Source organism: Macaca fascicularis, chromosome 11 (assembly GCF_037993035.2).
Source record: "Macaca fascicularis isolate 582-1 chromosome 11, T2T-MFA8v1.1".
Taxonomy (NCBI): Eukaryota; Metazoa; Chordata; class Mammalia; order Primates; family Cercopithecidae; genus Macaca; species Macaca fascicularis.
The window spans coordinates 36699163-36771251 of record NC_088385.1 but is presented as its reverse complement, the minus strand read 5'-3'; the positions used below and the strand labels follow the sequence as shown (position 1 = coordinate 36771251).

The 72089-nt window shown below is 35.8% G+C and overlaps 1 protein-coding gene across 2 annotated transcripts; it reads right to left on the bottom strand.

Moving 5' to 3' along the window:
• Positions 1-31267: 31267 nt before the first annotated feature.
• Positions 31268-66881, bottom strand: LOC102129056 (dol-P-Glc:Glc(2)Man(9)GlcNAc(2)-PP-Dol alpha-1,2-glucosyltransferase). 2 transcript variants are annotated; one of them, XM_065524019.2, is made up of 3 exons: positions 66572-66881; positions 65180-65377; positions 31268-33311 (listed from the first exon to the last, which is right to left on the bottom strand). In XM_065524019.2, exons 1-3 carry the CDS (start codon positions 66740-66742, stop codon positions 33306-33308), a joined length of 375 nt encoding a protein of 124 aa, XP_065380091.1. In that variant the 5' UTR covers positions 66743-66881; the 3' UTR covers positions 31268-33305. The 2 variants fall into 2 exon arrangements, with proteins under 2 accessions (XP_065380091.1, XP_005570600.3); XM_005570543.5 differs by lacking the exon at positions 31268-33311 and adding an exon at positions 62171-63476.
• Positions 66882-72089: the final 5208 nt, after the last annotated feature.

Below are 72089 nucleotides of genomic sequence, written 5' to 3'. Positions count from 1 at the left end.
TCTGGAAACACATCAAAACAGTACCTCTTTAAAATATAAATCACACAGAACATAAAAAACAAAAATACAAGTTAAAAAGCAAAAACAGAAAACAAACAAACAAAAAAACCCAAAGTACACAGGCAACAAAAAGCATGATGAAAGGAATGGTACCTCACATTTCATTACTAACATTTAATGTAAATGGCCTAAATGCTGCACCTAAAAGATACAGAACCACAGAATGGATAAGAACTCACCAACCAATTATTTGCTGCCTTTAAGAGACTCACCTAACACATAAGGACTCACATAAACTTAAATGAAAAGGGTGGAAGAAGGCATTTCATGCAAATGGACACCAAAAGCAAGCTATTCTTATATCAGATGAAACCAACTTTAGAGCAATAGCAGTTAAAAGAGATAAAAAGGGACATTATGTAATGGTAAAAGGCCTTTTCCAACAGGAAAATATCACAATCCTAAACATATATGTACCCAACACTGGAGCTCCCAAATTTATAAAACAATTACTAATAGACATAAGAAATGAGATAGGCAGCAACACAATAATAGTGGGGGACTTCAATACTCCACTGACAGCACTAGACAGGTCATCAAGACAGAAAGTCAACAAAGAAACAGTGGCTGTAACCATACCTTGGAGCAAATGGACTTAAGGGATATATACAGGACATTTCATCCAACAACTGCAGAATACACATTCAATTCAGCAATGCATGGAACTTTCTCCAAGATAGACCATGTGATAGGCCATAAAGTGAGCCTCAACAAATTTAAGAAAATTGAAATTATATAAAGCATTCTTTCAGACTACAGTGTAATAAAACTGGAAATCAACTCCAAAGGAACCTTCAAAACCATGCAGATACATGGAAATTGAATAACCTGCTCCTGAATGAGTATTGGGTCAAAAATGAAATCAACATGGAAATTAAAAAATTATTTGAACTGAATGACAATAATGACACAACCTATCAAAACCACTGGGATACAGCTAAAGCGGTTCTAAGAGGAAAGTTCATAGTGTTAAATGCCTACGTCAAAAAGTCTGAAAGAGCACAGACAATCTAAGGACACCTCAAGGAACTAGAGAAACAAGAACAAACCAAACCCAAGCCCAGCAGAAGAAAGGAAATAACCGAGATCAGAGTAGAACTAAATGAAATTAAAACAAATAAAAAAATACAAAAGATTAATGAAACAAAAAGCTAGTTCTTTGAAAAGATAAGTGAAATTGATAGAACAATAGCAAGATTAACCAAGAAAAGAAGAGAGAAAATCCAAATAATCTCATTAAGAAAAAAAAACAGGAGATATTACAACTGACAACCCTGAAATACAAAAGATTATTCAAGGCTACTATGAACACCTTTATGCACATAAACTAGAACACCTAGAAGAGATGGATAAATTCGTGGAAAAATACAACCCTGCTACCTTAAATCAGGAAGAATTAGATACCCAGAACAGACGAATAACAAGAAGATAGATTGAAATGGTAATTTAAAAATTACAACAAGAAAAAGTCCAGGGCTAGATGGAGTCACAGCAGAATTCTATCAGACATTCAAAGAAGAATTGATATCAATCCTTTTGACACTATTCCACAAGACAGAGAAAGAGGGAAACCTCTCTAATTCATTCTATAAAGCCTGCATCACGCTAATATCAAAATCAGGAAAGGACACAACCAAAAAAGAAAACCACAGACCAATATCCTTGATGAACATAGATGCTAAAATCCTTAACAAAATACTAGTTAAACGAATCCAGCAACGTATCAAAAATATAATCCACCATGATCAAGCAGGTTTCATACCAAGGATGCAGGGATGGTTTAACATACGCAAGTCAATAAATGTGATACACCACATAAACAGAATTATAAACAAAAATCACATGATCACCTCAATAGATGCAGAAAAAGCATTCAACAAAATGCAGTATGCCTTTATGATTAAAACTCAGCAAAATCAGCATATGAGGGACATACCTCAATGTAATTAAAGCCATTTATGACAAACCCACAGCCAACATAATACTAAATGGGGAAAAGTTGAAAGGATTCCTTCTGAGAACTAGAAGAAGACAAGTTGCCCACTCTCACCACTCTTCAACATAGTACTAGGAGTCCTAGCCAGAGCAATCAGACAAGAGAAAGAAATAAAAGGCATCAAAATTGGTAAACAGGAAGTCAAACTGTCACTATTTGCTGACGACATGATTGTTTACCTTGAAAAGATGATATGATTGTTTACCTTGAAAATCCTAAGGACTCCTTCAATAAGCTCCTAGAACTGATAAATTAATTCAGCAAAGTTTCTGCATACAAGATGTACACAAATCACTAGCTCTTCTATACACCAGCAGCAACCAAGCAGAGAATCAAATCAAGAACTCAACCCCTTTTACAATAGCTGCAAAATAAATAAATAAATAAATAAATAAAATACTTAGAAATATTCCTAACAAAGGAGGTGAAAGGCCTCTACAAGGAAAACTACAAAACACTGCTAAAAGAAATCATAGATGATACAAACAAATGAAAACACATCCCATGCTCATGGATGGGTAGACTCAATATTGTGAGAATAACCTTACTGCCAAAAGCAATCTACAAATACAACACAATCCCCATCAAAATACCACCATCATTCTTCACAGAGTCAAAAAAATATTCTAAAATCCACATGGAACCAAAAAAAAAAAAAAAAAAAAAAAAAGCCCACAGAGTCAAAGCAAGACTAAGCAAAAAAGAACAAATCTGGAGGCATCACACTACCTGATTTCAAACTATACTACAAGGCCATAGTCACCAAAACAGCATGGTACTGGTATAAAAATAGGCACATAGACCAATGTAACAGAATAGCAAACCCAGAAATAAACCAAAATACTTACAGCTGATTGATCTTCAACAAACCAAGCAAAAACATAAAGTGGGGAAAAGACACCCTTTTCAACAAATGGTGCTGGGATAATTGGCTAGCCACATTTAGGAGAATGAAACTGGATCCTCATCTCTCACCTTTTACAACAATCAACTCAAGATGTATTAAAGAATTAAACCTAAGTCTTGAAGTTATAAAAATTCTAGAAGATAACTTTGGAAAAATCCTTCTAGACATTGGCTTAGGCAAAGATTTCATGACCAAGAACCAGAAAGCAAATGCAATAAAAACAAAGATAAATAGCTGGGACCTAATTAAACTAAAGAGCTTTTGTACAGCAAAAGGAACAGTCAGCAAATAAACAGACAACCACATAGTGGGAGAAAATTTTCACAATCTATACATCTGACAAAGGACTAATATCCAGAATCTACAACGAACTGAAACAAATCAGTAGGATAAAAACAAACAATTCCATCAAAAAGTGGAATTTTTTCACTGTCTATTCCTGCTGTTTATGAATAGTTCATAAATCATGACCCACACTCAACCACCTGCATATTTCTATTTTTAAACCATTTTAAATTATGCTTATATTCATTTACTAAAATTTCTGTGAACTCCTGAAAAAAAAATAATATGTGTACTTTGTATATGTGTAATCAGTCTTTGCTTTCTGGCCAACTTGGCTTAACCATGCCCCTCCTCACCAAAGTAAACAAAACAAAAAGACAAGGAAGTATACATATTAAGGACATGAATAGACAATTCTCAAAAGAAGATATACAAATGGCCAATAAACAAATGAAAATATGCTCAACATCACTAATGATCAGGGAAATGCAAATCAAAACCACAATGCAATCCCACCTCACTCCTGCAAGAATGGCCATAATCAAAAATTCAAAAAACAGTAGATGTTGGCATAGATGTGGTGAACAGGCAACACTTCTACACTGCTGGTGGGAATGTAAACTAGTACAGCCACTATGGAAAACAGTGTGGAGATTCCTTAAATAATGAAAAGTAGAACTACCATTTGATCCAGCAATCCCACTCCTGGGTATCTACCCAGAAGAAAAGAAGTCATTACTCGAAAAAGATACTTGCACACACACACTTATAGCAGCACAATTTACAATTGCAAAATCACGGAACCAACCCAAATGTACATCAGTCAATGAGTGGATAAAGAATCTGTTATATATATTTTATATATATAACATTATTATATTATGTTATATATGTAACATAATATATATAACATATGTTATATATTATATATAACATATATATAACATTTTACATAGGTAATTGATTCATTTTATTTCTTTATCATCTGCCTTTATTTCTCAGGTTCTATTTAAAAATAGTCTGTTATTTATTACCCAGGATCTCACCCCATTTTAGGTTTAAATGTAAATGTGTTTGATCCACTGCAATGCCAAGTGAGGCCCACTGGTTATCCTTAAGAAGTTCCACAAAATTATACTATATTTTCAAAAGCATACTGAGCCAGATTTTCAAACTCTCTCTCTCTCTCTCTCTCTCTCTCTCTGCATAGTGGAATACTATGCAGTCATAAAAAGGAATGAATTAACAGCATTTGCAGTGACGTGGATGAGACCAGAGACTATTATTCTAAGTGAAGTAACTCAAAAATGGAAAACAAAACATCATATGTTCTCACTGATATGTGGAAACTAAGCTATGAGGACACAAAGGAATAAGAATGATAAAATGGACTTTGGAGAGTTGGGGGTAAGAGTAGTATTGGGGCGAGGGATAAAAGACTACAAATAGGGTACAGTGTTTCCTGCTCAGGTGATAGATGCACCAAAATCTCACAAACCACCACTAAAGAACTTACTCATACAACCAAATACCACCTGTATCCCAATAACTTAAGGAAAAATAAAAAAATGAAAACAATAAAATAAATAAAAAATAAAGTACCACTCCAAATTCTTTATTTTTTTTAAAAAAATGTGGCTTCCAGTTATCCCAGGACAATTTTTCATCAACTTTTCCTTCCCACTGAATTGTCTTGTCACCCCTTTCAAAGTCAATTGACCACAAATGTGGTGGTGTATTTCTGGATTTTCAACTCTATTTCATTGATACATTTGTCTCTCCTCATACCAATACTACATTGGCTTGATTACTATAGCATTATAGTAAATTCTAAAATCAAAAAGTGTAAATTCTTCACATTTCTTTTTCTTTTTGAATACTGTTTTGGCTAAGCCCCTTGAATTTTTTTCTAAGCCCCTTGACTTTTCATATGAATTTTAGGATCAGCTTGCCAATGTATTCAAAAATAGTAGCTGAGATTTTTAAAGGAACTGTGTTTTCTTGTAGTTTTATTACCATAGTCTCACACAGCAATTTAATCTACCTCTCATATGATACTTAACACAATTTGTCTTGAAATATAGTTTATATTATAGTGTTATCTCCTTTTCTAGATTGTAAACTTCATGACAGTGAAAACTGTATCTTATTCTTTAATTTCCTGAAAAGTCTTCAAAAATATTTGCAAAAACCAGATACTTAAAAATACTTAGCTGTAGAAAATTTTTAAACTAGAACATGCTGAAGTCTAGTTAATAAGATATTTTTGGTCTTCTTCAAAGTGGATGTACATATGGTGCTGGTGCTCTTGAGCTGCTTCTCCAGCCTGCTCCCACACTTTGGAGTGTACTTTCACTTCAATAAACCTGTGATTTCATTGCTTCTTGTATTGTTTCTTTTGTTGTTCTGTTATTTTGTTGCTTTGTGCATCTTTATCTTTTACTATTGAAGTATCCATTGTCAACTTGATCAATTACTGTCAAATAAGGACATGACCAGTTCGTTTTACAACATATGTATGATATACTTGGGAATGCCATTCTCTGCTTTCTATCTCTATGCTTATAAGTTTCACTTTGAGTACAAGGCTTGTTTGTAGCTGCTATTTTATTTTAGTCATTTAATCAGTCTTTGCTTTCTGGCCAACTTGGCTTAACCATGCCCCTCCTCACCAAAGTAAACAAAACAAAAAGACAAGGAAGTACACATATTTTTTTTTCAGGAGTCCACAGAAATTTTAGTAAATGAATATAAGCATAATTTAAAATGGTTTAAAAATAGAAATATGCAGGTGGTTGAGTGTGGGTCATGATTCATGAACTATTCATAAACAGCAGGAAAATAATAGTTACTTTGTTCATGCCATCTTTTTGGCTAATGAAGAAAAAAAAAAGTTTCTATGTGTAGCAATTTTCCAGCCAAAAATAAATGGGTATCACTTTTAGGTTTTAATTGCCACATCTATTTTTCCATGTAGTCATGGCATTAACACAATGGGACATGACTTAATGACTAGTAAGACATAATATGCATTATTTTCAGCTCACAAAAAAATCTTGCCAAGAGACTCCCATACATGGAAGGTCCAGGGAGTTTTTCGAACTGTAAACAGTGCTGATTCATCCATACCATGGTTAACAATGAATTACTTGACACATCTCTAATTAAAACCACCAGAGTGCTGTTTCTAGTCAACAGGAATCACACTGTGATCGGTGTGAACACATGCTTGCCAAGTTTCCGATTATTGTCTGGCAATACAGACCCAGCTGGTGTAGAGTTCTTTATATTTGATCCTCGGACACTTAAAATTGACACATGCCTGACTAGCTGTTCACTGTGATAATGTATGCAATTCCCTGACTGTTTTCTACTTGTATATTCTGAGCCACCTACTAAACATTATTTTTCTAAGTTAAGCAATTATTCTGATCTGCATAATTGCATGCTATCCAAGTCCATTATCTACAAATCACATTCTGTAGTTTTATATGAGTACGTCTTCAATTATTTACAAGTAAAAGATGATTTATAATGGAATAGATATGCCAACAGGTGTGGCTAAATATACAAACAGTCCAACTCAATTTGTAACCAACATACATTAAATAGTTACTGCATACTTCTTGACTTCTTGATAGAGACAGACATTATTTTTATATCAATGTTCAGTATTCATGCCATTTATTAGTATAGTCTAAACTCCTCACTGATTATTTCAATATCCTCTCAGCCAGCCCTAGCTTTGTGATACTTTGCAGTTTTCCCTCTTTTCATATTATTTCTCTATTCTCCACTCAGACACGTTAGACAATGTCATTCCAAGGAAGTCTAGGGACTGGAGACAGGAAGTCTTCACATCAGCCAACAACTGGTCCTGGATCAAGTCTTCATTTGCAAAGGGTGTAACCTTAGTTCAGTCTCCAATTGGTTGCAGGCCATCTTCCTTTACATGGGGTGTAGCCAGTAGAAAACCTCTACAGTGTACGTAAACACCAGAAGGCTTTGCAGCTGGTGCTCTTGAGCTGCTTGCTCCAGCCTGCTCCCACACTTTGGAGTGTACTTTCACTTCAATAAATCTGTGGTTTCATTACTTCTTGTATTGTTTCTTTTGTTGTTCTGTTCTTTTGTTACTTTGTGCATTTTGTCCAATTCTTTTTATCAAAATGCCAAGAACCTGGACAACTGGTAGTCAAGAACTTCCACTGGTAACAATTCCATCATTTTACTTAGGTGGTGTTGTAGTATGACATGCAATACAAAATCAGTGATACTATGATCCCTCCAGTTCCTGTGTGGCCTTAGGCAGATCAGAGAAATTTCACAGAGTGTCCAGTCTTTCCTCGCTAAATTTAAAATGACATTAACTTACCTCACAAAGTTTTTAGATTTAAGTGAAATAATGTAATTATAAGCATTTTATATATGTAATTGATTCGTTTTATTTCTTTATCATCTGCCTTTATTTCTTGGGTTCCATTTAAAAATAGTCTGTTATTTATTACTCAGGATCTCACCCCATTTTAGGTTTAAATGTAAAGGTGTTCGAGCCACTGCAATGCCAAGTGAGGCCCACTGGTTATCCTTAAGAAGTTCCACAAAATTATACTATATTTTCAAAAGCATACCAGGCCAGATTTTCAAACTCAAAATTTGGTTTTGTCTGTCTCTTAGACCAGTTTAAACTTGAAGATCTTTATTCACTCTTAAACAGCATACAATGGACTGGTGGAAAATGCTAGATTTTTTATTCCATTTTCAGTGAGAGAAATAATTATCAAGTGGGACAGATACTCATTTCTCTGACCATCATATTCTTTCTCTGTAGGAAGCTGCATAGAAAGTAAAATTATAATCAGAGGATTGCTTGGTGATCCTGGAATCAGAGCAGAGGTTGCCGGAACTTTGATTGCAGGGCTTAATGGCCTCTTGTTTGACAGGTGGATGTGCTTCATTTCCATAGATACACCTGTCTCCCAACTAGAGCAGGTTTGTTCCTGGGTCAAGCAGTGACAGGGCTGCCATAGAGCACAAAATTAGTGGGCACCATTCACATGAGAGTTTGTTTTCATTTTACCATCTGAAATTGTGTAACAGTGGTCATGGTAAAAAACACTTTTCCCTAAATGATATTTTAATACACACTGCCAGTGTTTTGTTTCCTTGACACCCTTTTTCTTTCTTTTTCTTCTTTTTTACTTCCAGTGATTGCCAATTCTCTTCATAATTGGCTCTTCTCTTTTTTCAAGTTTTGCATTGCATTACCTGTTTTTAAATTGTATCTTATTACTGTCAGAAAAGCTACCTTTGCAAATCCTTTAAAATGACTTTATAGGAAAAATATTTTATTTAATGTGACATTTGGTTATATTTTAAAATTTTGATATGATTTGGAGTGGAGCTTCCAAAAGAAACAGTGGCCAAGGTTATAAGGGTCTTTAAACATCCTCGAACCTTACAATCTGAACCTCCCTTAGCCAAATCCTCTTAAATTGCTTGCCAGGAGAAGAAAGCACTTTTTGTTCTAAGGGAAATAGAAGGTGAGTTACCAGACTCTACAGCACACAAAAAAATTTCCCCTAACTTTGCAACTAATTCTCTAGTCAACAAAATATAAAAGCACTGTATTCTATCCCCTGCCATCTTATACTCTGGTGATGTATGTTAATGGTTTGAAAAAATTTCTGCAGTAATAAAACTTGTTTACTTTTGTTTAATATAGGGTTTTCCTAAACTTCTGTGATTCTGATTTTTTTGGTAAGACATTAAAATTCTTTGCCACAGACTTTTAAAAACAGAGAGCTATTTTTTATTCATTTCTGCAGTGAACATTATTGACACAAGGTAGAGAAAATACAGGGTAATAATTTTGAGAGAAAAATCATTATATCAGCTGTTTGTATGTTTTAAGGTTTAACTTAGAAAAAGAAGGAGGCCTCCCAGGTTCTATGTTGCACTTACCCCTTGTAGTCCCATGGGTCTGGCTTAATCTGGGCTAAGATGAACACTCAATGAATGGTCTGGCAGAGCTACAGATACTAGATGCTGAAAGCTTAAGGTTGCATCTTTCATCACTTCACAACAAAAATCAATCCACCAAGAATTAAATGCCTGTGGTGGTGGACATCTCCAGTTGACTTCTCTCTACTGTGGACCTCTTGTGTTTGGCACACAATAACCAAGACCTGATGGATTTCTGCTTTTCCAAGGCTCGCTCTATTTCTCTCCTCCCAACCCCTTCCACACAAAGATGACAGACTTTTAAAATGGATTGAAAAGCATTATGACAAGAAAACTTTAATATATTCTTGTTATACATGTTCACAGATTTTTCTGTTATGAGAGTCTCATCTCCTTAGGAATTTTTTTTGTCACTTTAAATAAAAATATCTCCAGAATCTTTTATGACAAGATTTTTCTACATGAACGCATGCACCCAAATGCTTCATTAATTTGTTTACCAAGACGCATTGTGTAACCCTCAGGTTTTCAGTTTAACAATCCAAGTATCTTATGGTATTGATTTGTCTAATTAACCAACTCAAATACTTTTTTTTTCCTGAAAATACGATGCAATCCCTAGATCCTGCAGCACATGTGAGGGAAAAGATATATACTTTTTCTTATCAGTCCCTCTTTTTTAAAAATGAGGAAGATTGAAGAAAAGGAAGAAGCCTATAATCTCAGAAATATGCTGGTTTAAAATACACAGAAAAATTTTAAAATGTCAGGACCTCCAGAAAAGAAGCCGTGGCTCTCCTACTATTTAAATGACACTCAGTGCTACACCTCTACATAACAATAACTTCCCTTAATACCATGTAGAGGTCAAAGTCTTTCAATATTCTCTCCTTTTCCTTTGGTTAGCATAAGATCCCTTTGCATTTTAATATAATAGTAATTGAAGCCATTTTTTTTTTACCAGGTGCAACGCAGCCATGTATCTGTAAAGGGAACTTGTAAAGTGTTATTGTAATGTGGTCTCTAAACAGACCTCCTATAAGATAAAAATCAAATTTTTGATAATTAAAATAACAACATTCTCTAAATTAGGACTCCCCAAACAAAGCTAAGTATCAAAACATCCTGAGAATATCCTTCACAAATTGGGACTTTGCTGAATGCCTTATTTTTTCAGGTGTAAAGTTATTGTGGTTCAACAAGGCACCCCATGCTTAGTGACTTCAAAGAGAGGAATATGCTATATTGGATAATGGCAGGAAGAGACCGGTGATTTACGTGCATGAAATTCATTCCAGGTTGGGCTACATATTCTCTTTATGTGCCTGTGCCTGCAATATCCTATATTGAGCTTTATCACTCATCTAACCACACTGCTTGGTAATGCTTGTTGTTTGTTCATCTTCTGAGTAGACTATGAATTCCTTGTTAATCACATAATGGGCATCTTTGTATCCTAATGCCCAGTAAACTGTCCAGAACTCAATGAATGTTTTCTCAATTACTTAACTATGGAACTTAACCACTACTACCATCACCACCTCTACTAAAGCAAAAGAAGTGGCACGCTCTTTCTCTTTCCTTGTATCTTCCAGGACATATACTGATTGTTAATTCAAATCTGATTTAAGGTCATGGAGCTTAGCAGGATTTTGATAGAATGAATATTTATTGAGATTTCCAAATAGCCCTTGCTTTTTATGTGTTATCCCCTTTAATCCTTCCACAATGTAATTAATCAATGTAAGGCTCATTTTATAGATGATGAAACAAGTTCAAGACAAGTAGGAATAGGTAGCACTAGCAGAGTTCAGATTTGAACCAAATCTGTTGAACTCTAAAGGCTGGGATTTCCCCAGTATTCTGTGCTGCATCTTTTAGGGAAAAAAAAATCTCTCATTTTACAGACAGAAGAATTGAGGATTGAAAATACTTATGAATTGTTTAACTCTAGATGACTGAACACTGTTGTTCATTACTAAAATTCTAATTTCTGGATTGAAAATCCAATGGAATTTCTACTGAAAATAACTTAAGAATAATGTTTCCCATGGTCTCCACATGCTGTGTCTCACATCCTATCACAGGCCTTATAATAAGGCCCAAAGACTAGAATTTTCAGCGTGATAATCTGTTTTTTTTTTTTTTTTTTGTGGCAGAGGAGATATTGATGGTAATAGTAATGATGCTGGTGATGGGAGGGTAGATGGTGGAAAATATTCATTCTCCCTGGTTCCTTTTAATGCAGCCCCATCTTTCCCAGGATTTAATATTTGCTCTGAAGGCAAAAGAATGATACAGTGGACGATGTTGGGGACTTGGGAGAAAGGGTGGGAGGGGATGAGGGATAAAAGACTACCAACTGGGAATAGTGTATACTGCTCAGGTGATTGGTGCACCAAAATTTCAGAAATCACCATTAAAGAACTTACTCATGTAACCAAACACCACCTGTTCCCCCAAATCCTATGGAAATAAAAACATACAAATTAAAAAAATTGCATTTGCTCTGATTCTCATCTTAGTTAACAGAGTTCCAAATGGAACTTTGCTATCCGTGGTCATTTCCAAGATGTACTGCTTGAGTTGTTTGTCTGTTTGTGAATGTATATGTGTGTTCTATGAGGGTATGTAAAAATAAGGGAAATCCTGAAAATAAGAAAGAGTTGTTGCAGAAAAGGGAGAGCGATTATATAAGGGAAAAAAAGCATAAGCATGGGAGTCACTATTTTAAGTTATATTGTTCTACAACAAAATTCTTTCTGGTAAGTCAAGGTATGAATTTAAATTCAGCTAACTCCTGTCATGTAAAGTTTCATGGTTTGCAATGTTTCATTAAACAGAAATCACCAGATGGAAAGAACTTTGGCTAAATCTATTATTTGAAATGCTAATGATTTTGATTTTCACTATTCAAAGGGACATCTTTAATCAACAGAGAAAATTAGTTCTGTTTCTGTAGATAGGAGGGAGAAGGCTTATTTTTAGTTCCTTTTATCATACAAAGATAAACTGAATTTATTCTTTTAAAATGGAGAGGTCTGCTCTTTCTCTCGAGCCTCAGTTTTCTAACAGTGAAATAAAGGGGTGAAGTTAGTCATTTCACCTCTGTGGTTAATTTTTGCATTAAAAATTTCACAGGTATAAGTACAATATTTAAAAAATGTGAGGAGTATAGCAATAGAAGTTAAGATTGTAGCTTTGGCATCAAACAAACCTGGATTCAAGTTCCAGTTCCACTCTCTCCTAGCTGATGGAATTTGACAAGTTATGTAATCTCTGTAAGGCTCAGGTTAGCAGTGTCATAATCCCAGTAGCATTTAGGCAATTGCTCGAAGTAGGAAACCAATTCTTAACATGTCTTTCTTAAACCCACCTCTCTTCAACACCCAATCCAATCAAAACCCCTAGCAATTCTATATTTCAAATACATCTTGAATCTACCCTATGTTTGTTTTCTAAGGGTGCCATAACAAACTGCCTGAGTAAGTGGCTTAAGAAACAGAAATATATCCTCACAGCTTTGGAGGCTAGAAGTCTGAAGTCAAGGTATTAGTAGGCTTGGTTTCATTCTGCTGTCTTTCTTTGGCTCGCAGATAGCCACATTTTCCCTTTGTCTTCATGTGGTCTTCCTGCTGTGCCCCTGTGTCCTAATCTCCTCTTAAAACTAGACCAGTTATATTGAATTAAGACCCACTCCTATGACTTCATATGACTTCAGCACCTCTTGAGAGACCTTATCCCAATTATAACCACATTCTAAGAAACTGGGGGTTAGAACTTCAATGTACGAATTTTGGCCATGCTTTTGAACTCACTCTTTAACTGACTGACTTCTTTCTTCATATCTTGCTTAAAATTTTGTAAAAATGAATACTGGGCCAGGTGTTGTGGTTCATGCCTGTAATCCCAATCTTTTGGGAGACCAAGGTTGGTGGATTGCTTGAGCCCAGGAGTTTGAGACCAGCCTAGGCAACATAGTGAACCCATCTCTATCCAAAAAAAAAAAATGCCAGGTGTGGTGGTGCACACCTGCAGACCCAGCTACCCATAATGATGAGGCAGGAAGATAAAGCAGAAGGATTGCTTGAACCCAGGAGGTCAAGGCTACAATGAGCTTTGACTGTGCCACTGCATTCCAGCCTGGGCAACAGAGCAAGACCCACATTTTCAGACTCAGATCCTGATGCTGGTTGTTCACCTGGGTCATGACTGGAAATTGCCCTCCCCCTTGGACCTAGTGCTTGGCTGGTCCTGCCATAAGTTCCCCTCCTAGGCTCCTGCATTCCTTCCACTCCCAGTCAAGTTTCCAACTCAAGACAAAACAGTGACATCTCTAGTCTGGTTGTGGTTCCAACATGAGTACTACTATGCTATTTCTAACAATATAGCCATTGTAAAACTGACTCACCAGTTTTCGTTACTTCCAAAAGGGAAAAAATCAATCAAACAAATAATGAAACAAATCTCATGATCAAATGATTTCAGTTTTGCCTCAGTTCTAAATTAACCCTTCAAGGCATCAAAGACTCTTAAATTTAATAATTATTATCTGTAATAAAAATATTTGGAGATCTAAATGGCAATTCTTTTATTCATAAAACCTTATAATGCATAATAAAAAAGTCTCAGTATTTATTCTCAATAATTTGAGATGCAAAAAGTGCCTTTTTATTTGTATAAATTTAGGAGGTACAAGTACAAGACTAAAAGTCTTGGCTTTTAGTGTGTATATCACCTCAATAATAATGTATATTATACTCATTAAGTAATTTCTCATTATTTCCATCCCCCACTTTATTGAAGAATTGGGGCTTTAAAAAAATGAGGACATTCACTTTTAGTGTCAATAAAATTTATACAATCCACTTCACTATGAAAGCAGTTAATAATCTCATCCCAAAAAAACTAAAGAAAATTATGCACCATTACCTCATTCACCTTCTTGTTTTTCCTACTTTTATTCATTATCTTTCTGCTTTTATTGATAAGTGAGTGGCTTCCAAATTTCCCTTGCTGTTCTCCTATCTTTCCAGAGCTCCGACTTATAGCTTACAGTTTATTTATAACTTCTCTCACATTACTGTCTTTCTTCTCATTCTAACAGTAGTCTTCCTACTTCAAGTCTTTTTAACCTTATTCATGGTTAAAGCAATCTGCATCCAATCTTGTTCTATCCCAAATTTTTCAGGTTGACCTGTGCCACGGTCATATATAGCACCTCTTTTTTAGCTCTTAAATTATTTGGCAAAATAAAATCATAGTAGAAGAAATAAATAAATAATGCAAAAACACAGGGCAGAACCACATTCACTTGACTGCTCTAATGGGCATTAGTTCCTCAGTGGCTTTAGAGTTTACTTAGAGCGTTTTCCTTAAGAATGAGGCCAAATTATACAACTGATTTTTCTCTTTAGGTTAGGTAGTTTTCAATATGTAGGCAGTGCTTTGCACATAATAGTTGTGTTGAAGAAAAAGATATTAATCTGTTAGCATCCATAGGCTTTTGCTGCTATGTACTCCATAAGGAGGTTCTGTGTTGGCTACTAGGTTTTAATGAAAGTTTTAAATAAGAGAGAAACGAAGAGCCTTCAGAGGCTATTGGCATTCATCTGGCAAGAGGTGAATGTTACCATTTCTTTAGTACTCACTAAAGAAAGAGACAAAAATGGGTTGAAGAAGATAAAGAACATTTGTGAACTGAGATTGAGACAATTTTCAGAAACTTGAAGTACAGAAAGAATCTTTAGCTTTTGATAAAATGCCTATGAGACATTGGGGATGGAATGCAAGGAGGGGTGAAAAAGAGAAATTCAAGAAGTTTAGTTGCATGCTGTGAATATAACCACTGTGACCTTTTAAGAGGAAGCAATACAGATGTGAAATTGCTTTCAATTATTTTTTGATACTGGATTGATAGTTCTTTGAATGTGATGCGAGGACAAGCTTGGGCATCAAATAATCCTGGCATCATTTAGGTTTCACAATGATGATAATGTTCGAAAGCAGTTTGATTGCTATAGCAATAGTTAACACTCAGAAGCATGATTCCCAGCCTTTTCATGACTTTTATGAAATTTAAATGCACTGTATTTTCAGTTTTCCTAAAACATCACCATATACAATCTCAGATATATAATTATAATAATATATACATGAATTGCTTTTTGTAGGTAACAAAAACAGTGTGCATTCGTAATTTTATTTATCCTTAAAATAATTAGGTAAAATACTTAGGGTAGATGTCATCTCCACTTTACAAATTAGAAAACATAAACTCATAAAAGTGAATTATGCTCGAGTTTATGAAAATATATAGGTAGAAATTGCCAAAGTGAAAACTAAAATTATATCTGAATATTTTTATTTCAGAGTTCCTTAATAAATGATAGACTCCAAAATTCTTGTGCAAATAGATAGAAATACAGTTTTTCTGTTTTTTTGTTTTGTTTTGTTTTGTTTTTTGGTGTGTGTGTGTGTTTAGCTTATGCTTTTTCTTAAAGTTTTCTTAAAGTTTCTTAAAGTTTTCTAATTTGATAGAGGACTCCGTAGGCTGTAAGCACTAACAAGCCACAAGACTTGAAAGGTAATTCCTATTGACAATCTCCTGTTGCTCACTATTCTTCTGAAAGGAAACTGCTTTTTAAAAAAACTTTTGCTTAGCTGAATCGCAGCCTTGTCACTTGTAAATTGTGTGGTCTTGGGCAAGTCATGTGTGGTATTGATAACAGTATTATCTTGCTGGATATTTGTAAGGATATAATGTAACAGCATAGGGTGTTAGCTATCAATATATAATCTTCGCCTTCTTTCTTTTCTTTCTCCAGTCATCGCATCCCAACCTGTCGATACCTATCCATCTACCCTAGTCTTTTTTTTTTTTTTTTTTTTTTTTAGAGATGGAGTCATGCTCTGTTGCCCAAGCTGGAGTGCAGTGGTGCGATCTTGGCTCACTGCAACCTCTGCCTCCCGGGTTCAAGGGATTCTTCTGCCTCAGCATCACCAGTAGCTGGGACTACAGGTGTGCACCACCATGCCCAGCTAATTTTTACATTTTTAGTACAGATGGGGTCTCATCATATTGGCCAGGCTGGTCTCGAACTCTTGACCTCGTGATCCGCCCACCTTGGCCTCCCAAAGTGCTGGGAATATAGGCATGAGCCACTGCACCCGTTTCATTTCAAACTCCAAAGGGCAAGCTACATTAAAATATCAACTTTTCCTTTCTTTTTAATTTCTTATGGTTAAACCAGTTAAATGTGACTCATTTTAAATAATAGTCCAAATTTCATACATTTGTGAAAAATATCAATTCAATATTACCAAAAATACCAACTTAATATGATAAGACAAAAAAAAACCTCAGTGGTGTAATCTAACTAGCTAATAGTGGTCTAAAATTCATAGTAATATGAAAAATGGCAGGTTTAGTTATGCTATTTTAAAGTTACCTTTACTTCAGTGTGTTTATATGATCTGAAAAATAAAAAGGGAAATATAAAATTGTATTCTCACGTTGTACAAACTTTTTTTTAAAGTTTCATTGTTTTCTTCAACATTGTAAGTCATGATAAATTTCCCTGCAATTTCATTTTCTGAAAGAATATAGAGAAGAACGCATTTTATATGTGGCAAAATACACAGTTAAATTCAATCATTTGATCAGAGATAATAACAAGGTTGTTAAGTATAAAGTAGCAGATATTATAATTATAAGTTATCAGGAGAACTTAATTTAAAAGTTTAAAGCAGCAAACAGTTTTTAGGTTATTCTGATTCCATGAAGCTTTAAAATGTTTACTGATCACTCATGATGTGCAAAACTGATTAAGTGAGGCAGGTGGTGAAAAAAAATAGTTAAACAAAATTTCTCCCATTGAAGGTTACAATCAGAAAAGAGAGGATAGGATAAAATATATAGTACATTGTACATATGGCAGAAGATAATGCAATCCATAGAAAGGAGGCATGCAATAACTGTAAAGCAACTCTTAAAAAGGGAGAGACCATATTCTGAAACAGGGTGGGAGACAGCGGCCCAGGACAGTCTGATGGAGACTGGGACATTTTAATTGGGACTGGAAGGAAGTACAATTTCAACAGAGTGGTAGAAACTCTTCAAAGAAGAGTAGCCTTTTCTGGTGTAGATAATGGTCAATCAGCTCATGCAAATATAAATTGAAAGAAAAATAAAGTCATGGACATGGAGGAAGTTAAAAGTTTTTATTCCTACTGACAACTCCGGCTTTACAAGTGTTTGGAAATAGTCCACTTCTTTTTGTTTGTTTGTTTTTGTTTTTGTTTCACTCTGCCTTTTGTTAAAGCAACTGACCCTTTCTCTCTAATATTGATGTTTTGATGGATATATTATTACCACCTTTCCAAAGTTAAAGAGAATTGATCCAAACATTTTAAATGTAAAAATCCATATGTATGGCCATTGGACTGGGGAGATGAAGTGTCTATACAATTAAAAATGAATTTACCAGAGAACATCTAAAAAAAAAAAAAAAAAAAAAAAAGAAGAGTAGCCTAAGACTAGAAGTAGACAAAGTCATGTTTAGACTAATAATGAAGTGTACTTTTGTTTAGTTTGAGGCAAGATTGGGTGAGAATATTTCTTGGAAGTAAAGTATGGAGGCCTCTAAAGCCATATTAAAAATTTTAACTTCATTTCATAACCAATAAGGAGCTGCATGATTGAGGCTCTGCTTATGAAAACGAATCTGTCAATTGCAATTAGAAGTACTTGAAAGGGAGAAAAGAAGTACTTGAAAGGGAGAAAAAATTAACAACTGCTCAAATATTCTGGTCTGAGATAAACATGTGTACACTGGAGTGTTAAGGAGGTAACAAAGGTGAGAACTATTGAAAAGGAAAAATTTACAGAAATTTCAATAATTCTGAAGTATAATATGCATGCCCCTAAGAGCCCATATCTTAAGTTTACTCTGAAGTATACATAAACTCACTTAATTTTCAAAAACTAACACCCAGATCAAGGAAACGAATATTACTAGTAGCCCCAAAAGACTCCTGCTTCTATTACTGCTTCCATCTATTATACTGCCTTTTAGTAGCATAGACTATTTTCAATTGCTTTGATACTTTATATAAATAAAATTATCCATTATATTCATTTTGTCTTTCTTCACTCATCATCATCCTTGTGAATATTTGTGCGCATTTTTGTGTGTTGTCAGTCTCACTGCTGTACAGTATTATACTATGTAGGCAAACAATAATTAAATTAACCCATTCAACTGTTTGTGGGTATTAGGGTAGTTTCCAGTTTGCAGTAATAACATATAATGCTGCTATGAGCTTTTGTGTTCATACATTTTGGTGAATATATCTAAAATTTCTATTGGATATATACCTCAGGATGGAATCAATGGGTCATGTACATATGCAGCTTTAGTAGGTAAGGACAGTTGTCTAAAGTAGTTAATCTCATCAGACATAAATGAGGGTTTCAGTTGCTTTGTATCCTTACAAATATTTTGCATTTTCTATTTTTAACATTTTAGTCTGTCTGGCAGGTGTATCGTAGCTTGTCTTGATGGGTTTCATTTGCATGTCTTAAATAATTTGTAAAATTACCATCTTTTGTGTTTTCTTTTTTTTTCCATTTGTATATCCTCTTTTGAGAAGTGGTAAGAGCTTCTCAAATATTCCAGATATAATTCCTTTGTCAGCTACATATGTGGCAAATAACTTCTTTCACTCTACAAATTGCCATTTCACTCTTTTAATTTTGTCTTTTGATGAAGACAAGTTTTTAATTGTAATGTGGTTTAATGTATCAATTTTATTTTCTCCAATTCATGCAAAGAACATGCTTAGATGCCATAAAGTAAGTACAAATACCTTAACCATGAATCTTTTGTTCAGCTGACTAGAATCTTCTTAACTTTTTAAAGGAGAACACTAACTTCTTCTTTTACGTGACACACATTTACAGGATTTTACAAGTAAAGGAGAACATATAAAGGATTACTCTAAATTGCCGATTGTGGGTGAACTAGAGTTACCACTGACAAAATCAGATTAGTCAGTGAAATTCCTTAGGGGCAATTATGGCTTTGATTTTAGACACACTGAGTTTGAGGTATTTATGAAACATCTAAGCATAAATCTCTAGTAGGCCTCAGATTTTAGTAGGAGGGTGATGGTCGGAACTGGGGAATTGTTTGGAATTACTGAGGGGAAGACTACAGACACAAGAATGTGACTGAGAACAGAACCTTAATATATGCCTTTAGCTAGTGGTATTACAAATCCATATTTCAAATTGTCTGTTAGAAATTTTAACTAGAAGTGTCGTTGCCTCATACTAGAGGCATTTAAAACCAAACTTATTATCCTTTATCCCCTGCTGCTTCCACTGTACTTCACATGTTCACTCCCACTGCACTTCACATTTCTGGTATCAGCCTTGATTATTCCAGCCACTCAGATGCCAAACTTGGGAGCCAACAGTGACTCCTTGTTCATTTTCATCCCTTTAGTTTGTCATAAAGGTCTGTGAGTTCTTCCACTCATTTCTTAATTTTATTCTCGTTGTCATTCCCTTGATTATTTTAATGATCTCTGATATGGGTATTTCAAATTCTGTGCTCTTCTCTACTTGAATCCTTTTGTTGCAAAACATTTTTTTGTGTGTTTGTTTGTTTTAGCTTCTGTTTACTGAGCCAGGCATTGCGCAAAGTGGTTACATAAATATGTCCTTTAATTTTCATAAAATCCTATTAGGAAATTGGGACTTAGGAGTTTAACTTTCTGATGGTCACACAGAGTCAGGATTCCAACTCAGATATATGAGAGTCTGAAGTCATCTAACTACTGTGCTCTCTTCTTTCACACAGTCACCACATCTGTAGTCCTAAAACCCTTTCACATGTTGCCTCTTCTACACCCCTTTTTCCCATGCAATAAAGTAGAAAAGGCCTCTGGCTTGTATGCAAAGCTCTCCATAATATGATTTCCATCCATTTCTTCAAACTGTTACCAGCCATCTGGCAAAACTGGTATGATCACTCTCTCCTTAATATAATACACACTCTAGAGTCTCCATGCCTTATCTCATACCATATCCTTGGTTGTTACTCCACCTCATCCCTTGCAGCTGAAAATAAATGTAGTGTACCTCTATAATATAAACTGTAGTTACCTGAAATTTTTATGTGTTTGTGTCTGTGTGCATGCTTTTCGAAAGTCTGTTGTCCAAATTTTATTTTCTCCGTAAAGAATAAAATTATTCTCATGGCACATCCCATTAGTATTCTCTGCACACACAATACTATAAATTCTCAAAGTCCCCTTAATACATTTTTATTCTGTAGTGATGATTGTTAAGGCATGCTAACTCTTCAGTGGTTTCATTTTCACAATTTTGTATCATTAATGAAGATTGTTAAGGCCTTTGTGCCAGCTTAACTGTCTTTCTAAGTTAGATATATGTATCATTTTTGGATATAAAAATTTTCCCACTGACTTCAAGTCACTTGACGGTAATTTTATTCACCAGAAATCTTCAATTCTAATTTTGTTTGAAAGAGTGTTAAATAAACTAATGCCTTATATCTGGTGTCTCTCTTTAGTCACTTACTTTCCAGCACATTGAATAGATTTGTCAAAATATATCTGGCTGTACGTTTTCTTGGTAAAACCTTAGTTTATTGTTCATGATTTAATAACCTAAATATCAATGGACCTGGTCTCCTAACAGTTGTTCCTTTATTTAAATTACATTACAAAATTTGTCACGTTTTTAGAAAACTACATTTTCATTACCTTATTTTTCTTTTCTACTTAATCATTAAACTTCCTAAAACCTATAAGTTTTTTAAAAATCTTAAAAATCTGGTATTATTTCTTTAGAATTGTGTTTATTTTTTCCACTGTCGTAAAATCATAGAGTGGAAGCTCCTTTAGCAATCATCTGTTCCAATCTTTCATCTCATAAATGAGAAAATGAAGACCTAGGGTAGTGATATACTTAAAGTCATATAACTTGTTAGTGCAAGTACTGAGGATTTCTAAACTTCTGTCTAATGCTTCTCCATTAAACACACTACTCTATTGTTTTTGTATGTATATTTAATAGGTTTTCTTAGAAACATGTAGTTTAAAACAGTCAACAACTACTTTAATACTGATCCTTGATCCTCAGAAGCAACTGATTTAACTCCTGAAACTCTTTCTTTTGCTGTTTATATCTCTAGTTCCAAACAAATATATTTTTCATATTTTTCTTTTTTTTTAATTTATTATTATTATTATTATACCTTAAGTTCTAGGGTACATGTGCATAACGTGCAGGTTTGTTACATGTGTATACTTGTGCCTTGTTGGTGTGCTGCACCCATCAACTCGTCAGCACCCATCAACTCGTCATTTACATCAGGTATAACTCCCAATGCAATCCTTCCCCCTCTCTCCTCCCCATGATAGGCCCCGGTGTGTCATGTTCCCCTTCCTGAGTCCAAGTGATCTCATTGTTCAGTTCCCACCTATGAGTGAGAACATGCGGTGTTTGGTTTTCTGTTCTTGTGATAGTTTGCTAAGAATGATGGATTCCAGCTGCATCCATGTCCCTAAAAAGGACACAAACTCATCCTTTTTATGGCTGCATAGTATTCCATGGTGTATATGTGCCACATTTTCTTAATTCAGTCTGTCACTGATGGACATTTGGATTGATTCCAAGTCTTTGCTATTGTGAATAGTGTCGCAATAAACATACATGTGCATGTGTCTTTATAGCAGCATGATTTATAATCCTTTGGGTATATACTCAGTAATGGGATGGCTGAGTCATATGGTACTTCTAGTTCTAGATCCTTGAGGAATCGCCATACTGTTTTCCATAATGGTTGAACTAGTTTACAGTCCCACCAACAGTATAAAAGTGTTCCTATTTCTCCACATCCTCTCCAGCACCTGTTGTTTCCTGACTTTTTAATGATCGCCATTCTAACTGGTGTGAGATGGTATCTCATTGTGGTTTTGATTTGCATTTCTCTGATGGCCAGTGATGATGGGCATTTTTTCATGTGTCTGTTGGCTGTATGAATGTCTTCTTTTGAGAACTGTCTGTTCATATCCTTTGCCCACTTTTTGAAGGGGTTGTTTGTTTTTTTCTTGTAAATTTGTTTGAGTTCTTTGTAGGTTCTGGATATTAGCCCTTTGTCAGATGAGTAGATTGCAAAAATTTTCTCCCATTCTGTAGGTTGCCTGTTCACTCTGATGGTAGTTTCTTTTCCTGTGCAGAAGCTCTTTAGTTTAATGAGATCCCATTTGTCAATTTTGGCTTTTGCTGCCGTTGCTTTTGGTGTTTTAGACATGAAGTCTTTGCCCATGCCTATGTCCTGAATGGTACAACCTAGGTTTTCCTCTAGGGTTTTTATGGTATTAGGTCTAACATTTAAGTCTCTAATCCATCTTGAATTAATTTTCGTATAAGGAGTAAGGAAAGGATCCACTTTCAGCTTTCTACATATGGCTAGCCAATTTTCCCAGCACCATTTATTAAATAGGGAATCCTTTCCCCATTTCTTGTTTCTCTCAGGTTTGTCAAAGATCAGATGGCTGTGGATGTGTGGTAGTATTTCTGAGGACTCTGTTCTGTTCCATTGGTCTATATCTCTGTTTTGGTACCAGTACCATGCTGTTTTGGTTACTGTAGCCTTGTAGTATAGTTTGAAGTCAGGTAGCATGATGCCTCCAGCTTTGTTCTTTTGACTTAGGATTGTCTTGGAGATGCGGGCTCTTTTTTGGTTCCATATGAACTTTAAGGCAGTTTTTTCCAATTCTTTGAAGAAAGTCATTGGTAGCTTGATGGGGATGGCATTGAATCTATAAATAACCTTGGGCAGTATGGCCATTTTCATGATATTGATTCTTCCTATCCATGAGCATGGTATGTTCTTCCATTTGTTTGTGTCCTCTTTTATTTCACTGAGCAGTGGTTTGTAGTTCTCCTTGAAGAGGTCCTTTATATCCCTTGTAAGTTGGATTCCTAGGTATTTTATTCTCTTTGAAGCAATTGTGAATGGAAGTTCATTCATGATTTGGCTCTCTGTTTGTCTGTTACTGGTGTATAAGAATGCTTGTGATTTTTGCACATTGATTTTGTATCCTGAGACTTTGCTGAAGTTGCTTATCAGCTTAAGGAGATTTTGGGCTGAGACAATGGGGTTTTCTAAATATACAATCATGTCATCTGCAAACAGGGACAATTTGACTTCTTCTTTTCCTAAATGAATACCCTTTATTTCTTTCTCTTGCCTGATTGCCCTAGCCAGAACTTCCAACACTATGTTCAAGAGGAGTGGTGAGAGAGGGCATCCCTGTCTTGTGCCAGTTTTCAAAGGGAATTTTTCCAGTTTTTGCCCATTCAGTATGATATTGGTTGTGGGTTTGTCATAAATAGCTCTTATTATTTTGAGGTACGTTCCATGAATACCAAATTTATTGAGCGTTTTTAGCATGAAGGGCTGTTGAATTTTGTCAAACGCCTTTTCTGCATCTATTGAGATAATCATGTGGTTCTTGTCTTTGGTTCTGTTTATATGCTGGATTATGTTTATTGATTTGCGAATGTTGAACCAGCCTTGCATCGCGGGATGAAGCCCACTTGATCATGCTGGATAAGCTTTTTGATGTGCTGCTGAATCCGGTTTGCCAGTATTTTATTGAGGATTTTTGCATCAATGTTCATCAGGGATATTGGTCTAAAATTCTCTTTTTTTGTTGTGTCTCTGCCAGGCTTTGGTATCAGGATGATTTTGGCCTCATAAAATGAGTTAGGGAGGATTCCCTCTTTTTCTATTGATTGAAAGACTTTCAGAAGGAATGGTACCAGCTCCTCCTTGTACCTCTGGTAGAATTCAGCTGTGAATCCATCTGGTCCTGGACTTTTTTTGGTTGGTAGGCTATTAATTATTTCCTCAATTTCAGAGCCTGCTATTGGTCTATTCAGGGATTCAACTTCTGCCTGGTTTAGTCTTGGAAGAGTGTAAATATCCAGGAAATTATCCATTTCTTCTACATTTTCTAGTTTATTTGCGTAGAGGTGTTTATAGTATTCTCTGATGGTAGTTTGTATTTCTGTGGGGTCGGTGGTGATATCCCCTTTATCATTTTTTATTGCATCTATTTGATTCTTCTCTCTTTTCTTCTTTGTTAGTCTTGCTAGCGGTCTGTCAATTTTGTTGATCTTTTCAAAAAACCAACTCCTGGATTCATTGATTTTTTGGAGGGATTTTTGTGTCTCTATCTCCTTCAGTTCTGCTCTGATCTTAGTTATTTCTTGCCTTCTGCTAGCTTTTGAATGCGTTTGCTCTTGCTTCTCTAGTTCTTTTAATTGTGATGTTAGAGTGTCAATTTTAGATCTTTCCTGCTTTCTCTTGTGTGCATTTTCTGCTATAAATTTCCCTCTACACACTGCTTTAAATGTGTCCCAGAGATTCTGGTATGTTGTATCTCTGTTCTCATTGGTTTCAAAGAACATCTTTATTTCTGCCTTCATTTTGTTATGTACCCGGTAGTCATTCAGGAGCAGGTTGTTCAGTTTCCATGTAGTTGAGTGGTTTTGATTGAATTTCTTAGTCCTGAGTTCTAGTTTGATTGCACTGTGGTCTGAGAGACAGTTTGTTATAATTTCTGTTCTTGTGCATTTGCTGAGGAGTGCTTTACTTCCAATTATGTGGTCAATTTTGGAGTAAGTGCGATGTAGTGCTGAGAAGAATGTATATTCTGTTGATTTGGGGTGGAGAGTTCTATAGATGTCTATTAGGTCTGCTTGCTGCAGAGATGAGTTCAATTCCTGGATATCCTTGTTAACTTTCTGTCTCGTTGATCTGTCTAATGTTGACAGTGGAGTGTTGAAGTCTCCCATTATTATTGTATGGGAGTCTAAGTCTCTTTGTAAGTCTCTAAGGACTTGCTTTATGAATCTGGGTGCTCCTGTATTGGGTGCATATATATTTAGGATAGTTAGCTCTTCCTGTTGAACTGATCCCTTTACCATTATGTAATGGCCTTCTTTGTCTCTTTTGATCTTTGATGGTTTAAAGTCTGTTTTATCAGAGACTAGTATTGCAACCCCTGCTTTTTTGTGTTCTCCATTTGCTTGGTAAATCTTCCTCCATCCCTTTATTTTGAGTCTATGTATGTCTCTGCATGTGAGATGGGTCTCCTGAATACAGCAAACTGATGGGTCTTGATTCTTTATACAGTTTGCCAGTCTGTGTCTTTTAATTGGAGCATTTAGTCCATTTACATTTAAGGTTAAGATTGTTATGTGTGAACTTGATCCTGCCATTATGATATTAACTGGCTATTTTGCTCGTTAGTTGATGCAGTTTCTTCCTAGCCTTAATGGTCTTTACATTTTGGCATGTTTTTGCAATGGCTGGTACCGGTTGTTCCTTTCCACGTTTAGTGCTTCCTTCAGGGTGTCTTGTAAGGCAGGCCTAGTGGTGACAAAATCTCTAAGCATTTGCTTATCTGTAAAGGATTTTATTTCTCCTTCACTTATAAAACTTAATTTGCCTGGATATGAAATTCTTGGTTGAAAATTCTTTTCTTTAAGAATGCTGAATATTGGCCCCCACTCTCTTCTGGCTTGTAGAGTTTCTGCTGAGAGATCTGCTGTTAGTCTGATGGGCTTCCCTTTGTGGGTAACCCGACCTTTCTCTCTGGCTGCCCTTAAGATATTTTCCTTCATTTCCACTTTGGTGAATACGGCAATTATGTGTCTTGGAGTTGCTCTTCTCGAGGAGTTTCTTTGTGGCATTCTCTGTATTTCCTAATTTGAATGTTGGCCTGCCCCACTAGGTTGGGGAAGTTCTCCTGGATGATATCCTGAAGAGTGTTTTCCAACTTGGTTCCATTTTCCCCCTCACTTTCAGGCACCCCAATCAGACGTAGATTTGGTCTTTTTACATAATCCCATACTTCTTGCAGGCTTTGTTCATTTCTTTTTCTTCTTTTTTCTTTTGGTTTCTCTTCTCGCTTCATTTCATTCATTTGATCCTCAATCACAGATACTCTTTCTTCCAGTTGATCGAGTGGGTTACTGAAGCTTGTGCATTTGTCACGTATTTCTCGTGTCATGGTTTTCATCTCTTTCATTTCGTTTATGACCTTCTCTGCATTAATTACTCTAGCCATCAATTCTTCCACTTTTTTTTCAAGATTTTTAGTTTCTTTGCCCTGGGTACATAATTCTTCCTTTACCTCTGAGAAGTTTGATGGATTGAAGACTTCTTCTCTCATCTCGTCAAAGTCATTCTCTGTCAAGCTTTGATCCGTTGCTGGCGATGAGCTGCACTCCTTTGCCGGGGAGATGCTCTCTTATTTTTTGAATTTCCAGCTTTTCTGCCCTGCTTTTTCCCCATCTTTGTGGCTTTATCTGCCTCTGGTCTTTGATGATGGTGACGTACTGATGGGGTTTTGGTGTAGGTGTCCTTCCTGTTTGATAGTTTTCCTTCTAACAGTCAGGACCCTCAGCTGTAGGTCTGTTGGAGATTGCTTGAGGTCCACTCCAGACACTGTTTGCCTGTGTGTCAGCAGCAGAGGCTCAGTTGAAAATGCAGAAATCACCGGTCTTCTGTGTCGCTCGCGCTGGGAGTTGGAGACTGGAGCTGTTCCTATTCGGCCATCCTGCTCCGCCCCCTTTTTCATATTTTTCAATTCAACTGCATTGTCTGTAGAATTTTTCCTCACACTACATGCTCATTCCTCAAGTCCCAATTCTCCCAATATTTTTACATCACAAATTTTGGTAATATTATTTCCTGTCTATATATAATGACTGTTTTTTGAAAGCTGGAATTTATAATTGCCTCATTTTAGTTTGCTTAATTTAGTACATATCTATTACTAATTCTTCCCCTAAACTACTTTTGGTAGTCAAACAAATCAGGTAATTTCCCCCATGTACCTGTGTGATTCTGGGGTACATAATTTTTTTATTTTTTATTTTTTATTTTTTTGAGACGGAGTCTCGCTCTGTCGCCCAGGCTGGAGTGCAGTGGCCAGATCTCAGCTCACTGCAAGCTCTGCCTCCCGGGTCTACACCATTCTCCTGCTTCAGCCTCCCGAGTAGCTGGGACTACAGGCGCCCGCCACCTCGCCCGGCTAGTTTTCTGTATTTTTTTTAGTAGAGACGGGGTTTCAACGTTAGCCAGGTTGGTCTCAATCTCCTGACCTCGTGATCCGCCCGTCTCGGCCTCCCAAAGTGCTGGGATTATAGGCGTGAGCCACCGCGCCCGGCCGGTACATAATTTTTAAAAAAACCTTTTAGAGAACAATTATGAAAATAGTATAAAGAGTTGTTCCCATACACCCTAACTCTTTCCTATTATTAGTGTGATACATTTGTCACAATTAATGAATCAATATTGATTCATTTTTTATTAAGTTCATACTTCATTCAGATTTCCTTTTTACATAATATCCTTTTTATTTTCCAGAATCCCACCCAGAATACAAATTACATTTAGTTTTTGTAACTCCTTAAAGTACTCTTGGATGTGACAGTTTCACAGATATTTCTTGTTTTTGGTGAACCTGATAATAATGAGAAGTGTTAGGGAAATAATTTTAGAATGCCCCTGCTCTGGTCTGATGTTTCTCCCCCACAATTCATATGTTGAGACCAAATCCTTAGTGCAATAGTATTAAGTGGTGGAGTCTCCCTCCAGGAGGTAATTAGGTCCTGAGGGCTCCACCCCATAAATGGGATCAGTGACCTTGCAAAAGAGGCCTGAGGAAGCATGCTTATGCCTTTGTCATGTGAAGATGAAGCAAGAAGGCTCCATCTATGAAGCAGAGCAAGCCCTCACCAGACACCTGATGTACTGCTGCCTTGGTCTTGGACTTCTTAGCCTCCAACATTGTTAGAAATAAATTTCTGTTACATATAAACCACCCAATCTAAGGTATTTTGTGATATCAGCCTGAATGGACTAATATAGCCCCTCGTTTGGGATTTGATACTTTTCTCATGATTAGATTGGAGTTATGGATTTGGGAGAGGAAGACCACAGAATAAAATTCTCATAACAGCATATCAAGAACACATACCATCAACAAGACGAATCACTGTTGGTGATTGCCTTGATCACTTAGCTGAGCTAGTGTTTGTCAAGTTTCTCCACTCTAAGTTTATTCCATTTTTCCCCCTTTCTGTACTGTCTCTTTTTAAAAGGGAGCTAATATTGTTCAGCCCACTCTTAAGAGGCCGAGAGTTACCATTTACTTCCTTGAGGGTAGATACCTACATAAATTATTTGGAATTCTTCTGGACAGGAGATTTATCTATTCTTCTCTGTTTATGTATATATTCAGTCATTTATGTCATTATGGATTAATGGATACTTACTTTACATTTTTGTTTGTACTCTAATGTTACTTTATTTTGTTGATCTAATGATTCTAGCCTTGGTCACTGGGAACTCTTTCTGTTGACTCCTGTGACTCTTTTACATGGAGACATAATGTCCATCATTGTGAGATTTTTTTCTTTTACCATTTTCTTACTTTCTGGCACTAGTATATGCTCCAAGGACATTTTGTGTATTTTCCATCCTAGTCTTAAGACTAGCCATTTCTGTAAGGAGTCTTTGTTCCCTTATTGGAGAATGGCATTAGAAATCAAGATTTGGACATGGGGCATGACTGTTGCTTCTGCAGCATTATTGCTTCCAGGCTTTCTCAGCTGATGGGGCAAGGAAATATGTGCATACTAATCTATTTATGCAAGTTACATTTTATATGTCACATGTGTTTACATTAAGCTAAAGATGAGTTCACATTGATATCTTCAGTATATTTCCAAGTCTAGCCCTTTATGACAAGTATCATTCTAGCCTCCTTTCTTTGCTTATTTCTAACCTTCCATACCAAGAGTGAGAAACATGGCTCTCAATTAAGTAAATACATCCCCTGTGTATTTACTTAATCTCTCAATTCCAGTATATATCTTTAGTGGTTTCAGAATTGTTAACCCATAGCTCCGTGAGAAACAACCTTATCTACTAGAGTATAATGCTTATGTTTTGTCTTTATTCCTACAGACCATATTCATTTCCAAATTCAGAACCATTTTCCCCACTGTAGTAATACAGTTAGATTCTTTTGTTGGTTCTGAGTTCCATTCTAAGATTCCTTGACCTCCTAAATGACTTTTAAACATTTTCATACAATAGAGTTAACTATTTGTACTGTAAAATTCTATGGGTTTTGACAAATGCATAGTGTCAGGCAGTCACAATTATAGTATCATACAAAATCTTTTTCAACACCCTAAAAGCAATCCCTACATTTCACTATTCAGCTCTCCTCCTTCCAAATCCTTGGCAAACACTGATTGGTTTTCTAAGTCTAAATTTTGCCTTTTTCAAAATGTAACATAATTGTTATCCTATAGCACATAGCCTTTTCAGACTGGCTGTTTTCATTTGGCAGCATGCATTTAAGATATATCTATATCTGTTTATACTTTGATAGCTCATTCCTGTTTTAGTGCTGAAAAGCATTACATTATATGAATGTACTTGAATTTGTCTATTTGTAAAGACATCTTGGTTGTTTTCAGTTTGAAGCCATTATGAATAAAGCTGCTGCAAACATTAGTATGAAGGATTTGTATGAACATAAGTTTTCAAAGCACTTGGGCAAATATCGAAGAGTGCAGTGGCTAGATTATATGGCAAGACAATGTTTAGCTTTGCAAGAAACCACCAGTCTTCCAAAATGGCTCCACCATTTTTTATTCCCACCAGGAATTAATGACAGTTTGAGTTGCTCTGCATACTTGCCATCATTTGATATTGTGAGTTTTTTTGGTATGCTAAACAGTCTAATAGGTGTATAGTAGTATCTCATTATTGTTTTAATTTGCATTTTCCTACTGACACACGATGTTAAATATCTATTTGTATGCTTACTTCCTGTCTGCATATCATCTCGATGACATGTTTGTTCAGAACTTTTGCTTCCTTTTCAATTGGGCTTTTTTGTTGTTGCTGTTTTAAAAGGTTTTTCTGGTATATTTTGGATATAAGTCCTTTATAATATATTTGTGTTACACATATTTTCTCCCAGTCTTTGAATTGTGTTATTGTTTTAACAGTGTCTTTTGCAGAGCAGAAATTTTTAATTTTAATAAGGTTTATTAGATTTTTATTTCATGGATCATTCTTTGGTGCTGTATCTAAAAACTCATCAACAAACCAAAGGTCAATAAGATTTTCTCCCATATTTCATCCTCCAGAAAATGTATTGTTTTGCATTTTAAATTTAGGTCTCTGTCTTCATCCATCTGCACTGCTATAACAAAATACCTGAGGCAGGGTAATTTAGAAAGAGGACGAATTTATTTCTCACAGTTCTGGAAGGGAAGTCCAAGATCAAGGCACCAGCAGGTTTGATGTCTGGTAAGGGTTCCATCTTGGCTTCCAAGAAGGTGCCTCACTGTTGCATCCTCTGGAGGGTTGAAATGTTGTGTCCTCAATGGGTGGCATGAACGGCAGGGCAAGAAAGGAGCAAACTCCCTCTGTCAAGCCCTTTTATAAGGGCACTTTATCCCATTTATGAGGGCAGAGACTTCATGACTCAGTTACCTCTTAAAGACTACACTTCTTAACTACTGTTGCATTAGGAATTAAGTTTCAACATAAATTTTGATGAAAGCATTCAAACTATAGCAGACTCTGATCCACTTTACATTTATTGTTGTGAAAGGCCTGTACATATCTGTTATAGGAGTGTTTGCTTGTGTGGTTGGCTCATGTGGCAGCATTGAATCCTTCTCAATCTCTTTAAGTGGTGAAAAAGCTCAGATGTAGACGTTCTATTTTCTGTAATTTAAACTTTAGCACAGAAACATTTACTTGGGTATAACTCTAGACTTTTTTCAGGGCACATGTCTGTGCTAAAATTTAGAGGCATTGGACACTTAAAAAGTTTCTCTATAACTTTACAGAAAATTTCTGGCTTTCCCATACTAAGATTAGATACCTTGCAGAAAATGAAACAGAAAATTTGAAATATTCTATATTTTATTTTAAATTTTTCATTTTTCTTGAGCCATGTAAAATTATAAACCAATGTTTATAATTATTTGGGGTTTCATAAAAAAAGTTTATTGATCACAATTATTTTATAGTTAGTATTCTTAATGATAAAGTGAGATCTTTCTAGATTTATTTAAGATTCTATTTTCAGTTTTTTTTAAAGCATTTCCAATTCCAGTTAACTTATTCAATTTTTTAAGTAGAAAAAAAGTTTTACTGAATACAGTTAAGATAGTTGGAAGCTGCGGTCATAATTTCCTCCCCAATTAGAAAATGAAAGAGATATTGGGGATACATTTAAGAGTGAGCCAGGAAAAAAACTCAGACTCTCACTTCTACCATAGCATTTTCAGGTAAGAAATCACACAGAAAACTGCTATAATATTAGCAACATGGAGTGAGATTATCAGTGAGGGAGAAAAACAGTATTTTTTTTTTAATCAATCAAGGGTAAGTCCCACATGTTCCCAAGTAACACTTTTCATCATACTCCTTTTAATAGCCAGAGGATGTACCTTTTAGTGCTGTGTACCAACTCAGCCCTTTAGTAAGTGTGGAGCCTACGAATGTCAAGTAAAGAAACCTGTCAGAATGGAATCAGAATCCTTCGAAAATACTCACCTTTGCAGTGATGTCATTCTAACTCTGTGCAATGCTTTTAACTTTTTAAAGTGTTTCTAAATATTAAGCATGCCAAGCTTTGAATTCTAAGATACAATATCTCAATAGATTCAAATCTTAGTGGATTGGATCTTGACCTGGATATAAAGCTTTCCCTTTTACTAAAACTGAATTTAGACATAAAAGCTTTTTTTCTCTTTCACTATGGAATAGGAAACTTGACTTACTTAGTATCTAGCATCAGCTACAACTTTAGGAAACATTTTCTTGCCAGGCTTTTGACACCCTTTATTAGTGTCTGCTGACTGGTAGAGAATATATATGAGGGAGAAATGCTCAGAAGATTCTAGCTTGTGGCAAATCTGATAGGAAACAAGTCAAATATAAATCATAGCATTGACAAGGAAGACAACTCTAATTAACATTTCTATTTATGCTTAATTTTTCAGCATGTTAAGAGAGGGAATATGAAGATGAAACTGTAACTGCTTGGTGGCAAAAAAATCTTTTTTCTGGCATTTTTTGAAAGCATCAACTAAAATAAGAAATTATTAAATATAGATATAAGTTATTTTATATCATACTTATGTAAGTATCAAATTTTGATTAAGGTCACCTTTAAATCCATAAAAGAAAAAAACGAATATAAATGGGTCAAGAAGAATAAGAAAATGATAGGGAGACTCAAGAAAACAGTGGTTGTTATTATATAAGAGTAAGAGAAAAATCACTGAGTTAGGATTCAGGAAGACTGAATGTTTGTTTTAGCTCGGCTGCTACATGGCTATTTGATTTTAGGCAAAGCGGTCACTTCATCTCTTGGATTCAATTTCTTCATCTGTTACGTGGGGGTCGCAGTATCTGAGATCTTTTCCATCTTTCAGTTTCTCTAATTACATAAGAAGAAATAACACAGGTGAAAACATTTTGAAAAAATATAAAACTACACAAGAGCAAGGTGTTACTGTGATTGGTGAAATTTCTTGCCTAAAGACAACAGGGGCAGATTTCACAGCTGTCACTGACAAGTGGGGAGATTCTGCAGGTGGATCATGTAGACAGGTTGCTTCAGGCTGAGCCTTGCAGGAGTGAGGAACTTCACACCCAAATAACTGCTAAGAAGAACAGTGCCAGTGGTGGCCTCCATGCCTGGGAGCCTTTACAGCAATGTACACAGGACTAGGAGGGCAATGTTGCAAAACCTCATAATCTTGTAGCCCCTTCTTGAAAGCAGAAATATAATAGGACAATTTCCGTAGCAGAATTTTACTTCTTTTAGCCTCCAAAAAGATCAGAGAACTCCCAGGCATCTCTACAGATTGGCCTTCTTCGACTGGCCTTTCTAGCCCTTTAAGAATCAGCATTCTCATGAGCATAGGCTTTTTTATTCCTTAAGAAAAAAAGATGAACAAAATATGATTAGTTGTTATTTACTAATGTTTACACATATACACATCATCTGAGAAGTCTCAGCTCCAAATGCAGTTGATAAGGGCTGGAGAAGTGACAAAATGAAGACTTGCTTCAAGTATCCCTAGGTCCTTCCTCCCTACTGTCTGCACCCCCTTGCCCCCCACAGTTATTTAAAGGATGTCATTTTTATTTATATACTCATTAAATAGGTCATAATTTACATGATCATCAAAATGATATAAAAAATCTCCTATTAAAAAGTTTGCCCTGTCTGAGGCAGAGCTTGCAGTGAGCTGAGATTGCGCCACTGCACTCCAGCCTGAGCGACAGAACGAGACTCCGTCTCAAAAAAAAAAAAAAAGTTTGCTCTGTCTATCCAATTTATCTCCTGCCCCTTGCAATGAGCCCTTTTAGTTGCTTCTGTATCTATTCAGTGTTTCCTTATGTATATCAACACAACTGTTTGCATGTCTTATTTCTCTTCTTTATCACACAGAAAAGTCGTGTGCCAAATACATTCTCGTGCTCCTTGTCCCCAAACGTTTCTAATATAGCCTGCCATTTATACACTTTGTAATGTAACGGTCACATGGTTCCATTTATAGTAAGCTGAAAAAGCCGAGTCTGATTCAATGAAAGGTTATTGCCCTTCTGAGGAGGAAATTAAAACTATGTAGCAATTTTAATTTTAAAGTAAATTGTGGTGCTGTGGCATAGCTGTGACCCTAAGCAACAATCTCATCTCACAGTCTTAGAACATTCTGTTGGCATTTTATGTCCTTAGTAGCCCAAAGAAACCACATAAAAGTGCTTAAAAAAGACTTGTTGAATCCAATACATTTAGAAGAAACTTGGCTGTTTTGCTTTTGTTTCACTTTTGCTTTAGTTTAAAAACTGTGAGGATGAGGAAAGTAGCTTAGATTTTAAAACTTAGGTAATAAACAGATGGGGAGAAAACAGAAGTGTGAAAAACTGTCAATCTATCCATCCATTCATGCATGCATCAAGAATTACTGAGCTCCTGCTATACTCCAGAAATGATTCCACACCCTGGGGATACAGTGGTAAAAGTGCCAAGCTCATAACAGCTTGATGCCTATATTCTAGGCTCTAGCATATTCTATTACCCTATACAAAGGCACTATGATCTGCTACCAAAATTATTGCTCTGCCTTCTATCTTATCTCCTCGTTTCTGTCTATCCACCCTTTGGTCCACACTCATAACAGCAGCCAGACATGTTCTGTTAAAAACAAAGGCCAGATGATGGCATCCCTACTCAAAATCCCCCGATAGTTTCTCATCCCTTTTGAGTAAAAGCCAACGTTCTTATAAGGCCTACAAGATCTAGCTCTCTTACTGATCAGTGAAACTACATAATAATACATTTAGATATAAAACATTATAAAGACTATGAAAAATGTAGAGTAATATATAGCAGCATTTCTCTTTCCACTGAGAATAGCAGTACTTAGTGTGTGCAGATTACTGACGCTACCTCTTTAGATTCCAGGTATGAGAACAGTTATGACTGAGAACTAAGTACAGGCATTGACTTAAGTAACCATAGATTTCCTTTCGTAAAAGCGTTGACATATTTAATGGAAGTGGTAGATAAACATTCATTATTTCTGCTGTACCATTGTCCTATCTATCCATTAAGAAAATACGCAAGAAAGCACAGCAGAAAAAAAAAAAAAAAAAAAAAAGGATTGAAAATAGTAGATTTAGGCAAGGCTGAATTGAACATCTTTAATTCTTTCCCTTGGAATTTCTCAGAGTTCAGAGACAGGCTCAATAATAAAACAATTCAATGCCTTAAATCAAATATAAATCAATGCCTTTAAAATTACGTTTTATTTTGCAAATGAGGGAATAGATCCCTACTTTATGCTTCCCAGAACACCGAAAAGAGGATTAAAAAGGTCGTTGGCTACATTTCTTTCCAGAGTCAGATATTAAATGTTACAGATAATTTTCAGCCAACTGACAGGAACATTTTAAAACTATAATAGTTTTATATCCTTCCATGTAACTTTTAGCAAAGCAGATTATACTGCTAGGATTTCCAGACAATATACTAAAAACAAAACCACTCTCAATTCCTCGAAAGAAAATAGTTCATACTGAATTCCAAACTTTAAATGCAAGTAGTATGGTTATACCATAGACACTCAAAAAATCTATTGAATGAATTAATAAACAAATAAATACAAATAAGTCTTTCTTGCATATTTATTAGTAGAAAGAAAACAAAGAACCAGGATCATCTAGGAGATTTACCTATATTTGGGATAGGAACCTCCCTTCCTCTGGAATTCCTTGGAGTGACACGCATTTAAGTTGTGCTTTAGATCCCATGAAGCAGCTTGGGGGTGCAGAAAGAGAAGGCTGGTGGTGATCAGAGACTCCTGAGCTCATACCATGGCATCCTGTTTGCTAGCTGACAAAGTGATCTTGTGTGCGTTAGTTCTGTGGTTCCATTTTACTATCTATAAAATTACCCTAACACTACATCCCTTACAGAAACATTGTGAGGATTAAAGGAGGTAATGTCTGTACAGATCTCATGGTCTTTGCATTTAAGTTCTCTTTCACTGAAATACTCTTTTCTCAACACATTGCTTGGCCGTTTCCTTCTTTTTATACTTTTTCCATAGGTTATTGGGATACAGGTGGTATTTGGTTACATGAGTATGTTCTTTAGTGATGATTTGTGAGATTTTAGTGCACCTATCATCCAAGCAGCATACATTGCACCCTATTTGTAGTCTTTTATCCCTCACCCCTCTACCACTCTTCCCCCCAAGTCCCCAAAGTCCATTGTATCATTCTTATGCCTTTGTGTCCTCATAGCTTAGCTCCCACATATCAGTGAGAACATACAATGCTTGGTTTTCCATTCCTGAGTCACTTAGCTTAGAACAATAGTCTCCAATTTCACCTAGGTTGCTGCAAATGCTGTTAATTCATTCTTCTTTTTCTCTGGGTAGATAGCCAGTAGTGGGATTGCTGGATCAAATGGTAGTTCTAATTTTAGTTCTTTATGGAATCTCCCCACTGTTTTCCATGGTGGCTGTACTAGTTTACATTCCCACCAGCAGTGTAGAAGTGTTCCCTGATCACCCCATCCACACCAACAACTACTGTTTTATTTTTTTTATTTTATTTTTTGATTATGTCCATTCTTGCAGGAGTAAGGAGGTATTGTGTTGTGGTTTTGATTTGCATTCCCCTGATAATTCGTGATGTGGAGGAGTTTTTCGTATGTTTGTTGGCCATTTGTATATCTTCTTTAAGAATTGTCTATTCAGGTCCTTAGCCCACTTTTTGATGGGATTGTTTGCTTTTTTTCTTACTGATTTGTTTGAGTTCATTGTAGATTCTGGATATTAGTCCTTTTTCTGATGTATAAATTGTGAAGATTTTCTCCCACTCTGTGGGTTGCCTGTTTACTCTGCTGACTGTTCTTTTTGCTGTACAAAAGCTCTTTAGTTTAATTAAGTCCCAGCTATTTGTCTTTGTTTTTATTGCATTTGCTTTTGGGTTCTTGGTCATGAAATCCTTGCCTAGGCCAATGTCTAGAGGGGTCTTTCCAATGTTATCTTCTAGAATTTTTATAGTTTCAGGTCTTAGATTTAAGCCCTTAATCCATCTTGAGTTGCTTTTTGTATAAGGTGAGAGCTGAGGATCCAGTTTCATTCTCCTACTTGTAGCTAGCCAATTATCCCAGCCTCATTTGTTGAAAAGGGTGTCCTTTCCCCACTTACTGTTTTGGTTTGGTTTGTTGAAGATCAGCTGGCTGTAAGTGTTTGGATTTATTTGTGGGTTCACTATTCTATTCCATTGGTTTATGTGCTTATTTTGTACCAGTACTATGCTGTTTTGGTGACTATGGCCTTGTAGTATAGTTTGAAATCAGGTAGTGTGATGCATCCAGATTTGTTCTTTTTGCTTAGTCTTGCTTTGGCTATGTGGGCTCCTTTTGGTTCCATGTGAATTTTGGAATTGTTTTTTCTAACTTTGCAAAGAATGATGGTGGTATTTAGATGGAGATTGCATTGAATTTGTAGATTGCTTTTGGCAATATGGTCATTTTCACAATATTGATTCTACCCATCCATGAGCATGGGGTGTGTTTTCATTTGTTTGTGCTGTCTATGATTTCTTTCAGCAGTGTTTTGAGTTTTCCTTGTAGAAGCCTTTCACCTCCTTTGTTAGGTATATTTCTAAGTATTTTTATTTTTATTTTTGCAGCTATTTTAAAAGGAGTTGAGTTCTTGATTTGATTCCTACTTGGTCACTGATGGTGTATAGAAGAATTACTGATTTGTGTACAATAATCTTGTATCCAGAAACTTTGCTGAATTTTTTCATCAGTTCTAGGGGCTTTCTGGAGGAGTCTTTAGGGTTTTCAAGGTAAACAATCATATCATCAGCAAACAGTGACAGTTTGACTTCCTCTTTACTGATTTTGATGCCCTTTATTTCTTTTTCTTGTCTGATTGCTGTGGTTAGGACTTCTAGTACTATGCTGATGAGGAGTGGTCTGAAAGTAGGCATCGTTGTCTTGTTTCATTTCTCAGAGGGAATGTTTTCAACTTTTCCCCATTCAGTATTATGTTGGCTGTGGGTTTGTCCTAGATGGCTTTAATTACATTGAGGTATGTCCCTCATATGCCAGTTTTGCTGAGAGTTTTCATCATAAAGCAATATTGCATTTTGTCAAATGCTTTTTCTGCATCTATTGAGATGATTATGTGATTTTTGTTTTAAATTCTGTTTATGTGGTATATCACATTTATTGACTTGAGTATGTTAAACCATTTCTGCATCCCTGGTATGAAATCCACTTGATCACGGTGGATTCTCTTTTTGATATGTTGCTGGATTCGGTTAGCTAGTATTTTATTAAGGATTTTAGCATTTATCTTAATCAGCGATATTGGTCCATAGTTTTCTTTTTTGGTTATGTCATTTCATGATTTTGGTATTAGGGTGATGCTGGCTTCATAGAATGAATTAGGGAAGGTTACCTCTTTATCTTGTGGAATAGTGTCAAAAGGATTGGTACCACTTCTTTCAATGTCTGGTAGAATTCTGCTGTGAATCCATCTGGTCCTGGACTTTTTTTTGTTGCTAATTTTTAAATTACCATTTCAATCTCACTCCTTGTTATTGGTCTGTTCAGGGTATCTAATTCTTCCTGACTTAAGCTGGAAGTGTTGTTTTTTCAGGAATTTATCCATTTCTTCTAGTTTTTCTAGTTTATGTGCATAAAGGTGTTCATAGCAGCCTTGAATGATCTTTTGTATTCCGGTGGTGTCAGTTGTAATAGTTGTTTCCTTTCTTAATGAGGTTATTTGGATTTTCTCTCTTCTTTCTTGGTTAATCTTGCTAATGGTCTATCAATTTTATTTATTTTTTCAAGGAATCAGCTTTTTGTTTCATTTATCTTTTTATTTTTTTTTTATGTTTCAATTTCATGTAGTTCTGCTCTGATCTTTGTTATTCATTGTGCTATTTGTTGCCTGTGTATCTTGGGTGTTTTGTTTTTTGTTTTTGCTTTTTAACTTGTATTTTTGTTTTATAGGTCCTGTGTGATTTATGCTTTAAAGAGTTCTCTTTTGATGTGTTTCCAGGATTTGTTTCAAGATTTAGAGCTCCTTGTAGCAGTTTTTGTAGTGGTGGCTTGGTAGTGGCGAATTCTCTCAACATTTGTTTGTCTGAAAAAGACTGTAACTTTCCTTCATGTGATGCTTAGTTTTGCTGGATGCAAAATTTCTGGCTGATAATTGTTTTGTTTGAGGGGGCTAAAGATAGGGCCCTAATCCCTTCTAGCTTGTAGTATTTCTGCTGAAAAATCTGCTGTTAATATGATAGGTTTTCCTTTATAAGTTACCTGGTGTTTCTGTCTCACAGCTCTTAAGATTCTTTCCCTCATCTTAACTTTGGATAACCTGATGACAACGTGCCTAGGTGAAGAACTTTTTGCGATTAATTTCCCAGGTGTTCTTTGTGCTTCTTGTATTTGCATGTCTAGGTCTCTAGTAAGGCTGGAAAAGTTTTCCTCAATTATTCTCCCAAATACGGTTTCCAAACTTTTAGATTTCTCGTCTTCCTCAGGAACACCGATTATTCTTAGATTTGGTCATTTAGCATAATCCCAGACTTCTTGGAGGCTTTGTTCATATTTTCTTATTCTTTTTTCTTTGTTTTTGTTGGATGGGTTGATTTTAAGACCTTGTGTTTGAACTATGAATTTCTTTCTTCTACTTCTTCATTTCTATTGCTGAGACTTTCCAGAGAGCATTTTGCATTTCTATAAGTGTGCCTGTTTCCTGAAGTTTTGATTGTTTTTTTTTTTTCTTATGCTATCTATTTCCTTGACTATGTCTCCCTTCAATTCTTGTATTGGTTTTGGATTTCCTTGCATTGGGCTTCGCCTTTCTCTAGTGCCTCCTTAAGTAGCTTCATAACTAACCTCCTGAATTCTTTTTCAGATATTTCAGGGATTTCTTCTTGGTTTGATCCATTGCTGGTGAGCTAGTGTGATTTTTTGGTGATGTTAAAGAACCTTGTTTTGTCATATTACCAGAGCTGGTTTTCTGGTTCCTTCTCATTTGGATATTTTCTGTCAGAGGGAAGTTCTAGAGGGAAGTTCTGGTTTTTTCCTTGATGTAGTACTCTCCTCCTTTTCCAATGGATGTGGCTTCCTGAAAGCCAAGCTACAGTGATTGTTATCTCTCTTCTGGATCTAGCCACCCAGCAAGTCTACCAGGCTGCAGGGTGGTACTAGGGGTTGTCTGCACAGAGTCCTGTGACGTGAACCATCTATGGGTCTCTCAGCCATTAATACCAGCACCTGTTCCGGTGGAGGTGGCAGGGGGGTGAAATGGACTTGTGAGGAGTTCTTAGCTTTGGTGGATTAATGATTTATTTTTGTGTTGGTTGGCCTCCTGCCAGGAAGTAGCCCTTTCCAGAAAGCATTAGCTGTGGTAGTATGGAGATGAACAAGTGCTGGGCAGGGACCTAGAACTCCCAAGAGTATATGCTTTTTGTCTTCAGCTACCAGGGAGGGTAGGGAAGGCCCATCAGGTGGGGGCAGGACTAGGTATATCTAAGCTCAGACTCTCTGTGGGTGGGTCTTCCTGTGACTGGTGTTGGGGATGGGGGAGAGGTTCCCAGGTCAATGCAGCTGTGTACCTAGGAGGATTATGGCTGCCTCTGCTGAGTCATGCAGGTTGTCAGGGAAGTGGCGGGAAGCTGGCAGTCACAGGCCTCACACAGCTCCCATGCAATCCGAAGGGCTGGTCTCACTCCCACTGTGCCTCCACCTAGCAGCACTGAGTCTGTTTCCAGGCAGTGAGTAAGCAGGGCTTGAGACCTTCCCCAGGCTACCCACCTCCCAGCTGTGAAAGAAAGGCTTTGCTTCTTCCCCCTGCCTGTGAAGTCTATATGCCAGATTCATGCCCTCCCCTGCTGGGGTGATCAGACCCAACACTAGGCTGTGGGGGTTACAAAGTCCGGTAGTCAAAGGAATGAGACAAGATAAGTTAAGAATACATAGGGTGGGTCCAGGGGGCCAATGCTAGTATGGAGGCTGCAAAGGCCTCGAGCTCTGGGAGCCCACACTGTTTATTGGCAATCAAACAAAGAAGCAGGTGGTGAGGATATGCAGATGTAGGGGTAGACAAGTGAGGATGTAAGGACGTGGGGGTAGAAAGGTAGTGGTACCTCAAGTGCAGTTGTGATGGTTTAGCATATGCTCTGCTGCTTGACATAATGGAGAGCAGGTTCTTTTAACTCAAGATACAATCAATCCTGGGAGAGCAAGAAGCAAGCAGCCAGCAAGTCTGGACACATTCCAGAGGCCACGAGGGGTTTTATGCCCTGAGCCCTGGATTCTGTCCAAGCCACGAGGGGTTTTATGCCCTGGACTTCGATTGTGGTGTGGCAGGGCAGCCTTCCACCCTTTGGCACAGAGCTTGGTGTTCCACAGGCCATGAGGGGTTTTAGACCCTGGACCCAGTATGTGTTCCAAGACTCTTTTACATTATATCAGACAAGCAAGCCCCGCTTCAGCCCTTCTACCAACGTCCCCCAAATTCTGGCCAGGAGGCTTCTCACCTGGTTCAAATTGTTACGAAGTTCTGCTGGAGACTTCCCTGTGGCATTTTCCCTGCACCTCTGGCCATCCTCCTGAAGGATACCTGTAGTTCCAGGCAGGAATGGCCTGCTTGGGGATCCAGTGAGCTCCCAGAGCCTTTCCTGCTGCTTCCTCTAACCCTGTATTTTGCTCGGCTCTCTAAATTGACTCAGCTCCAGGTAAGGTCAGAAACTTCTCCTGCAAACTAGACCTTCAGTTTCCCCATGGGGGCATATGTTTGGGAGTGGAGGATCTCCCTTTCCCACTTCTGCAGTTTGGGCACTCACAGTATTTGGGGTGTCTCCCAGGTTCTGCAGGAACAGTCTGCTTCCTTCAGAGGGTCTGTGGGTCCTCTTGGGATTCCTGGTTTGTTCTTGTCATCATTCCAGAGCTAAAATTCCATGATAAGAGCCTCCGCACACTGCTGCTCCATCTCTCTGAGTCAGAGCTGCAATCTAGTCCTGCCTCCTGTCTGCCATGGCAAACTTTGGTCAAGCAGCTGTTTCCTTCAGGTTTTGACATAAATAATTTCCTTCTAAGAAATACCTTCACCTATCTCTCAGGGTCCCCCTCTTGACTTATCTCTATTATATCACCCTTTTAACATTTTCTTCATAGCACTTACTAGTATCTGAAATTACAGTCAGGTGCCACATAATGATGGCGGGTTCATCAATGGGCTGCATGTATGACAGTGGTCCCATAAGATTATAATACAGTATATTTACTGTACATTTTCTATGTTTAAATATATAAATACTTACCATTGTGTTACAGTTGCCTACAATGTTTGGTACAGTAACACGCTGTAAAGGTTTGTAGCCTAGGATCCATAGGCTACAACATATAGCCTAGGTGTGTAGTAGGATACACCATCTAGGTTTGTGTAAGTACAATATGATGTTCACAAACACATGAAATCACCTAACAATGCATTTCTCAAAATGTATCCCCATTGTTAAATGACACATGACTGAATACTGTTTCCTTGATTATGATCTGTCTCTTGTACTAGAATGTAACCTCTTTGAAACCAGGAACCTTGTCTACCTAGTTTACTGCTTCATCCCCAGTCTTGAAAAGTAAATGTGCTGTATGAATAAATAACAATTTCTAGCTCAGAGGTGTTATTCAATACATGTCAATTTACCCTATTTTCCTAGGGCATGGCCAATATTTAAAATAGTTCAGAACATATTACAAGTGATCAATATTTATTGATGTTGATCATTGGTTATTGATACTTATTGATACGGAAAAACATAGGAAAAAAATCTGTACTGCAAGAACTTCTAGATTCAGTCCTGAAAACATGTCCTTTAGTACATTTACTTTGATTTGCACAAACCTATACGTGTGGCTATTTTGCTTGCAAAATATGTTCTCATCTGAATGTGAACCCACATGGCACTTCCAACCACCAACTCTATATAAATTTGGATGATAAAGTCTCTGGAGGTTTAAGATAAGTAATATCTTCAGCCAAAAACTCAGCTCAGAATGGTTAGTTTTCTTCTTTGTCTTTGTTTATCATGTCTTACGAGTGATGACTAGTTTCAAAAAGACTTTTATTTTACTTTGTGTGAAGGGCAGTAGTCAGAAAAAAAAAAAGGAATTGATCCTGGACTTAAAGAAACAGCCCCAGAGGTGAGAGAGTCATTAACCTGCATAGCCTCTTTCCAGCCTCTTCACATATAACAATAGCTTTCAGAACAAGAAACTTGCATATTCTGTGCAGCTCAAATAAAATTAAGAATATGAATATCAGTTGACAAAGAGTAAAAAATAATTGGGAGTTGACAGGAAAATAAACTCTCATTTATGAAAATGTAGCTTATTCCACAACACCAGATTTCAAAAGATACAGAATCCTGTTACTCCACAATTCAATTTGTCCCACAGTAAGAAACTTTAATTTATAAATTACTATAAGTCATTTCACTGCATATAAGTGTTTTATTAACATCCAATAGTATAAAGTATTTGTGGTATTTCTTTTAAAAATTACAGTAAAATATTCTTTATAAAGTAGATAACTAATGCCCACATAAAGAATGAGAAATAATGCAAACCTCAAACATGGCTAATCATAATGAAGGTGGAATGAATCCAATATAAAATTTTTTGGACAGGTCTTTACTTTACATGTTCATTTATTCTCCAGCCAAAATTACATTTAGTCCTTTAATTTTTCCAGCTATCCAAATAAACCTTAGGTTAATTGTTTTCCAACTCTATGAGTCCTGAATTGCAAACTGTCAAAAAATGTACCTGTAAATGCATTTCAAATTTACTATCTTTTCAAAGAGGATTAGGTTTTAGTTTTTTAAAACTGTTTTAGAACATGAATTGCCATTTCCTTGGAGGGGCCTATGTAGAAATTTAGGAAACCTCCAAACCATGGCAGGTTCACAAGTGCATTGTCCCTGGTATAGATTTCCTTATATTGAATCCTGGTTCTGCCATTTACTAGCTGTGTGACTGGAAAAGTTATTTCATTATTTAGTTCTTCTATATCTTCATCTGTAAAATGGGTATAATATGGAATTATACCTACTTTATATGATTATCTGTAATAGTTCCTGTGAGGATTAAATTACTTAATCATGGAAACTTCATAGAACAGTATCTGTCATGTAGTATTTTACTTGTATTTAATGATAACAAAGGCTTTTTTGGCTCTGGAACCAGAGTAATCAAAGGTAATGAAAGAAAGAAACTCAGTTTTAATCCTTCTTTCCTTAATGACTACTAGCTGATATGAGCATAGGGATCCTGTTGGTCATTATTCCTGACTGAATGGAAAAATCTGCCTGTAGTAGGAGAGGAGAAGCCAACAAGCAAAGAGAAATAAAGACAAGGAAAAACATTCAGAGGGCCAGTTCTAGTCCTGAGGCTCTAGGAAGGGCTTAGAACTCTATAGCTGTTTCTCTGATTCCCCAATAAATTCCTTTTCATTTTATTTTGTTTGTACTTAAGTTGGGGTTATTTTTCTGTTACTTAGAAGTAACAGGTCATCACTGGAACATGGGACTAAGTTAGTGACACGTGGATGAAACAGGCAGAAAGATCACACCCTTACTTGAGGCTTATCAGGCTCTTGGGCCTCAGTCTAACTCCAGAGTCCATTTCACCCGGTCCTTTCCTCAGGACCTTTGACATTGGGAGGGACAGAAAGACGGCACAGGATGAAATCGGCACAGGATGAAATCAGGAAAGTGAAGTAGGAAGGGAAGAGACCATAGAAAAAGGAACAGGTTGTCTATGGCTCTGGGATGAATAATTTTTTCCCCCAAAGTGGGACTTCAGAATTCTAACAATAATTCCAAAGAGGAGACTCCACAATATTCAAAACACAGAAAAATCATTTAAATAAAGGCAGACCCACACAGGGACTATTTTGGATTCTTACTTAGTCATAAAAACAACTATTTACTAAGAAGTTCGGTATGTTAATCATTTAAAGTGCCCTGCGAGGAAAATTTAAGATTCTGGTGACAGCTGCAATCTATTCTTTTGTATCAAAGTTCAAGACTTATGGCTGAGATTATTCTTTTATTCTTGCAGGACTTTGAATCACATAATTTAATGATCCATAACACCATCTGAGGCCAATGCCTAAAAGTATCAGAGTTCTCAACTGATGAACCAAAAAAAAGTACACGAACTAATAAGAAAAAGTTGAGAATGAGTAAATTTATGTATTATAAAGTACATAACATCATGAAGGTGAGCTAAATGTCCAGTTCTCAAACTGTGGCAGGATAAGAGAGCAGAAATGCCTGCTGTCTAAGCTACCAACTGCTGTCTAGTATCAATTCTAATTACAATAATGAATACTTTAAAAAAGACAGAAAGTAGGAATCCATGAATCAGTTTCCCCAAAATCCATCTGTGGCTGACTTAAAAAGCAACTACAAATTCTTCCAAATTCATCCAAGCCCTTTGGTGGTACCCTTCCATGGTGACTGGACTTGGCTATGTGATTTACTTTGTCAAATGAAACAATGGCAAACATAAAACAAGCGGCAACTTGAAAGCTACTTGTATATTGTGGTTTGCCCTTTCTTGATCCTCTTGGGACCACTGACAAGGCCACCATGTTAAAATTTCCAGGCTAGCAAGGTGGACCCATATAGTCCAGGCATCCCAACAACCCCAGTCAATAGGTGGTCACACTCCTTTGTTTTGACATGCAAAATGGTTTAGCTGAACTTGTAGATGTAACTGAGACCAGCAAAAAATCACACAGTTCAGTTAAGTCCAAATTTCTGAACAGAGTTATGAACTAAATAGTTGTTGTTTTATTTGTATAATACATTTCTATAAATATTGTACTATTTGTAAATAGTTGCTTCAACTATAATAATTATTGCTATTCAGTTTGTAATTATAAATTTGTTGATATTCACTTTATGTTGTGATCTATAAGAACAAAAGCAAGATACTGATTTTGAATGTAAAATTCTATAGACTTGCTTAGTAAGGATAACAAACTGCTATACCAAATCATGTATGAATAAATCAGTGCAAATTAAATCATATTTTTGAGAAACACAAGAACTATTTCATTATGTATAAGATTTCTCTATTTTTAATTGGCAAGGTGGATAACATAAATGAACACTGTCAGCCACAGATAAGTGACTATATTTGTTTTCAGGGTCAGACAGTACTGTGGGTAGATGGCATCCAATAATGGTCTTGCTTATTTATGTGGATAAAAAAGTATCCCTTCCTTGATATAAGCCAAAAAAAAAAAAACACACAAAAAACAAACAAACAAAAAAACCAGCAAAAAATCACAATTACACCAAGCAATGTAATTATGAAAACAAATGAGAAAAAAATAAATGCTAGCTTTTTAAGATTATTTGATATGCCTAGATTTGGAAAGATCTAGGTAAAAATTTAGGTATGATGGTTCACAATTTAAAAAGCATCAATATGACATCAAACATTAAATTCAAACTAAACCTCAGTGACTCAGAGCTCCAACATCTTCAGAGAGCGCTTTGGAACTCACTGCCTGAAGAATTTATAGATATAACTGCAAGACAAAGGATACTGTTTTGAACAGGGCAAATGGCAAAAGAGAAGTGAGCCACAACTACAACTGCTCATGTTGCAAAGAGAAATGCCTATTTATTTTTAGCTTTGATTTCTTTTCATGTCTTAATTTTTCTGTACATATTAATATGTGATAATATTTTAATTTTAAATAGCATCAGACAGGCATTCACTGGTGATATTTGTCAAATGTTTTATATCAAAGCAAATCACCACCACTATAATTCTAATTATCAAAAATACAAAGTAGAGAATTTTCTTTGTACAGATGGCATACACACACACACATACACATTTGGGCATGTGCATATAAATATATTTCTAAGAAATGTTTATTTAGAACATTACATTATTCATTTAGGACATTAGTTATTTTTAAATGTTAAATGGTTCTAAATAAGAAGTATATATACATTTCTAAATAAATATTCTGACATATTTATGTAAAAGGAATATATAATATATTACATATTAAAATCATTAATAATACAAATATAAGTAAATTAATACAAATAATCGCAAAAAAGCATTAACAATACAAAGATTTAATAATACAAATATTGCAAAAATTGAATAAATTGATATGGTTTGGTCATGTTAGTGATGATAGAAAGTCTACACATTGGTGAGCAGAGATTGCGCCACAGCACTCCAGCCTGGGAGACAGAAAGAGACTCTGTCTCAAAAAAAAAAAAAAAAGAAAAAAGAAAAAAGAAAAGAAAGTCTACACGTTGATTGGTTGATCTAAATCTTGACTCTCTTCTAATCCATAGCCTCCCCACTATTTTTCTTTTAGGAAGGCATTCTAGTGGAAAAATATATTGGCCTTTGAGCATTAAAGTAGTTGCATCTCAGATAAAAGAACAGACAATAAGTACTCCATCGAGTGTCGCTAGACTAAAATTTAGTAGACTTAAATCTGACTAGAGTTTTGTATTTAAATAATATAAAAGTATTCTAGTTTGGTCCCCTTGGGCATCTAGTTATTCATATTCATTAAGTCAGTCAAAAGCTCTTTCTTGAACATTTGCTATGTTTATATGCTGGCTATTTGTGAATGTGACAGACACAGTCCTTGGATTCATGAAGCTTATAGTTTAGTAAGAAATACAAATAAGTAAGTTAGCAACTTGAATGGTGTGATGATGCTATAAGTACACAAAAAAAATTCAGTTATGAGGAGGACTGCAATGTCATGAAAAGCTTCCTGACATTATATATCCCTTTATATCTTAGCTTTTCATCTCATATTAAGTTATGCATACTGCTACAGCAAAGTGCAAATGAAGAGCTTTGGGTAGTTGGCAAATAACCATTGGTTTGTCCAGTTATTATATTTTTATGGGAGCCATAAGAAAAAATAGGGAAAATAAAACCCCACATATATACTTGTATTTATTACATTAAAAGCTTTCTGGTTTTTATAAAACTGGCATATTGCTATACCGGCTATATCAATGGTTACTGTTCTTGTTCATACCTCCTTATCATGAGAGCAGCTAGAATTGTTTCTAAATAAAGCTGAAGCAACATAAGAATTACATTTTTAATGTAACCTATTCTGCTATGTTGGCCATAACTAAGGACCCTCAACTGGCATCTGAGTCAAAGGAAAATATTTATGGGTTACATTGAGTGAGTCCTAGCATGGCTCAGATGGAAGCCTATTGTGTGTGTTGTGAGTGGGAACCAGAGTAAGCCAATTAGAATCTCTGTGGGTTTGAGTGTGGGGAAGGAGACAGAAGATGAAAAAGAAGGTAGATATTTTGAACTCAAGTTTTATTCTAAGTCTCATTTCTTCATGAGGCTTTGCTATACATTCCAATGCTAAAAGTTCTGGGACCCACCGGGGAGAGACTATGTAGATGGAAGCAAAATATCCTCTCCTAACTCATGTTTCTCTACTCTCAACAACTTTCCTTATTTCTTCCTTGCATTGGTAAAATGCCCAACTAATGAAATTCTAAATAATGTACCAAATGTAACATTTATTTTAGAACATCAAATGGAACATTTAGAACATTTTAGAACATCACTGTTTTGGGAAGACAAGGTCATTAACTGTAATAATTAGCAAGTATACAAAAAAGTGACCAAAATCTGTGTCTTTTCAAGTTAAAGAAGGAACTGACATTTTAAAGGATGTAAAAAGCCACTTTAAAACATTCCTGCAGATAGCAACAATGGATGATTCAAATATCAAACACTATTTAACATCATACAAAAATTATGATAAAAGTTAATAAAACCATTTGGTATATTGCCTCAGTCATATTAAATAAATCATGCATAACCCTTACACTGTGTGCAATTAACAGCTATTTAACAATTTTTGTATGTATTTTCCTTTCTCATTTGATCTAATAGGTTCACCTTCCTAGGTTCACACAGCATGTTAATGGCAGAGCCAGGACTTGAATCCAGGTATTCTGACTGTAGCTCAAGTGTTCTGTATTTATAGCTGCCTTGCTATTTTAGACAAAGACAGTCTATCAAAATTTAGTGTGTAGCAGAAAGTTGGTTGGTTTTTATTTTGTTCAATGTATTTCTCCTTTATTTATTAGAGAAAAGTTATTTCAATAATTACAAAATAGTTATCAATTTGAATATTTTAAAGGTTTTGATCTTGGTTAACTTACCCTTATCAAATATTAAGCCCAAATTACAAAACCGTTAAAAAATATGAAGGCCAAATTTGATTAGAAGTTTTTTCTTAGATGCCTGCTAATTATTTCTCATAATAAGCTAGTTTTCTTCCAAAAACTACACTATTATTTCGATTTGATGAAAATTTGTTCCTGATGGAGGAAAACTGGATTCAGAAGATAGAAAAATTAAGTTAATCAATCCTCTGACATTGTAATGATAAACATTTAACTCAGAATTTTCTGAAAAAAAAAAAATAGCAGAGTATATCTAGGGATTCAGATTACATGCAAACAAATTACAGTCTTCCAAATTGTATTATTTGTCTTTTGAGACTGAGAAAATCTCATTGGATATTCAGTAGTTCACAGAATTTTTCATATATTAATGAAGGAAAAAATTAACACAAGGAAATATCCAGTATAATACCAAACATTATAAAACAGAAAAGATCCATCATCTATCAACTTTCTAGCTACACGTAATTCAAACATCAAAAGCTAGGTGTCAAGTTGTATTATATGTAAACTCAAAACCATTTGGAGATTTGGAGAAACTTCCAAATTGCATTGCTTTCAGAAAGCTAAAATCCATGACTATTTAACACAATTTACCTTCTGTGTCACTCACGTTATATAACAAATAGAATCACTTTGCTTTCATTCCTTATCAAGTAACCTGCTCTATAGCACAGCTGTCAAGATTGGCAGGCTGCTTTTCTAACGGCCTGATTAAGGGAAACAAGAATTTCCCATACGGAAGCTTTTGGAAGCCTTTTATTACTCTCTCTCTCTATTACTATATTTTTATTACTATATATATATAAAACAAATTCTACATTTATTAAAACTATAAATTCCAGGTTTGACTGGTATTCCAGTTGGAAAGAAAGAGAAAATATCAAGGTTTCTACATATTCCTTTTTTTTTTTTTTTGAGACGGAGTCTCGCTCTGTCGCCCTGGCTGGAGTGCAGTGGCGCTATCTCGGCACTGCAAGCTCTGCCTTCCGGGTTCACACCATTCTCCTGCCTCAGCCTCCCAGGTAGCTGGGACTACAGGCGCCCGCCACTTCGCCCGGCTAGTTTTTTGTATTTTTAGTAGAGACGGGGTTTCACCGTGTTAGCCAGGATGGTCTCGATCTCCTGACCTCGTGATCCGCCCGTCTCGGCCTCCCAAAGTGCTGGGATTACAGGTGTGAGCCACCGCGCCTGGCCCTACATATTCTTTTTTTTTTTTTTTTTTTTTTTTTTTGAGACGGAGTCTCACGCTGTTGCCCAGGCTGGAGTGCAGTGGCGCGATCTCGGCTCACTGGCCCTACATATTCTTAATTATGGGGAATGGAATGCAGCTATGATTATCTGCTTCAAGCTTCTACTAACTACATGTTTTCAAAATGCTCAATGACAAAAACAAGTAAATATATTTGCTTAAAGCTAAAAATGTTCAAAGAATGCATTTTTTGTAAAACAATGAAAAAAATCACTAGCATCTGTGACATTATGAAGGTAAGTAGAATGGTACAAAGTTCCTGTCAGACTAATAACTGGAAAAGATGTCCAAGAGTGCCACCTTGAGGGATAATTTAGGACAATGCATTTTGAAAACAAAATTGGCATAAAGGGTTTCAATGTTGCCCATCACAGTTACCCCAACTAAAGAGCATCACTGTAAATTTATAAAAATTTATAAATTTTTATGTGAAGAGATAAGCGTGGTCTTTCAACTCAGATCCTATTATATTCTTCTGTCTTTTCAAATACAGTATTCCACATGCATTTCATTCCAATGTGCCTCCTGGATGAGATATTTTAATGGAGAAAGGTATTCTTAGAGTCATTGGTATGTGAAGAAAGGATTCCTCTCTTTTTTCTACGTTTTCTGGTGGTTCCTTTCTCTGTCTTCAGTCTTCCTACTTACTCTCTTCCTTCTTTTCCTAGCAATACCCCTAAAGTTCTCATGCTTACAATCCCCAGAAATACTTGTGCTTATGTGCACACAGGCAGTGTGTGGGGTATGTGTGGGGGATATGGTTGGAGAGCTGAGGGAACAGAATATGACATTCTCATATGCTCTTAAAATATTAATGACCAATTAGCTTTAATGTGTTACTTTTCCTTGCATTACTGCATTTTATGATACATTTCCCTGCATTTCAAAGAACAAAATTCATGACCAAGACACAGATTTCTAGATGTGGCTAAAAACTACTGACTTAGATCAAGATCATCCCCTCCTATGGCTCTCCACAGCCCAGGGCCTGTTTATACCTCTGAAACCTTACAATGTATCTGGCCCAAAGACCCAATGTATACATTACACACACACACACACACACACACACACACACACACACACACACACACACAGAGTGAAGATTCTAGGTCAAGCTAGGTTTCTTCATCTAAATTTGATTTCTTCACTAGACCTTTGGAGAGTGATAGGGTTGCAAGGAAAATATAAAAATTACATAGAACAGTACTCACTGAGAAAGACTGATAGTGTACCTGTTACAGCTCATGAAACGTTTCTCCTAACACTGCATCTCTCCTCCTGGCTTCAAACCCTTTCAGGCCAAATATTTTAGGGAGGTCTCCCAAACTCCTCATGTTTCTGATGGAGAGCAACCTTCTCTCTGGCTTCTGCATCACTTACAACAGGATCTACAGAAGAGTGGAGGGCCTGTCTCACAGAGCCATTCTTCTGGTTTTAACTGAAACCTGGCTATCATCTCTAAATAACTATTTTTCTCTCCACACCCATTTATCTGTGGGTCTGTGTGTGGGGCATGTGATTTCCTTGCTCCTCACTGTATAAAGCAGAGCACTGCTCTTACTTTCTTCCTAAAAATAACCTCAGTTCTTTGGATGCACAGGTCATCAGATGATGCAAGTTTAGCAGGAATCAGTATAGCACCCTGGTTAAGAGGGCATGTTCTGGAGCCACACTTCTTGTTTGTAAACTGTTTCAATTCCCTATGACTTATTTTCCTTGTCAGCAAAAATGGGGATCATAATAGCATTTGCCTTAGGGCATCTCTATGAGGCTTAAATAAATTCATGTTCAATATTTAGACTGGTGCCTGTCACACAGCACTTCAAAAGTGTTGGCCACCGTCACCACCTGCTTCTCAACTATATGGTAGTTTACTGTGTAATTTGTTTGCATCACATTATTCTGCCTGAAATGCTTTCTGCAGTGTCTCCACAGGTTTCCATACGAATAATTTCCAATGTGAATTTCTCCATGAAGTATGTCTTTGTCCCTTCAGCCAGATGTGATTTCTATTCTCATGTAAACACCCTAGCTCTTATATTTCTCCTCAGTGATAATCATATTGTACTTTGCATTAGTTAGCCCCCATTAGGTGAGTTCATCTTGTCTGGAGTAGATCACTTTTGTGTTTCTTGATACCATTTTTTTCACACAAGGTACCCTCAAGTTGTCTTTGCATTTAATAACAAATACTATGACAGACTTTGTTAAAGGACCATATTAGAAGTTGATACGGTTTGGCTGTGTCCCCAACCAAATCTCATCTTGAATTTTAGCTCCCATAATTCCCAGGTGTCATGGGAGGGACTCAGTGGGAGGTAACTGAATCATATGGGCGGGTCTTCCCATACTGTTCTCCTGGTAGTGAATAAGTCTCAGGAGAGCCAATTGTTTTATAAATGGGAGCTGTCCTGCATAAGCATTCTCTTTGCCTGCCACCATGTAAAATGTGACTTTGCTCCTCCTTCACCTTCTGCCATGATTGTGAGGCCTCCCCAGCCATGTGGAACTATGCGTCGATTAAACCTCTTTCCTTTATAAATTACCCAGTCTCGGGTGTGTCTTTGCTCGAAGCATGAGAATGGGCTAATACAGAAGTCCATATTCCAAAAACTTACTCTTCCCACCTAAACTATTTTCAGGAACCCTCCCTTTTAGTTTCTCAAAACCAAAAGTAACACCCACAGCTTCCTTATCTAATAAACAGAAAGACTACACATAACACATGTTAACTACAATCAAGACAAGGTTCCTAGGCAGGTCATGGCAGAGGAGCTTTTATTATATTAGCTTTCCAGTAGACTGACTCATTTAAAAAGGGAAAAAAATCTTTTTGGAAACACTGAAGAGGAAAGAAAAGAAGGCAGGAACTGGATGGACTCAGCTGAAAGATCTCATTGGGTGAGAACCATGTTTATATGGTTTTTCCCCCAGAGGGCACTCCCTAGTTAGAAAGGTGCATATGATTGGTTTGAGGTGTGAGAGGACGGAATTCAGGACTGCTAGAGTAGCTGTAAATTAGGAGAAATCTCAGAAAAGAGGGAGTCGCAGAAGAAGGGAATTCTGAAATCTGTGTATAAGTCCTGGGTTGACCTCCGAGCTGCATATGATGGGAGAAACTCTAAGACACCCAATGGAAGGTAAGAGCTGGAAGTCTGCGAACACAGAGACCACTTTCTTTTTTTCACCACAAGACCCAAAGTCTGGGGCTTGAACCCTGCCAAGTTAGATGTGTTTGGTAAATACTCTTAGCTTCCTACAGACGTAGCCTAACAAAGAAACCCAACCCCGACAAGTTCAAGGTGATCAGCCAGTAATTTAACTGCTTTCTATTATTATGAGAATAAAAGGAAGATTATACAGACACCCAGGCTAGTTATGAGCACATAGCACAGGCATTTAAAAAGATATGGTTCTATTTTAAAATGACTAATAAAGCTTAGGATTAGGGATGTGGTAGACAGGGGAAAATGGCTAACAGGACAGTGTGAGGGAAATACAAAGCTTTTAACACTTGGTTTAGGATAAGAAAATGTGTTAAATAGATACAATACATTTTAAAACATTATCAAACATGAATTTATTTACAAACAAAATAAAAACATGCTATTTGAACAAACTTTTTTATAAAGAATAAGTTGACAGAAAAGCAGTTTTACACAACATGAACTCACAAATGACTTTTAGAAGTCAAATAAACATTTCCATTTTAGGGAACAGTATCTAATAAAATATATAACTTAAAAGCATATGGAACACATATTCATACATTCTTAAAAATGAAATTGTTATTCCACCGAGAATTTGTCAAAAATCTAAAGTATGTCATGTTTAACCAACAATTTGCTTCTAAATAGGAGTCTCTTTTGAGAAGCTAAATATTAATTTTCAAACAACTATTTCTCCGTTTGGTAACTGGAATCATTCTTATTAAAACAAAGGTCTTTATGTCAATGTATATTAATATGGCTGAAGGCTCCAGCCCTGAGTTATTTTGTTTTTTACTTCCTTAAATTCGTATTTACAACATATATCAATTTGAGGGATGATGACAAAAACAGAAACAGAAGACAAAATGGTAGAGGAGAGTCTGTCTCCCTGTGGAAGAGGCAAAATTACTGTGGACTTCATCTTCCTGACCTATAAAACTAGGAAGTATAATCACATTATTTGTGACAATTTTTCTTTCTAAAATGCCATGAATTTGAAGGTAGACTTCATGCCTTTCTCCTTCATATCAATAGAGTTAAGAATATTGATTTTGGAGTCAGGCTGCCTGGTTATGAATCCCAGCTCAGACAGTTATTTTGTAATCTTGGAAAAAATACTTCACCTCTCTCTACTAAGTTTCCCCATGTGTACACTACTGATCTCATAGAGTTGTTATGAGACTAGCATGGGTAAATCACTTTAAAACAGTGGCTCATACAATGTCACACGAGTTTTCAAATGAGACATCATCACTCATTGTTTGTGGGAAAAGATTCTGACTATGTCATATGAATGAAGTATGCCACATGAAAAGATCATATCATATGGGAAGATATATTAGGTTAAATCATCTAATATGTGATTACAAAACACAAAAGTGAGGGTTTTTTTTTTTTTTTACATTTACCTTAGCTTCATACAACTCAGGAAACATCTGAATAACATTATGATAAATAGATATAAATGATTATAAATCTTTGTGGTTAAATACAACAAAACACTATAAAAGAGTTTAATTCAGACAAATAAAAATTTAATTACATTTGGAAATGTAGCACAATATCTCCACCTAGTGGACACCACCTTAAAAATTTTTACAGATAGTGCGCAGCCTTTTTTTTTTTTTTTTTTTTTTTTAATCACTGGGGGAAAGCTTTTCAAATAGAAGTACATTACTTTCACTAATGTAGAGGGATAAAAAATAGAAAGTAAGTTAAATACTATATTACCAGTGCTCCAAAACATCATCGCTAAAATACCTTTTACTAAGTTGTATAACTCAAATGTTTTTCTAAAACAGGGTAATATAAATAGTAGTTTTGGTTTAGAAACTTAAAATATACCAAAGACAGCAGTAAGTCATCAGAAATACTTGACCATGACACAGCAATGAATTTTTAAAAATTAGCTGTAACAAAATTAAGAATTTAAAAATCACAGAGCTTTAAAGATGTCAGATATCTTCAAAAGACATTTTACCTACTTGCTATCTAACTCTCCTGAAGCATCTTTAATAAATAAAAATCTTATCTCCAATGAATGAGAATTTTACTTTTTTTCTGGGCTTGTTTTCCTAAAAACACTAAACAATTAGAAAAGGTATGCTTTTCATGATTTGCAATCTAATTGTTGACCTCTGATTTACAGTTCAGGCAATACAGAATTAAGTTCAATCTTTCAAATAATTATTCTTCAAGAGAGCTTATCAAGTGATAGAATCTCCACTTATCCAAATTAAACATCCCACATACTTTTAGCCATTTTTCTTACAACAAAATTATAAGGAGTTATCATGTTGTTCATGCTCTTTTGAACAGTTTGTAGCATTTTAAAAAATGACTATATCCAGCATAAAAATAAGCCATGAATGGTCTGGAAACTGCAGAGAGCAAACATGGATTATCACCTCTCTTTCCATATACTGCTTCGTTTAATTAAAAAAATTAGTTAAAAAAAACTTCTCATGGTGAGGCAGAATATGATGGTCAAAAACTCACAGGCTTGGGAGTCATACCAATCTATGTTCATTTAGTGACAGTGTGGACTTTGGGCAAATCACCTGACCTGCCTGCCCTTCAGTTTCTTGAGCAGTCAAATAGAAATCAGTATCTACCTCATAGAAATATAAACGTAGCATCAAATGAGACAATATTTGTAAGTCAGCTAGTATAATGACTAAAACATTACAGGTGTTCAATGATTGATGGCAACCATCGTTATTACTTTTCCTCCCTTTTTCATCTTGTATATGCCATATACACACATATATGGTTCACCTAAGCTGAATTAAGTTTCACTGTGAAAAACCAATACATTTAATATTTTTCTTGTTGGAAACTGGCACAGTGGCTCATGGTGAATTCTAGCACTTTGGGAGGCCAAGGTGGGAGGATCACTTGAGGCAGGTGTTCGAGACCAGCCCACACATCATAGTGACACCCTGTCTCGATTCTTATATAAAAAAAAAGAAATTATATGTATATACACACATATACATTTGTATATATAAGTACATATGTATGTATTTTCTTTTCCTTGTTAGAAAAATACTGTATCTTCTTTTGGTCTGATGGTGATAGGCTGAGATAAAATTTAATTAACATTAAATTCATCAAAAATTTCTCTCTTAAAAAGGCACAATATACAGATATTATATTGTGACAAAATTTCTCACCCTAGAAATAATTTTTCAAATCTCAAATATTAAATATTAGTGTTGACTCATGGATATATGTTAAAAATATATCCTCAATCTCTATTTTCATTATAATTTTCTCAGTTACACAAGTTTTTATATATTGGAAACGTCAGTTGTCAACATTAAATACACAAAAATACCCTATATAAAAAATAATTAACAGCTATTCCTAGAGTGGTAGAATGTTGCCCAACTAAAAAAAACAAAGTATTTGTAATTAGTTGAAATGTCTTTTACCTTTAAATTCTTTAACCTGTTACTGGTTGAAGGTTACTGATTTTTCTTAAATAAAAAGCAATTATTTTGAAATTATACCCTATTAAAGAAACTTTCCCTTTAAGGTCTTATAACCTCTTAATGGTTGAAAGTTATTTATTTTTCTTATTTTAAATAAACAGTAATTATGTTGAAATCATATCCTATCAAAGAAACAACATATTTACAAGTAAATACATATATAAGCATTAAACACTAGCAGGGGTCTCCAATCTTGTGGCTTCCCTGGGCCACACTGGAAGAACTGTCTTGGGCCACACATAAAATACACCAACACTAATGATAGCTGATGAGCTAAAATAAAAATTAAAAAAAAAATCACATAAAATCTCATGTTTTAAGAAAGTTTACAAATTTGTGTTGGGGCCGCCTTCAAAAACATCCTGGGCTGCATGTGGCCTGTGGGTTGAACAAGCTTGCACTAAAGCAAATAAAAATTTTTAACACTGGGTCAGAAAATTAGGCAGAAAAATGTTTAGGATGACTCTTATTATGAAACACTATTTACTTCCTAAAATTAGCCATGGTTATATATAATATTTTTTCTATTCACTTCACTCTATACTAAAAACTTCACTCAGTATATATTTACTCAATATTTATCATATGACATATTATGAGTATATGGCAGGATGAATCCTTTTTAATATAAGGTTATATACATACCAATCAGACACTGACTAGAGTTAGGACAAATACTATTGTCATCTGAAATGAGGACTAAAGACTAAACCACTTGCCTTATTGATACCAGAGCCACAACCAAATATAAAAATCTTAACCCCCATGTTAAATGTTTTTTTCTACAAGCCCATTGGATCCTAAGTCATATTTAAATTTCCATTTAAAATTTTTCAAATTTATATCACAATTCTTACTTGTCTCACTTTTTAATGAAATTCCAATTACTTCAAAGATAATAAATGCTTGCTAATTAATAAACACAAAATGTATTTCTTCATATGAATAAATATTTTATTTAAAAGTGAGTCTAAAATAACAGTCCACTATTTAGGCGGTATAAATAAAAATGGTAGATCCCTTCCTCTCTCCTCTCTTCCAACAATTCTAAGGAAAATAATATCAAGCCAAGCGGCAATTAAGTTCAAACTAGAAATGCATTTCATTAAGCCATGTATTTATTATAAATAAATTACATTAGGCTATTTATAAAAGGTATTTTATGACTGGCTATGCACATTTCAGAAATAACTCTAAGAAGACAAAGAGAAGGCAACACAGCTAAAATAATTTATCTTGCCAAAATGAGATGCTATATTTAAACTGAGAGATACTATCTTTCCAAACATTTACATACAGTCAGACACAGTTCAAAAGATTTCTGACTATCCATTAATGGAAAACATAAACGTAACAAAATTCACAGCATACCTGAATCTTACTAATGCTACCTAAAGATAACATATCTCTAGAATTTCACAGACGATAGAATCAGTTCAAAATGACGTATTACTGAACCTATAATGATTTATGGACTAGATCTTTTTACGACACTTTTCAAAATAGACATACTCACAGATTTTCGTAATGGTTAACTGTAGGGCTCCACATACCCTTGAGCAGGGCAGTACTTTTTTTCATAATCACCTTATTTTAATCAATTCAGCTAAGTCTAATGTTTAAAAATTCATGAAAAAAAATCTACTCAATAACTCTTGAAAACACAAATATAACTAAGAATGTTTCTAAAAGCAAGGATCTAAACACTTAAGAATGGTCTTGTCAATTGTTTCAAGTGAATGACTTTGAGTTTGGTATCATTTCTTGAACAACTAAAGGCAAAATGGTCTGTTGTGCCAAGTTCTTATATAATCATTTTATCTGTTACCTGCTTTGGAAAATTCACCAGCAAATGGCCATCTTTGAACTGCCTAGAAAATTTAACCAAGACATTTATCTTAAATTCAAAAGTATTGATAAGCATTCTTATTTTAAAATAATAAATAGTTGAAAATAGCACCTTTTAATACATGGCAATCTTTTCTTAAAATGCCAAGTACTATATTTCATGTATTTTATAACAAATGTGGAAGATTAATTTGTTTCTCTCTGAATGTAGATTTTCAACAAAACATCTCTTAAAACAGCAGGGACTCAACACTTAAAAATGAACTAGAACAGCAGGGCACAGTGGCTCACGCCTGTAATCCCAGCACTTTGGGAGGCTGAGGCGGGTGGATCACCTGAAGTCAGGAGTTTGAGACCAGCCTGGCCAACATGGTAAAACCCCGTCTCGACTAAAAATAGAAAAAATTAGCCAGGTGTGGTGGCGGGCTCCTGTAATCCCAGCTACTCGGGAGGCTGAGGCAGGAGAATCGTTTGAACCCGGGAAGCGGAGGTTTCAGTGAGCCAAGATCACGCCATTGCACTCCAGCCTGGGGGACAAGAGCGAGACTTCCCCTCAAAAAAAAAAAAAAAAAAAAAAAAAATCTAGAACAGTGATCCCTTCAAAGAGCAGTCTTCTTTAATTATAGGGTAGAATATTTTCTTCAATTTTGCCAGACTAGATCAGAGTGGAAGCTTCTCCTCTCAGAAGTATTCCTATATACAAAATCCTTGCATTAATATTATCAGACAAAAGGTTATTTTCCCTAAATTACACATTCCTTTTCAATTTTGACTTCCTGGATTTAGTTCTCCATTATAGTAAATTAATGACAAAAGTATAATTTCTTTGAGTGTCCTCTCTCATCTAATTTTTAAAAAGTCTGGATTAAACACGTTTTTCTATAATCACTGTTGTAACTAATGCCAATCTATTTTCTGGGTGCTAGAGTATAACCCAAAAATGGTCTGTATTTATCATTCAAATTATATTTGTAATTTTCACCTGCACACAATTTTATATTTGTAAATGTAGAATCATTACTTAAAACTCAGAGAAGCAAAATTTGACATTGAGGAGAAAGTAATTTGTTCACTTATAGCTACTTTCAAAGTTTAGAAACATAAAATTATGTTAAAAGATGAGTTCTATTCATAGTTCTAAGTTTACATGTCAAAGTTAACATGCCCAAATAATACTTTCCTGTAATGGAATGACAACCCAAAAAATACACTCAAAATAATAAACACAAAATTCAAAAAGTAACACAAAATAATCCTACCCCGGCAGTTGTTCCCTAATCTACAAAATAAGGTCAGACCAAATGATTTCTCAACTTTCTTTCAATGCTGACTTTTTTTTTAAAATAGATAATGGAATCAAACACTAGTCACCTTTAGCTGTATATTACCTCAGAAGTCACTTATTTTTTAACCTCTCAGTAAAGATACTGAGAGTTATTTAAAAGGTAAGATATTATCTCTTGATCCAACAATCCCACTTCTGGGCATTTATCCAGAAGATTTGAAATCCGTATGTCAAAGAGAAGTCTGCACTCCACGTTCATTGCAGACAAGTCACAATAACCAAGTTATTCAATCAACCTTAAGTGTTCATCAGTGAATGAATGGATAAAGAAAATATGGCATATATACACAATAAAATACTATTCAGCCTTTAAAAAGGTAGAAATTGTGTCATTTGCAACAATATGGATGAACCTGGAGGACATTATGGTAAGTGAAGTAAGCCAAGCACAGAAACACAAATACCACATGATTTCACTTATTTGTGTAATCTAAAACAACTAAACTCAAAGAAGTAGAGAGAAGAATGATGGGTACTAGAGGCCAGGGATGTGGGAACAGGGAGATTATAATCAAAAGATACAAAGCCTCAATTAGACAGAAGGAATATGTTTGACTTTTTTAAGATCTATTATACAACACGGTGAATACAGCTAATAATTAAGCACTGTACATTTCAATACTGTTGAGAGTAAATTTCAAATGTTTTCATCACATGTCAAATATTAGCTTTATTTACTCATCCCACATTATATTCAAAAATCATAACGCCACTTTGTGCCTCATAAGTGTATACAACCATAATTTGATATATAACAAAAAAAAAATTTAAAAAGGTAGTCTCCTGACAATCATTATGAGGATTATCCTAAAATGTCCTTTGGTAACTGTCATGGACTGAAAAGTATCCCAGGAAGAGACATGTCCACTCAGAACATGTGAATAAGAACTTACTTGGAACATGGGTCTTTGTAAACATAATTAAGGGGCTCCAGACACAATCATTGTAGATCAGGGTGGGCCCTACATTCAAAGACACTGTCCTCAAAAGGTAATGAAGAGAAAACAGAGGGAAAGGCTGTGTGAGCACAGAGGCAGACTGGAGTGAAGACTGCTGTCTGCAATACTTGGATAGATTTGTCTATAAGCCAAAGAACTCCAAGAATTTCAGACAGCCACAAGATATTAGGAAACAGACATGGAACGGAGTCTTCCTTAGAGCCTCCATAAGGAACCAACTCTGCTGACACTTTGATTTTAGATTTCTGGCCTCCAGACTGTGAGGAAAATTGTTGTAAGCAATCAAGTTTGTGGTCGTTTGTTATGGCAGCCCTGGGAAGCTAATACAATATGTATTTCAGAAAGGAAATCCCTCTTTTAAAGGATTATAATCATCAAAATTTGTCTTTGGCCATCATACATTTCATATTAGGAATTAGTGAAAGAGCTTCATCATTTCTAGATTGTAAACAATAACCAACAATTTGATGCCTAGACAGACATATATGAGTCTCTACTTTATCATTTACTATTTATGCATTTCTATTTTGAATTAGAATTAAAATTATATTTACTGAAATGTTAAGCAACTTTTCAATCAAGAATATCACCTGACCATTTGTAAATATTTGCTAATACATTGTTATTAGGTTGGTGCAAAAGTAATTGTGATTTTTGCCACTGAAAGTAATGGCAAAACTACAATTACTTTTGTACTAACCTAATATTTCTCTCTGAAGAGAATAAATTAGTTCCAGTAATATGAAGCATACGCAGTTTTAATAAACTTGTACATACAAAACATTCCCAAGCTTCTTGAGGGGCCAACATTATGAGAGCAATATGAGATATCTGAAAACAATTTTCCCATTATTGAGGCTTTTGAAGCAGGTCTTAAGCTTTCTCAGTTCTTTGCCACTTGATTTCTTACATATGTTATATATATATATAATATATGTTATATATATATTAGTGTGTATATATATATACACACTAATGTAATTTGAGGACCACCACTGCTCCTAAAAATTCCATGATTTCTACCTATTCAGTTGTTCTTTGTAGAAATGGTCTAATTATTAAGTCCATTTTTACAGTTCAAAATATCACTGATATTACCACATAAACCTTTGAATGTCCTGACTGTTTGGCCACTGAAAAGTCTTGTTCAGAAAGAGGTAAAAAGTTATGAAATTAACAATTGCATAGCAACTCAGTTCACAAACGAGTCTGGATGTGGGAGGCAGAGGTATGTTAAGCCTATAAATGACATAAGGTAAAATGAAGTAACGAAATTCCAGCAGTTTCTGAGGAACTATAACAATGAACAAGCATATGAAAAACATTAAATTCCAAAAAACTGACTTTGATTTCAATGAGTCAGCTATACTCCAACCAGCAAATATATAGGCTGGAACTAACAAATATTTCACAATTTCGTATCTTTGAAAAACTCTTTTCCACACATAGAAAGTATAATGTCTATTGTCTGCTAGCAAGTATTTATGAGCATAAGTGAATTTCCAAACTAAAAACACAGAGACTAAGGTAACCACAAAAAACAGAATTCTACGTTTCCAAACTAAGGAAAGAAATGTCTTAATTTTGCCAGGAGACAGGAGATGAGGAAAGGAAAAGAAGAGAGTAAATGAAAAAAAGTAGAATAGTTGAGGAAAATGAAGACAGGCTTCATGACTACTCCGATCGCCAATAACAATTCCACCATTAACTACTACAAAAGCACAAAACAGAAATCCCAGAAGGATGTAGGGCCAAGTCAGACGGAAAAGCACACTCAAGTTTTTAAAGGACATGGAATAAGCCAAAAGAAACTGAAGAATTTTTCTGAATGTTGCAAATGGTCCTTTAATAGGTGGAAGTCTGTCTTCCTTCTTTTGTAGCTCAGTTTTCCAAGCCTCAGTTAACTTTTGTGCAATGACATTTCCTGCACAGAAGACAGCCCAGATGATATTCGTTTGCCGAAACATGAAGCCACAAAATCCAAGGAAGGCTGAAGTTTTATGATTTCCATAAAGACACATCAAATACGCAAAAAGAGTAAAAAACATAGATCCTGCTTCTGTATAATAAAGGAAGTTAAAAAAATAAAGTGTTGGAAATACTGCTAGTGTTAATGTTGACAAGACTCTCTGGATACTTGAGGCAGCCTTGGAGGAAGAAAAAACACAGATAAAATTATTTTCATGATAAAAAATGCTATTTCTGTTTACCGAATGAAGAGATTTATTTAAAAACTACTCAACTACTCAAACCTTATTTAAATAAAATTAATATTAATCTTATCTCTGGCGTTGCAAAAGCACAATATACATTTATAAGAATACTTTCTGGTACTTTTTATTTATACCTATCAATTTGGAGAACATGTGTGTGCCAAAGCTTCTGTAGCTTAACACATTTTGAATCAGGCAATGATTAATTAAGGAGTTACTGAGTGCAAGATACTGACTAAGTTCTATGGGGACTATGGAGATAAATAGGACACAGTGCTGGCTCCATTTCCCTGAGCTTATGTTTTAGTGCCTTCAATAAGGATTCACTTAGCCATAATCACCACTTTCCTTTAAGGAAATCCTTCATAACTCTACACAAGGTAGAATGTAAACATGCATATGGTATTTTTACTACTATACCCAGACTTACTTTTTCAAGATGAAATTTTCATGATGAAATAACAGGTATTTTTCTGAAAAGTGAGCCAGTCTAAAGTTCTATATCCTCTTTTGGCCTTTCTGACATGCTATTTCAGAATTTGAAAGTGTTCTTATGTTCTTGAATTGTATACTCTACTTAATCAAAATCACCAAATCAGATCATGCCATTTCCTTGACTAAAATTAAGGTCTCTCCATTACATGCTTAAGTTCAAAGTCCTCTTGGTGACATATAAAGGCATTCATGACCTTTTTCTCTAGTCTTACATCCCTCTACTTTCTAATCCTGTAATTCCAAGACCAATTCCCTGCACCTCATTGTTCAATGCCTTTCTTCCTTTGCTTATGCTGTTTGTCTCCTCAGGATTAATTCCCCACCCTACAGCCCTATCCGTTCATCAAGACTCAGCTCTGGTACCATCTTCTTTGTGTGGACTTACTGAATGCCACCTAGTCCCCTCCCTCCCAGAAAAGCAATAAGTGTTCCCCTGCTCCTTCTCTGTATCCTCATAGCATCTTATTTGTACCACTCTATCATAATTGGCACTACTAACATCATCTCTTATGGTTAAAAATAATCATTAGAGTTAATAATTACTGAGCCCTTACTATGTATCTGGCACTATTTGAAGCATCTTCCATTTATTAAGTTTCTTTGTTCCTTTATAACAGTTCTATAAGTTATTATTCTATTATTATTCTTATTTAATAGATGAAGATATGGAGCCACTAAGCGTTAACCTGCCCATGGTGGTAACAAAACTGCTAAGTGGCAGGGAGAGAATTCTAACCCAGGCAATCTACCTCCAGGGCCTGCACTGTTATCACATCAAAAGTCCTCAGGTAAAGTGTGTTTTCCCTAATGAATATATACGTTTTACAAGAAAAAGACTGCCTCATTTATCTCTGTTGTCCCAGTGCCTAGCACATGGAATAAGCTTAGTAAGTACTTATTGAACTGGTTTGACTCACTTAACAAATATTTACTTTAGATTTTACAAATAAGCTATTCAAGTGTTTAAATGCAAATTTATTCTAAAATGGAGACGGAGGATTTATGTTTACCTTTACATAATATACAAAAATACAAAGTTACAAAGTGTTAAAGACATTTTTCACCAAATCTCATTAAACTAATTCATTGTAATTGTGGACCTGACTACACATAAACTTGTAATTAAATATTTTGAAACATACCTTGTTTCTGGGTTGTACCTTGCGGAAAAGCAAATATAGTAAATAGAAGTTGCCAACACTGAAGAGAAGATTAACAAATCTGAGCATCCCAATGGAGCAGACAACATGTTCGGACCATCCAAAGATCCAAATGGCAGGTTTGACCACTCCAACTGACACCAGGTACAAGCCAGGTAATGTAGTAATCATGGGATCCCACTTTAAAATGAAAGGAAATGAAGTAAAAGCAAGAGGTAATACGAACAAGACAGACACAAACATGTCAAGCCTACGTCTCATCTCTAGCAACAATCAGAAATGTTGAGAAGTTATTCTGACAAGATTAAGTAAGTCCTTGGCAAAACAGGATTCGTTTTTCTTATATTTTGCCCCCGGACCAGCTTAGTGATTGTTCAGATAGCAGCAACCAACAGAAAACAACAACTTAAAATCTATTTCTATTTTCCAAGAAATGTTCTTTAAAAAGTCTTTATTTTGGTAAATAAGCTGCAAATGCTCCAGTTTTTAAAAGCATGGAAACACTGGTTGGGACTCTAAGTTTAGGAAAACATTTGGTCCACAGGCTCCATGATGACAGCTAACATAAACGGAGACAGAAATTGTGCCAAACCCTCTGTATTAACGTTACAATATGCCTTATAGTAAAGATTACTGTTATTTTGCAGATAGGTAACCTGAATTTCTGAAACTCAGAACATCTCCAAGATCACAAAAGTAGTAAATCACAGCACCATGATTTAAGATCAGATCTTTCTCTAAAACAGACTTTATATTTCTAGCCAGTACCCTATATTGTGTCACCAGAAAAGCAGGCGATGTTTATTTTGATATTTATATGTACATACTTGCACAGTCAAATATATATTCAAAAATGATGTGACTGGACTGGTTGCCAGTTTATCCAGTTAACAGATAGTTCACTAAAAATACTCAGGGAAGGAATTTCTGATTATAAATGGTCACTTTTTGGTAGCTGAAGATCCCTCCAGTCCATACTATCCCACCCCTAAAATGTATAGTGAGGTGCTTGACAGGTGAGCTAAAGGTAAGTTTTCTGGTATTTCCAAGGAGCACCGCAATACCTTTACTCCCGAGACAAGGAAAGACAAAGTGGGATAGACATCGTCAGCTGCCAACAGGAGCGCTCAGTTCCCCATTAAGTATTCTCCCAGATCATTCCCTCCTGGGAGACAGATCTACTGTTTATTCATTCATTTAATAAATATTTCACAGATCTCAGAGACAGGAACAAAATTCTATACCCAGTTTCTTTCATGTTCTGGGGCTAGTGGGGTGGAACGGGACGAGTTAAGTCTAAGGATGGGAGAAGGAGCTGGGGACGCTGGGACCTCTCAGGCCTCTCCTGGGGTGGGGACAGGTTGGAGACCCCACCTGGGAAAGGGAGAAATGGCCCTCACAGTAGCGTTGCGCCTGAGGCAGGTGGAAGATCTCATCCATGTAGGGCTCTCGCAGCGCCCGGCTGAAGGCGGAGAAGAGGAGGCAAGACACTAAAAAGGTACAGCTCAAGGCAGCCGAGAAATAGTAACCCTCTAGCTGCGCCATTCCCGCTCCCACAGCCTCTGCCGAAGAACCCACTCCTGGAAACTTCTGAGCCCGGAAACCCGAGCTGGAAACTTGGGCTCGAAATGGGCGCGCTAGACGTGACTAGCCAGACGGGGCCACATACCGGAAGGCAAAGGATGCTGGGAAAGCGCGGATCCGGAAAGATCGGGTCGCTGTTTCCCGGAGTGACGGGTTTAGATAACGGACCGGATGATTACCCTGTCAATCACATTGCCCGGGCGCACAGAGTGTTAAAACTTCCGGAAAGGGCGGGTCTCGGAATTTGCCTAAGCGGGGGGTGCGTGACTTGCTGCTTTGGAAAAAAAAAAAAAAGCCGATTCTCAGCTTGGATCTTTTTTCCTGCTCATTTCCATCACTTACCAGAAGGTGGCGACGTTTCCCCACGTCTCCAATTCCAAGCCCTAAAATTTACACATTTTTCCCCCGTTACTTCTGTTCTTTTTATTAAACCCTCAATTCCACGACTTTTCATTCCATCAACTTTGGAGTGTAGGAAGGGGGCGTTGGTTGTGATAGCAAAGACTGAGACTTTCAGATGAAAACTTGAAGAACCAGAGACCCGTCAATGCCGAATGAACTTAAGTGAGAGGAGTGTTTGTTCGTTTGTTTGTTTAGGTTAAAAGAGAACTCTTTCAAAATGTGGATGCCCTCACAGGATTTAGTTAAACTGACATTCCTAAGGCACTCTCATAGCCATATCTCAGTACCCTGTGGGATTTGGGAAAAAAAAAAAAAAATATATATATATATATATATATATATTTAGAATTTGGGATGTTTTAGAATTCTCTGTGCCTGTAATATCTGTAAGGCAGTGTTCTGTTTTTCCTACTAAATCATAAGCGTGAACATCTTAGTGGGATTATACATCCTTTACGTTTGTAGTCCCCCAATGGCTTTCACACAGTAGGCACTTCAATTTGTGGACTTTTATAGGCTATATAGACATCATCAAATTCCTGTATTCTGGGATTAAGAGTTGGGAACAGGAGATGAGGTAAATAATTTGAAGAATGCCAAAGATAAATTATGTGTTGTAATTTTGTCTTGAGCATGGTTGGCCATGTTTTGCAGAAAAACTGTCTCTCAGGTAACCTCAGTCACGTTGCCTTTGGCAGGAATATATCAGAATTGAGTCAGGATTTAAGGTTGCTAACCTCAGAGTTCTCAATTGAGCTCTTTTTCTGGGTCAAAACTAATTCAGTCTTTCTGAACTTAAGAAAGTTTCTTAAATTAAGCTGACTGCCTTTCCATTCTGTCTCTGCCTGTTTCCTCAATGATAAGAGGAGGTAGTGGTGAATGAGGGCTAGGATGGGAACATTTACATTACTGGAATAAAATCATGTCAGGATCCTACTCTGATGTGATGCTTAGCTTTGTTTTAACCATTATCTCCCATTTTATTATTGAGTCCATGCTGTACTTACTGTTGAAGTCACTTGTAACACATCTCCAGATGATTCGGTCTTCAAGAGGTTGATGTGATCTACAAGTAATTAGCCCCTGACCTGTTGACCTGCTAAATCGTGTTATATATACACTCTGCAGCTTACTGACCCACCCTAGAAAAGTGGGTAGTTTTTAAAGGGAGTATAACAAGACTAGACATTTATGCTATCCATTTTTCTTCATAACAATTGCCACTAATAGTTTATGTTAAACATTTGACTCCTATACATGCTGCACACATCCCTTTATATAAAACGGAAAGTTTCAAGGAAATATGGGGTTTTAGAATTGCTAGGAATCTTTGTTAATAATCTACTTGAATTCATTTTGTAAAAGAAGCTGTTTTTTTAAAAAATGAAGGATTTACTTAAAATTACATAAAAAATTAGTGTCAGAATCAAGTGTAGGAATTAGAACATCAGACCAAGAGTAATACAATAACTTCATAGCCTTATAGTTTAAAATAATCTACAATGCATACTGTACTGAATGTTTCACTGGTCGCAATAACTTTACATTTACGTTTCACTCTCCTCTGTTTCCATACACCAAGTTGAAATATGAGTTTCATCTTTTAAAAAAAAGTTGATCTTACAGACTAATTACATGAAAATTTGCTGGGGGATCATTGTGAAAAACTAGATTCTAGAGTGCCATCTCAAATCACTGAATAATAATCTTCATATTTGGAAACCATTGATGTAAAACATATTACCTAAGAATGCTAAGAAGCTCCATGGGCCCAGTAGAGTTCTTCGTAGTGTACTTCACTCATTTGTTAGTGAATTACTTTTACTATCTGCAAATCAATGAAGTTGTTGTCGCTTTTCTACTCTTAGATTATCACATCTTTGATAATTTTGAAATGCTTTCCAAAGCTCTGCTCCTAAATCAAGACCTATTAAAATAGCTACCTCTGCGGTTTTAATGAAATAGATTACATTTTATTAGACTTATCATTTAAAACTAGCTCAGCATTAATTTCAACTTATATTTTCCATTCAGAATTCCAAATCCCATTTTCCGTAGATATTTATTTTGTGAAAAAGAGTCATTAGGATGAGCAATCCCATTATCATTGAACATCAACTATTTATTTGTGCTACTTGAATTATGATAAGTTATGGCAGAAAAATGGGCAATTTCTGTTGGGGTTCTAAGGATAGGTGGTTTTAGCAAGAAATAAATCTTTTTTGGTTTATAAGCCATTAAGATTTTGACTTTATTTCTCCTGTATAACCTAACTTACTTTGATCAATTAAGACATTCTTAATTTGATGAACTCACATAACATTGCATATACTTAACTGTTTGAAACAGCCGTATCTGAACAGTGAATTTCCCCAAAGACCGTAACTGTAATAACTTTGAAGTATTAGTCCACAAAACATGCTGCCTCTTATTGCACCCCTTTTCACTTGTTGCTGAATGAAAACATTGGCCACTTGCTAATCATAGTGATGGTTTACTCATTTCTAGGTGACAATTCGTTTGTTTTAGCTACAGCAGAGTACTGCACCCTGGGCCAAAATCACAGATGATAACCTCTAAAATGCAACTCTACCCTTGAGGTCAATCTTAACATATCAATCTAAAATCTAAATTTTTAAAATTAATGAATCAATTAAAAAAATACACACAGTTTAGTACAAAAGCATTAGCAAGTATTTTAGCTGTACTGAAAATGTCTTGAAGACATTGTGTAAGGGGCTGGTTAAACGTAAGTAACACACACACACAGAGACTCTTCTAAAAGACAATAATATTTATTTGGAATTGAGCATTAGAGTAAGAATACAATGAACATAGGGAGGTAAAAGAAGACAAGGGATTTTAAAAGAAAAATGAAGAGGGTTACAAGACAATTATCTTTGGTTATAAGGACTGGTAACAAGGGCGGCACCAGTTGGAGGTTTCACAGGCAGTTGCTGGGCAAATGTCCTCGCAGAAGTAATTTTTTGTGAGATTGTGGCAGCCTTTGTGCAAAGTTGTGATTTGTGCAGTCTTTTGTTGTAGTTCTTGTTATCAGGCATACATGAATATAAACCCTCCCTTTCTGATCTTCCTTAGCTCCATTTTTCAGGGTTTTTATGCAAGTGGCCCCATTTTGATTCTGATAGCTTTCATAGAACAAATCTTTCTGATTTGTGAAAGACTTTCCAGTTTTACCCTTGAAAGCCTCAGGCCAGGTAAATTCTGTAGTCTCAGACAAAGAGAGATGGTTGGTGATATGGTTTGGCTGTGCCCCAACCCAAAATCTCATCTTGAATTATAATCCTCATAATCTCCATGATCCCCATGTATCAACGGAGAGACCAGATGGAGGTAATTGAATCCTTGGGGCAGTTTCCCCCATGCTGTTCTCATGATAGTGAGTGAGTTCTTATCTGATGATATTACAAGTGTTTAATAGTTCCTCCTGCATTCATTCTCTTTCCTGCCATCTTGTAAAGAAGGTGCCTTGCTTCTCTTCACCTTCAGCCATGATTGTAAGTTTCCTAGGCCTCCCCAGCCATGCTGAACTGTGAGTCAGTTAAACCTCTTTCCTTTATTAATTACCTAGTCTCCAGCAGTTCTTTATAGCAGTGTGGAAGAAGACTAATACACTTGGTCATTTAGAAAGATATACCATACAACCCAAAGCAAAATTTCCTAAATATTTTTTATAACAGTAGTTCTTAAAGTGTGGCCCCTGTACCACAGCATTAGCATCACCTGGGAACCTGTTAGAAGTGCACATAATTAAGTCTAGCCTTAGACCTACTGAAAAAAAAATTCTGATAGCAGAGGGAGCCAAGTAATATGTGTTTTAACATTTATTTTGTAATCAGTTATGATTCCCTTAGATTCCCAGGTGGACCTGATGGACATGAAAGTTTGAGAATACTGCTGTCCTCTACATTTCCCTTGCTTTTCTGATCACTCATGCTGCTTTGTCCCCTGGCTTCTCCGATTCTTCATCTCCAGGCTTCACCCTACCAAGAAACAAAGTTCATTGCCAATGAACATATGTTCCTCCACAGCAGCTGAAGAGGAGCTTAAATACTTACAATTTAATGATTTTTAGTTACATATATTTATATTCAGATGGATGTCTTCTCTTTCAAAAAACTGTGTGAAGGGGAACTGTGCTTTTTGCTAAAATAAGTAGCTGAAACACCATAGTCCTACAGCCATTACTGCCAGTTCGGTAAGAAACATTCCAGGGAAAGAAACTTCATGAATTCCTTTTCCTTTAAACTACATAAAATTTAAGAGAATCATAAATTGATTATTAAATGAATTGGGCTACAATACCAATGAAATTACAGTACTATTAAATCAACCAAAGTAAAAAGTTAGAAGAGAAGACATTGAATTAATTTTACTTCTTAAATAATTTTACAGTTTGACACAGTACTATGATCTTACTAATTTTAAAATTTCATACATTAGAGTGAGATTTATGATACAATTGTTATTACTGAAAAGAGAGTGTATGTGAAATATCAAGGAGGGTTTCTGGTTAATTCCCTTTTGGCTTTAGAAGCAGAGTAAAACAAGTGGGCATCCTTAGGCTGGGCATTAGGTACCCTGCACTGGCGAAACGTTTGGCTACATTCAAAATACTACTCTTTCAATATGTGCATGATCTCAATTTAGTGAGAATGGAGATCATCTGACTTTTCATTAATTAAATTTAAATACAAAAACCCTCATAGAGATTTTCTTTTCACCAGACAAAGCAGAAACATTGAATCGGTAGTTTCTGATGTCCTGTGGTTCCTGTTCTTTCTAAATTTACTTTCGTTTTTGCTTCGTTTTTGGTTGGTTTTCTGAATGAGGAAACAAACTATATTAAATGATTTACATTTATTTACTATAATAAAATGAAACA

Bases quoted from the DNA above. Each gene is read 5' to 3' on its own strand.
- LOC102129056 (XM_005570543.5), bottom strand. From the start codon at position 66,742: ATGGCGCAGCTAGAGGGTTACTATTTCTCGGCTGCCTTGAGCTGTACC. The intron at 65,378-66,571 runs GTGGGGTCTCCA...TTCATTTTAAAG, and splicing joins GCCATTTCTCCCTTTCCCAG to TGGGATCCCATGATTACTAC. The intron at 63,477-65,179 runs GTATGTTTCAAA...TCTTCCTCCAAG, and splicing joins AGGTACAACCCAGAAACAAG to GCTGCCTCAAGTATCCAGAG.